A 72,089-nucleotide genomic window follows, 5' to 3' on the forward strand; every position below is an offset into this window, starting at 1 on the left:
CTTCTATGTTGGCCCGTAAGAACGCCTCTAACTCCATTTCCTCTTTCTCAGCCAAACCTGAGCCGAGAAGGAAGAAGCGCTCTTCTTCATCTTCTTTTACCAGAATCTTCTTTAAGGTTTCCTCACTCTTGTCAGCCGATTCTTTGCCGACGTCCTCCAGGTCCTCATCTTCAATTTCTACTGTTTCTGTCTCTTGCACATTGCAGGTGGATTTTATTGCTACCATGGAGCAATTTTCTGCCTGCACTTGATCCCCTCTAACATCCTCAATTCCATGCTCCGTTGGGAACCGCAATAGTTGGTGCAATGTTGAGGGAACAGCCCTCATTGCGTGCAGCCATGGCCTTCCCAAGATAATATTGTAAAGGAAGGGGGTGTCAATTACTGTAAACTCTATGCTTACTTTCCTGGTGCCCGCCTGCTCCTCCAGATTCATTGCCCCTAGGGGCCATGTTGGCGTTCCATTGAACCCAACCATTGGGCTGTTGGACTGCTCCAAATCATCGTGATGAAGGCCAAGCTCCTTGTAACACCTAACATACATAATGTCATAAAAGCTACCTTGGTCGATCAAAATACGCCTTACCTGGTATTCTCCAACGTTAAGGGTCACCACCAGAACATCGTTGTGTGGATGCTGCACCATGTCTAGTTCTGCCTCAGTAAAGGACACTATCAGTCCTTGGTACTCGTTTGTCCTAGGCCTCTTTTGTTGGACCTGACACACATGATGTAAGTGTTTTACCTTTTGGGTCTCTTCTCGTATATCATTCTCATTAACCTTCGAGTGGATCACATAAATCACCCGAGGTTTTTCTTGCTGTGGTTGTGGCGGAGGTGGTGCTACCGGTGCCTGGGGTAGTCTCACCTGCTCTTCCCTCATTCTGGCCTCATCTATTAGGTCCCTCAAGTGACCCTGTCTGACCAGATCTTCCAAATGCACTTTCAAGGCTCTGCACCCCTGAGTCAAGTGTTCATCCTCATTGTGGTAAGCACAGTACTTCCCAAGGCTTCTCCTCATAAATTTGCCAGGAATCTTCTCCGACACTCTATAATACGGCTGGTTCCTGATCCTTTCCAGAACTTTGTAAAATGGTATCCAGAACACAATGGTGACTGCCTATGCAGCCCTTAACCCTGTTTCCTGTCTATTGAAACTTGTATTATCTCGGCCCGCTTCGGCGAGCCGTTTCTCTTCTTTTGCTTCGGCGCCTTCATTCCCAGCGTATTTTCTTCTGCTCTGGCATATTTCTCGATTCTTGCCATGAGCTCCTCCATACTCTTTGGTAGAGTCGAAGTGTGCAATCATCCTCCAGGCCGTTCTTAATAGACACAACCGCCAACTCCTGGTTTCATCATGGTATTCGGTTGAACACCTCATAATACCTTTTGGCATAAGCCCTAAGGCTTTCACCCTCGCCAATTTTCAGAGCCATCAGGGAGTCTACCCTTAGTAGCTACAACTTGTTCGTAATGAACTTGGCCACAAACATCTCGGCTAGGCCTTCCCAACTTTTCACAGTTCCTTTCGACAATTTGTATAACCAATCCGATGCAATCTCCCCAAAAGATGAGGGGAACACCTTGCACAACAATGGTTCCTTCCTGGTATACAAAGTCATGGAATTCAAATATAATCCAACGTGAAAGTTCGGATCGGACTTACCGTCATAAATTTGGAACCTCGGCATATGGAACCTTTTTGGGGCTCCAAACCTGTCCAACTCAACTGAGAACAGCATTCTCAGCTTGATGGGAGATATGTCGTTTCCTCTGGAGGTAGTCTCTCAAATCCTGCTTAGTCTGACTAGGAGCTCAGCTGTCAACGGACTTCAGTCTTTTTGGTGCACTACTCCCAGTGTCATTATGTGTCCTCTTGTACTTCTCTTCATTCATCGTGTTAAAACACAAGCCCTTCCCTTGGATATTTCTGGGTTCTTTGACATATGTTCCCCTAGTACGAGGTGTCCTCTGCGAGTCACCTCTGATCGACTCTCCTCGCCTGACTTCCAGTGAAGGCCAATGTGAGGGCTCATTTTCCCTTCTATGCTGTGGAACTACTGGGATTGTTTTCTGCCCTCCTTTCTAGGCATCAATCTTGGCTTCTAGCATCGGCGTGTCTTGCAATGGAAACGGTGGTTGCATAACATTGTTCTGCATTATGAAGTTGACAACCAACTATAGCTCTGCTAACTTGTTGGCCATTCCTTTCATCTCGCCATCCCTTCTTAGGCATCCATCTTTCTATACCAAGAAGTCGCTTTCGATATAATACTCATCTCGGCCTGATTTCTTTGGGGGGTCTACCTCCTTGCCGACATGCTTACCCTCGGGATTCTGATCATGTGCTTCTTCATTATGGTTTTCTTCCTTGGTGTTAGGATCGGCATATTTACCACTCCCATATGGGACATCATCCCCGATCTTTTCTGTCACGACCCAAACCCGCCCCTATAGATTTAGTGTCGTAACCAGCCAATAATCATTGGATTACCAAAGGCCTCTTAACAGGATAACATATAATTAAGGGCTGCGGAAGCAAATATACAAAATATACATAGTCCATAGAGCTGTGTAGACATACATAGGACAGGAATTTGAAACCTTATAAATTATACACCTAAGATGTCATGTTCATATAAGTATTGCAACACTGTGCAAGCGTCTTCAAAAAGAACTTAGCCTAGTATACAGATATCAAAACAAGACAAAACATAAACGTTCTTAACATAATACACAAAATAACTCATGACATGGTCCACAAAATTCGACTTCTAGACATGGGAACCTCCCTGAAAGACACGGAGGCCGGCTAACCTCAAAACTTCCAGGCAGCAGCTTAGGCCTGGTCACGCGCTTGCTAACCTACATACATAATATAAATAGTGAGCGGGAGCCCAATGAATAATAATAGAGTAAAGGTTTTTAATGAATGATCTCTATACCAGATTCAGAAATTAGAATTCAGATTCAGAAACAGATTCATATTCTTGTTCAAATCATATACAAAAATCAAAGTTCATGCTTAATCATACGTGGTACATCTATTAGCGCTAATAAAATAGATACAGAACAGATGCAGAACATATGATGGTTATGAATAACCAGTTCCATAAAGGAACCTCTGGATCCGGTAACAGATAACAGATATGCTGAGCTCCATGATGGAGCCTCCGGTACGGGTAACAGATGACAGACATAATAAGTTCCATAATGGAACCTCCGATACCAGGTAACAGCTAACAGATATCACATGATGCTAAGGATGCCACGGATACATATCAGAATTTGGACAATCATTCATTGTACATAACATAACATTTCGGAAAACAAATCTTATTTCATCATGCAGAAAATGAATAAAGTTGAACATAGCTTTACTAAGTTATTACTCATAGATGACTCCGAGTGCAGACAGACAGACAGAGCAAACTAATCAAATGGTTTACGGCGCGTGACCTACATCAACACATAACAAATACACATTTGAAACACAAGCTCAAAATATACTTAACTCGTTACATTCTGTTCTTAGTGTGTTTCTACGTTTTACCCTAATTATCATGTCTTAATTATGGCGTAGAAATGCTTAAGGTGCAATGAGGATGCCAAATTATGTTGTTCAACACTTAGGCAAATTTGCTTAAAACAGGGTCCCCGCTCGAGCGCAACTTCCTTTGCTCGAGTGGAGGTTTAAAAATCTAAGTGGTTGCTCAAGCGATCTGTAAATTCTGCAAAAGCACTGGTTGTGTGATTTTTTCGCTCAACTCGAGCGTGAGACTCAGGTTCTCGCTCGAGTGCAACTCTTATCGCTCGAGCGGTCTGCAAAAACATGAAACTTCTGGGAGCTTGTATTTCACGTTCAAGCGAACTTATAGTCGCTCGAGCGGAGATGTAAAAACAAAGGTGGCCGTTCGAGCGCAAGATCTGCCGCTCAAGCGGAGAGGTTGAATTTTGGGATTTCCAGATTCACCTCCAAGCTGCAAAAACCCAAATTCAAAGTCTCAAAATACAACTTTTGACCCCAAAACTTGAGAAAACACTAGTAAACTAATAAAACATGGTGAATTCAAAATCATGTCACAAAATTAAGCCCAAAAGCTTTGTCAATTGTTCAAAACTCATCCTTGAAATTGTGAAAACATATCATTACATATCATGCATGTAAAGCCCAGTAGAGAATTTTCACAAAGTATATACATTTAGCATGCTTATTGTAGTGCACTGTCGGTCACTTTTTGGCACTACCGGCCATGCATTTATCCCTGCCTGCCATTGATGAAGACTGCCGGCCATCAATGAGGCACTGTCGGCCGCCATTGATGGCCGGCAGAACACCTTGTCTCAGCAGATTTTGTGCTAGATCTTTTGAGCCAGCTGGTTTTCACTAATCCCTCCTCCATACACTATGGAGGGATGAAGCCCTTTTTAAGCTTGTTCAACAAGCTTTGCATTGCATGCCTCTATATAAGGGGAGGCTCCTTCCCCTTTACAGAGGTTCAGCAATTTGAGAGACAATATATATCTCTCTCTATATATATTTCTTACTCTTTCTCTCTCTCTATATTGAGCTAGTTTGTGCCTTAAAGTGTATTTTCTCTTCACTTTTGCACTACAACACCTAGTAACACACCACCATCTTTGAGCTGAGGTTCTTGGGAGTGTTATTTGAGCTCTGGAAGTTGGTTTTTGCATCAGAAGTTGCTGGTTTCAAAGTTGTGCTTCAAGGGTGAGTGTATTCCTCCTTTAAGCCTTTGTTTGTATACCATATTGGCCATCCTTACATATTGTTTTAGGCCTTGCTTTCAACTGAAAAAAGTTCTATATTTTAATGCTTGTGATGGTTGTTTAAAGCCTCTTTGGTGCTGAGGGTGTTCTAACCTCTTGTGTATCTTGTTTGGCCTTGTTTTGAGCCATCTCTTAAGGCCCTTGAGGAAATCTTTATTTGGTCTTCTAACCACTGAAATCCAGTGGATTTTTAGTGGTAGAAATGTGGTTTTGAGGCCTCAAATGAGAGGGGGTGGTCCCCTCTCTTTTTATCTTGTTTGTTTGTGTTATTGGCCTATCAAATGAGCATGTATTTCTATCCTCTTGAGGCTTAGTGTGAACATGTTTTTGTGAGTTTTTAGGTCTGGTATAACTCTGTTCATGGCTGGTTTGGTCATCTCATATATGCTTTTTACACTTGTAGTGTAAATTTGCCATTTAGCCTTGTGTGTTTAATGCCATGATCCATCATGCTAGCTTATTTTGGTTCTATCGTAGCATGTTTTCGGTGTTATTTTGGCATGATACAACTCTTTTTTTGGTGGATTAGAGCATCCCTCATTTGCTTCTTACACTTGTAGTGTAAACCTTACTCATTAGCCTAGTATACTTGGTATTTTGGCCCATTATTCTAGCATGTTTTAGCTCCATTCTAGCAAGTTTTCACTCATGTTTTAACATGTTTTAGCTCTGTTTTGAGGCTTCTTGGTCGAATGATGCTTGTTATTCATGCTTGCAGTGCAATAGCTTTGACTAGCTTTGAGTTTGAGGTATCTTGCATGCTTGATTTGTGGTATTTGCATGTTTTGGCATCATTTGGAATGATATTTCAGAGCATATAGTGTCGTTACACTTCCATGTTTTTCACTCTTTAAGTGCTCTTGAGAGTTGTACCCTTATGCCTTGTTTGTGAGCCATTGCATGAGCCTTATTTTCTTGCCTTTCAAGCCATCATCTCAGTCCATTTTGGCTACTGTTTTGGCCTGCATAAGGTCTGTTTGGGGCTAGTTTGTCCATTTGAGCATTGTCTTGCATGTCTCTAGTGTAATACACTTCACTAGCTTTGATGCTTAAGCCTTGCAACATACATTACATGGGTTGTTTGCATGATTTTAAGTCATTTAGCATAACATTTCAGTGCTGGAACATATGCCGTTGTACTCCATGTTTCACTCTTTCAATGCCTTTGGAGAGTTGTGTCTTGTGCCTTAATCTTGCACTAACATGTATGCATGTTTGTCTAGTCCTTTGAGTCTCCATTTCAGCATGTTTTGCCACTGTTTTGGGTATGATGTAACTCTGTTTTGAGCTGGTTTGGGTGTTTGAGCATTGTGATGCATGCTTATAGTGTCATATTCTTCACTAGCCTTGGTGTTCTTGGCCCCTTAACATGTTGTGCACGAGTGTTTGCATGATAGAGTCTTGCATGCCATCTTAACATGTCAGGATTAGCATGAGAGTTTTGCATGTCATGTTGTTTGTGTGCATTGCATCGTGTTCAGCCCGGTTTTGTGTTTGAGCACAAGATGGATTAGCTCATTTCATACTTAAAGTGATGAAATGAACCAATCTCTCTTGGTTTCCATTGCCTTTGATTTCTTATGATAAGGAGATGGTCTTGGTGTCTTGTTTGTCATGCATTTATTGAATTTGCACGTGTTGAATCTTTGGCCATCATGCATCGAGATGCGTGATTGATGGTCTTGGATCCAATGATGCCCACCCCATTGATGTTTTGAAGTGATATGGAGTGGCATAGTGCGTACATACCCTTGGGAGACCCTTCATTTTCTCTATTTTGTGCTTGACTGCAACTTGGTGTCACAGCACACCAGTGGCCGGCACCCTCTTATTGTTGGCCGGCAGCTCTTCATTTATGGCCGGCAGTGTACACTCTTGGTAGGCAGAGGGGTCGGCAGCAGATCCTCATGGCCGGCAGGCCACTAGTGCACTCCTCAACACTGTTTTGGTGAGATCCAGCAACTAGTTCTCAAGGACACCCTGCAGACAGAGCCTCTAAAGAGCATTTGGAGAGCTTTTCGGGACGGGAATCAAGAGCATGCATCCTTCCTTGTTCAAGGCAGAGCTGAGGCAGCCTGATTTAGTGCTTTACTCACTAATTAGCATTCAGTGTTGTAACTTAATTAATTTGTTTGATTAGTTAAAGTTTTGTAATAATTAGTTGTAGCTAGTTATTCAATTTGGTTGTGTAATAATTAGTCTAATTAGATTATTAGATTAGTTGATTAGCTTAGCATAGATAGCTTAGCTTTCATTCGGACCCTCCGTCGAGAGGGAAAATGTTGTAATAAGTGTGAGTGTGTGTGATGCATGTCTTTCAACCGCTATATCTTTCTCCCTTTTACTTAACTGCTTTCGATGGTTAGTTTAGGGCATATTTCAATTAGCATACTTATGCTTTGCATGCGTGCATCATTCATTCGTATTGCATGCAACAGGCTCGGCGCATCATACAAACTGCATCGTATTTCAATACCTATTTGAATACATGTATCAAGTGTAGCATTCACATGACATCTTAGAATAGCTGAGCCTATCTTAGTTGCATTTTGCATGTGTTGCATTAGGCATTCTTGACATAGCTAGGAGCATGCATTGCTTTCTAACTAGTTTTCTGTTTTGGCTCGGAGTACTAGGTAAGCTTTTACGCTATTTCTTTCTCCCTTTTACTTAACTGCTTTCGATGGTTAGTTTAGGGCATATTTCAATTAGCATACTTATGCTTTGCATGCGTGCATCATTCATTTGTATTGCATGCACCAGGCTCAGCGCATCATACAAACTGCATCGTATTTCAATACCTATTTGAATACATGTATCAAGTGTAGCATTCACATGACATCTTAGAATAGCCGAGCCTATCTTAGTTGCATTTTGCATGTGTTGCATTAGGCATTCTTGACATAGCTAGGAGCATGCATTGCTTTCTAACTAGTTTTCTATTTTGGCTCGGAGTACTAGGTAAGCTTTTACGCTTTAGCATCTTGCATGTGTGTAAGTGTTGCCATGATAGCATGCTTGCCATGATGCTATTTGCTTAAATGATATAACTGCATGAATGTCTGTGGATGAAGGCTTCATTGCTTGAATTGGGACAATTCATCGAAATTCGAGTTTTAAGCTCACTTGAAGTGGCAAAATCATGTTTTCCTAAGCCCACTTGAGGGTGGCAAATCCACGTCTTAGCCTACTTGCGAGTAGCACTTTTAAACCATTTTTGAAAATAAACATGACTTGAATTGTTCTAATTCTCGTGATTGAGTCTATACTTGTGTGTTGTGCGCATCACGTAGTAATGTTAGCTAATAACAGGAATAAGAATGCATGTGTTTTCAAAAACAACATATCATGTTAGTAGAGGCCGATCTTTTGATCGGGCGAGCGGGGGTGCTCATTTCAGGACCTTCCCCTCTCGTACCCAAGTTCCCGAGCCGAGGCAACTTTGGTGATGACGGACACGTGGCCTTAGGCATGAGTCAGGATTTTCTAAATTTTCCAAAACAAACTATTTATGTGGCGACTCTGAAATTTGGCAAAACAGTCCATGTTTGGCGCTTTTTGACAAAAATTGATTTTCCAAAACGATTTGCCGGATTTGGACTCTTTGGTGATTTATCAGTCTTACATTGTACTTTGTGAGATTAGGTTCAGAACCGTGACATGAGTCCGAACTGTAGTAGCTAAGAACTACAATTCGTGCCCTCATGCGCGAGGCGGAGTTTCGGGCGGTCTACAAGTATGCAATGCAAAGATTTTCCATATCTCATAACATCTCTCCATTTTCAAAGTCTCTACAATAATGTTCACAATCATATTTCCCATTACCTCTTTTCAATGCTCTCCCTCAAGATAACCATATGTTATCTACACTTAGCCACAATTTCACTTTTCACAATTCTTAGCAATATAGACTCATCGAGACTACATGTAATGTTTTCAAACATTAATTCTCAATGTTTATAATTCTCACAATTCCATAATGCACAACAATTATCATCTTACACATAAATATTTCCATGCATTCAACAATAGTTTTAAAGATAAGTCCCCCACTCTCTTATCAAGAAAATTATCATTTCTTTATACCACATTGTGAAATCCACACTTATTGACTCATTTAAATACAAGACAAGAAGAATTTCATAGTTGTTCTCATGTTTTCTAAAAACCCCCAATTTCTAGGGTTCTTTCTCAAGAAACCAAAACACCTCCCATTTTCATGTGAAAACTCATCAAAATCATCTTTCTTAAATCATAGATAAATGGCTTCAAGGATCAACTTAGAACATTTAAAGTTTAAACCCTCATTTTTGAGAAACCTCATCATCCTTGAGCCAAGAACCAAACTCTCAAGTAAATTCAAGGAAAGTAATAAAATCAACATGTATCTTGCAAAACATATATATATAACTCAAGAATGTACCTACCTCAATGTTTGATGGAGAAGAGAAGATGAAATCCTAACTTCAAGGATGAGAAGAGCTTGGATTTCCACCACACCAAGTGAAGTTCTAGCCCTAGATCTTCAAGATGGTGAGAGATTGATGATGATCTAGACCCAATGATGGCAAGAATCAAAGGTTTTTAGTATTTTGGAGAGGGTTTCTAGAGAGAAGGAGAAGGAAATGTGGTTTAGAGTGTGAGAGACACGCCCAAAATGTGATACAATTTCGGCCAAAAGAGTAAAAAAAACAGAGATTTCGGACTGCCAGAGTGCCGCACGTGCGGAGCGCCCTCCCTGCACGTACGGCCCTTACCCCGCACGTGCTGTGGTCCAGCCGCACCTCAACCCGCACTTGCCTTTTAAGCAGTGTGCAACTCCCCTAACTCGCCCCTATCCGCATGTGCGTCCTCATCCCCCGCACGTGCAGCCCTAGCCCAGCAGCCCAGAAAATTTCCGTTTCGCTCCCGAGCACTCCGGACCTGACCCCACACCTCCTAAAACCAGTGAAGTTCAACACCGACAAACAAAACAAGAACGAGAGCTTTAATTGGAAATAACTTCCGAATGTTTCAAACCCAACCGGAAACAAAAGAGGACGAAACCAAAGAGAAAGAAAAAAGAAAGAGAGAAATAGACCCAGTCATCACAACTTATTAGGCATAATTAATCCTGGTTAACCAGCTATTCACAGGTCAGGGTTATTACATTTTCTTTCTGCCCATCATTGGCCATCTAGCCAAATTGTGGGTGTTGATTTTTGACCACACAACCAAAGGGGGAACTTAGCTGGAGAGCACCGACAAAATAGATTAAGCCCGAAACTTATCACTAAAAGATAAGAATCCGGTGGTGGTTCGTCCACCCGGGGGCACTCTAACACTCAAGTCAATAATCAAATATCTCTCAAAGATAGCAAATTGTACTTAACTCACAATAAAGAAGTTATTGCTCACTATATATCACACATACCTCAGATCTACGGGAGTGCCTTACTTTATAGCCATCACTGACTTGATCCCTGTAGAAACCTAACTTCAGTGGACTCAGGCTTAATGCTCATCCTGGACTCTCAACTAGATAGGGATAAACTCCCTAAGAATTTTATCTTTATCCAGACTGAGATCCTCCCCTATTCTAGGACTCTTGTCTTTTATCTGCTCGTCTCGGATTCCGGTATCTCTGTAGATAACCTCGGCCTAGCCGAGATCACCTCGGCATCAGTACCAGGCCACGTGGCACCTCGACAAACACCTCAGTGTCATGTTGGCCACATGCTGTTACTCTCAAAATATGCCCCATAGATGTAATTGAAAAAAAGAAGAAGAAAAATTGAAAAGAAAAAAGATGAAGAGATAAAAAAGATATGAGGCTAATCTTATCATTTTACGTCTTTTGTTAACTCTATTAAGTGAAAGCCTCTAAATGCACCTTAAAATTTTGATTAGACACCCCAAATTTTATAAATAAAAAAAATAATAATAATATCGTTATACTAAAAAAGACAAAAATCTAAAACCCTAACTATACCGGTCGTCGTCGTTGTTGCCATTTCCTCTAGTTACCTTAACTCACTCCTTACTTCGGTTATTACTTCTAATCTTTCATCACTTTTCTTAGATCTTCTGATACTTGTCACCTTGGCTAGCATTCCTAACATCTTATCACCCTTTCAGATCTCTCGTCAACCCTCATTTTCTTTTCACCTCTAGCCACCACAACCCAACTCCTTCTCACTTTCACTAACTACCACCTCCAGGAACGTAGCCAGGCACAGAGGGAAGACGAGATCAGGAGGGTGTAGTCACCCCATTTTTTACGGCCCTTCAAGACTTGGATGTTCTTGCAGGTACATCGGTGATTAGTCTGTTTGCTTGCCGAGCACTCAAAGTCCTCAGCGGAACGCCACAACTTTGAGCCTTTCAAACCCTGCATCCATTTTGTCTCATTTTTGGACCATGCCTTGGTCTTTCCCTCCTACAGTCTCTGGTGGCTTGTTGGTCATCTATACAGGTTGCCGACCAGCACTTCTTGTCTACCGCCCATTGATGTGCCCTGCTGGCCATTAATGACACCTTGCTGGCCATCACTAATGGCTGGCCGGCCACTAGTATTTTCTGCAGATATTTTATGCCAACTGTGCCAACTGTTTGCATAGATGTTTGTATCTATCCACACGTGGAGGGCTGGATCTCCTTGTATAGAATTCATGTTTTCTATTTATAAGGACCGTCTCTCTCATGTTTTGGGGTTAGAAGATTTCAAACTCAAAAATTCTCTCTCTCTTGCAATTTTGTGCACACTTGCCTAGTTACATCACTCTTTTGCATACACATCCTTAACCAAAATTGATCACCTTTGAGCTGAGGTCCCTCAAGGTCTTGTTGGAGCTCTTGAAGGTGGTTTTGACTTATATTGGTGCCTAAAGTTGTGTTTGGCTTCAAGAGGCATAAAACTTGTCTTTTAAACTTGTTTTAATACACTTGTTTCTCTATCTTTTCCCACTGTTTTTGGGCCATTTTTTGAGCTGTAAAAATCTCTGTTTTAATGGGCTGAAATTGGTGTTTTGAGCCATTTAAGGTTGGGGGGTGTCTAACCTTTCTTTATTTCTTGCTTCTAAGGTTTTTGCACCTTTGTTTCCCACTTTCAAACCAACCTTTTTTAGGCCTTTAACCACTGAATTTCAGAGTGTTTTCAGTGGCAAAAAACATGTTTTGAAGTCCAAAATTGGAGGGGTTAACCTCCCATCTTTGTGTCTTGTTTGCTAGCCTAGTTAATTCTATGTGTTAGCATGATTTTCTAGCTTTTTGTAGCTATACTCCAGCATATTTTTGCCTTTGTTTTGGACTGCTTTAGCTCTGTTTTAGGCTGTTTGGGTCAGTTGAGTCTTGTTTTGCATGGTTGTAGTGTAAAAGTCCTCACAAGCTCGGTATTTTAGGTAATTAGACACCCCTTGTTTGAGTTGATTGCATGTTTTGGTGTTATTTTGCACTTCATATCAGCACCTAAAGCTCTGCAACCTCCCTTATTTTTTCACTCTTTATTTTCTTTGAGGGTTGTCTCAAACTTGGGATTCTTTAAGCTTGAGATTGAGGTCCATGCTTAATGGTTTAATCCTCTTTTGAGGGTTCATTACCAACAGTATGAAACTTTTCTCGTGCTTTAAACCACCCATTGGTTGACACTTCTTTCACTTTAGAAAACTCTCACCAATGGACTTAATTGACTAAGTAATGGTTGGTAATTAAAATGAGTAAATAAAATTGGCAAGTAAAAATTGAGCAAGATAATAACTTGTGTGTTGTGTATTCAATCGGACGTTAATTGAACACAAGAAAAATTGGGACATTTCATACTCAAAGTGATGAAATGTCTCAAGTTTCCTAGGTCTTCAGCCCTTGATCATGCATGATAGGGTGATGGTTCTTGAGTGTCTTGTTTTGTATTTATTGAGCTTGCACATCTTGAATCACAAGCCATCATGCAATGAAATTGCTTAGATTGGTGGTTTGTGGCTTAATTTCACAACTCCTTGGATTTATTCATGAAAAGGGGAGGTGAATTGTACAAACAATTCTTGGAAATACCCTCTTTTTGTTCTGTTTGTACTCTGTTGTAACATGATGATCTTGTGCATCAGTGGTCGGCAGGCCACCATTTATGGCCGGTAGTGCACCATAGATGGCCGGCAGGCTACTTCCATGGCCGACAGGTGGTCGGCAGTCTCTGCCAGTGGCCAGCTGGCCACTGATGCAAACCTTAGCAGAATTTTGGTAAGGTGGAGCAAAATGGTTCTGGAAGTATTCAACTCTGCAAACAGAGGCTTTCGAGAGCAAAATGGAGGTCTTTTCGGGTGGTATCCGAGTATGTGCATCTTCCATTTCCCAATGTGGAGTAGTGGCAGAGTAGTTAATATCTTTAATTACTTATTTTGCTTACATTTGTATTGTAACTTAATTAGTTAGCTTACTAGTTAGTTCATTCAAGTGTTGTAATAATTAATTAATTAGTTTACCTATTTATTTCACTTGGTTTGTAATAATTAGCTTAATTAGCTTAGCCCTAATTAGTTTCTAGTTAGCTTAGCTATTATTTATTCGGACTCTCCTTCGCGAGAGCAAAATGTAATAATGTGCATATCTTCCAACCCCACGTCTTTCTCCATTTTATTTAATCACTTACGATGGTTAGATTAGGGACATGTTTCAATTAGCAAATCTTATGCTTGCATACATTCATCTTGTCGTGCATGCACTGAGACTCGGCACATCATTCTAACTACATTGTCATTTCAATACTTCTTCGAATACGTGCTTAAACTGCATGTCTAAAATCAATTCATATGCCATGTTAGTAGTCGAGCCTATTAATTGCATACTGCATGTGTTGTATTAGTCATCTTGTATAGTTAGGAATCATGCATATTTTTTTCTAACTTATATCTTCTTAGCTTGGAGTACTAGGTGAGTTTTTAATACTTTAGCATATTTGCATGAGTGTGAGTGATTGTCATGACTAGCATGCTTGCCATGAGGCTAAATACTTAAGTGATGAACTGCTTGAATGCTAGTGGATGAAGGCTTGTTGCTTGAATTGGAATGATTCAATGAATGTACATTTTAAAGCCCACTTTGTTGAGTGGAAAATTAGTTTTAAGCCTACTTTGTTGAGTGGCAAATTCTCAAATTTTAAGCCCACTTGAGGTGGCAAATTCAAACCCTTTTCGCAAAACAAATATGAAATTGAGTTGTTCCAATTTGAGCAAACTAGTCTATACTTGCTTGTGCGCATCACATAGTAAAGCTAGCTTAACAACCGGAACAAGAGCACAAAATGTACATAAAAAACATATTATGATTAGTAGAGACCAATTTTTGATCGGGCGAGTGGGGGTGCTCAATTCATGACCTTCCCTTCTCGTATTTAAGTTCCCGAGCCAAGACAACTTTGGTGATGATTGACACGTGGCCTTTGCCACGAGTCATGGGTTTCCTAAATTTTCCTAAAATAAAATATTTAGGTGCCGACTCTGTATCTGGCAAATCAGTCCATTTTTTGGCAATTTGATTCAAAATCGATTTTTCAAAAGATTTATCGGATATGGACTCTTTGGTGTTTATTAATTTCACATTGCACTTGTGAGATTAGATTCAGAACCGCGGGAGTCCGAAATGTAGGGGTTCGTTTTGAGTTTCCGAAAGAGGGCGCGAAAAAGTCGAGCTACAGAGGGGCACATGCCCCTCCTCAATTTCTTTTCATTATACTAGTAGCTATATATTTGCAAAGTGTTTTTTGTTTGACCCTTCAAAAAATTATAATTGTGTCCACCCTATTTTATTTAAAATCCTTTAAAAATGAATATTTAAAGGCCCTTTTTAATTGGAAAAAGATTACCCATAATTTAAGTCTTACAATTTACTTATAATGATATGTTAAGTTATGTATCAACTTTTGATATGTTACAATCGCATAAGAACTTTTAATTCAAAAATGAGTCTTACTTTCTTTTATCTGTTTTTTCTTATGAGTAACATAATTATCAAAATATCCTTAATAATAATATTCACATTGACAGCGTGAATGTGACGCGATGTGAATATTCACATTGTTAATGTGAATATTTATATTGTCAAATATGAATGTTCACATCATCAAGTTGCTAAGTGTTCAAAAAATATTTGTAAGGGTAAAATTATCCATAAAATACCTTAAATATGAAAATTCGGATTTGATGGAAAATGTCTAAACAATAAGACTTATTGTGGGTGTTTAGGAAGTGACTATTTTAGAGGCTTTTTGGCTATTTTAGTAGGCTATTTTAGTTTTTGTGTTTGGGAAGTTGGGTTGAATTTTTATTTGAGTTGTTGTATTAAAAAATGTATTTGAAATGATGTTTAAAGTGAAATGACAAATTTGTCCCAAGTTTCACTTTTTTCAAAATTAATCTAAAGGGGTAAAATTGTCATTTACTCATTTGGGACTAGGCTATGATAGTGTAGGCCTGTTGGCTGCTATTTTGTTTGTTTTTTTTTTTTTTTTTTAATCAATGGGGTAGGTTGGTTTTTTTTTTAGGCTAAAAAGGCTATTTTTCACTTTGAGGCTAAAATAGTCTCTACCCATAGTTCCCAAACACCCCCATTGCAATACAAGAATATAGCGGTGTTTGGCAACTTGGTTTTTAAGTTTTTTTATTTATTTTTTTAACTACAAGACAAATGTTTTGCAAAATAAAAAAAAAAATCAATCCAAACAAAATATCACATCAAACCCCATAAACATTTTACTTTTTCTCTCACAAACATCACATCGAACCACAAAAAAATTCAACTATCTTCTCAAACACAAAAAAAAATTTCTCCAATAATATTTTACAACCAAAAAAACCTAAAAAAAAAAAATCCACTTTCCAAACACCCACTATGTTATAAACTAATTGAGATATAAATACTTAAAAAATAATTTTTTAATAAATCTCTCTTATATTTTTATATCATATTTGAAGTACCATGTGAGTTGTTATTTTGATTGAGCCTCCGTTTGGGAAGTGGGTTGGCTTTTTGACTTTTTGGCTTTTTTGGCTATTTTAGCCTGGACTAAAAAGCTTGGTTTGAGAAGAGCTTTTTGGCTTTTTGGCTTTTTTGACTTTTTTTGTGAGAGAAGAGTGTAATGATTATGGATTGGATGTGATGTTTTGTTTGTTGTGGCTAAAATAGTCTATTTTATCTTTTGTGGCTATTTTAGCCCCAACCCAACTTGCCAAACACCACCTGAATGTGTTTCATTACTTCTGTCTATTAGTGTGTTAAGAATTTAATGATAAATTAAATGGATCATAAAAATATAATTATTATAATATTATCGTTTGTACGTTTACATAGTTGTAAAATATTTATTTGTAATAAATATTTATATATTGTGTTCACTATTAATTTAAAACATTCCTATTATAATATTATTATTGATTATTTGAAAAAAAAAATATTTTAAATTTGTTATTAACTTCTGAAATAATTTGCAGGCTCCGCATCTGCAGCCACGGATTAGTCAAAATGGTGTCAGTTGACACCACTTACAGTTAAAGTTTTTGTGTAGTATTTTAGCCATATTTTTTGGACTTTTACAAAGTGACCCCAATGACTTTGGAAAACTTAACAATAAATTTATAGGTCTCACAAATTCAACCCAATAGAATAGAAAAAATAACACATATAAAGCAATTAAAAATAACAATTATGGCCTTGTTTGGGAAGAGCCAAACAAGTTAAATAAGTACAAAAAACTAAAATATTTAATTTATAAAATAAAATGTCATATCCAAATTATAATCATTTAATTTTTTTTGTCACAACCATTACATCCAAATAAATAATAAAAAAAAACCAAAATTCTTCCCAACAAAACTAATTTAGCCATGCTAAATTAACGAAAAAAACTAAAGATTCAAACTAAATTAGCTCTTGCCAAACGAAGACTATATCCTATGGACAATTGTAAACAATGTAAATCTTTGCTTGATTTTTATTAAAGCAATAATATTAATGTCCCAACTTTTATTTTTATACGTAATTTGAGAACTTTAAATTACATTTGTTGATGTAGTTAGGAATATATAAAATTACAATGTATCATGTAAGAGTTGATTTTGATAGATTGTGTATAACTAAAAATTTTACATTGATAATGACTTGTTTAATGACCATTCTCAATTAGATTCCTAGCTATGTCATTGGCCACCTCCCCAGCACTATTACCGCAATTCAACCCCCTAGCCAACACTATCACGTTGATGAAGGAAAAGAACTCGAAAAGGGTTTATGGTGGGAGAAATAACTAGGGTATAGAGATTTGCGACTAGAAAATGAAGTCTTAGCATAGAAAAGAGCTAGCTTGGAGGTAGCGACCAAAGGTAAAGAGGATTGTAACTGGTGACCAGAAATAGTGATAGTAGTTTATGACTTAGATGGAGATAAAATTAGGATTGGAGACTTATGTGAAATAACATTTAAAATAATTGTATTGTTGGAAGAAAAATAACAAATTTAAATTAAAAAATGAATTGTTCTAAGAATGGGATGGACAACTCAATTTTTGGATGCATTTAACGTCAACCCAAATTAAAAGGAGGTTAGTATAGCTATTTCATATTAATAGATTATGTGTAATTATGTTAATTTTGGGAGAGGGATGTAATTTATCATTTTGTTTTTTTTTTTTTTGTTACAAGAAAATCCTCCCTACTCTCCCGCAGGTCTAAGGCAACGCCCCTTTATAGAGATCACCAAGGTGTCCTGTTAGCCGTTCCAAGCGAGGAGACTATAACCTGGGAATTTGTCCCGACCTCTTAAGACAAGATCCGCTTAAGTCAAGACTCGTACAGCGGGGGTGCATTGAACCCACACCAAGTGCTGGTTAAACAATTTAAAATCCAACCTCTTAACCAACTGTGCTACGTTCAAAAGATTGGCCCGGAAGAATTTGAACTCATTTTGTTATCTTATTTTACTTTGGGTTAGCTTCCAATATTTTGACAAATTATCATTTTCGAAAGATATCACATCACATCAAGCATGCAAATTCGTTGTTTTGATCGCACTCCAACCGACCAGTTGCTACCGTACGCATTTCTAATAAACAATCCGTTTGGCTGGAATCACTTGGAGACGGAAAGGGCATGGTTGTTTTAACCCATAAAATCGGATTGAGTTAATATTTTTAATTCGAAATATTAATGGTTAGATTTGAGATTTATGTTTTTAATTTAGTTTAGTTTGGCCCGGTTTGCTATTTAATTAATTAATTGTTTATTTATTAATAATATATTAAAATATATATTTTTTATTAAGATCTAAATTAAATTTTTATTAATTTTATTGAAACTTACATTTATAGTGATGTGTGATTAAATTTATTTAAGAAATCTTTCAATTTATAATAATATCAATATATTTATTTAAAAAATATAATGTGTGCTTGAATTTAATTATGAAATGTTTTACTCTTTTTTTTTTATTTAAAATGTATAGCCTGATTGGTGTGCTTAAGATTTATAATTATTTTTTAGATTAGGCTTCGGCAAATATACAGGTCCAATGGTAGGGCTGAGCCGAGTTTGGACAGACATAAAATACTTTATTATATATTGCCAGCCCAGGCTGACATTTGTTCACCTCTACTTGGAGATGGAATAAATAAATAAATAAATAAAATCAATTCCTCTTAATTTTAAGATATATTTATTCATAAATTCATTTCAGCTACTTATGCTTTATTTCGATTAAATTATTATTTGTATATTCCAATAAGTCTTATAAATGATATAATTATCAAAATATCCCTAATAATAATAAGGTAGAGTGCGAATTAATGTTTACATTGTCAATATGAACATTTACACTGCCAAATTTATTTGATATGAATATTCACATCACCAAATTTGCTAAAGGTTCAAAAAATATTTGTAAGGGTAAAATTATTCATAAAAAATTTTAAATATAAGAATTAAGATTTGATGGATCAAATGTCCAAAATAATAGTACTTATTTTTTTGAAATAAAAGAATATATTATGAACTAATTGAAATATAAGCACTTAAATGAGGACTTTTCAATAGATTCCCTTAAATTTAATGATAATTTCTTTTAAAGTTTTTTTTGAGAATTTGACTCTTGTAATAAAATAAATTATTAAGTATTAATTTTATCAATTTAAATTTTAATATTTTGATTTATTTTCAATCTAAATTATCAGCTTATTCACCCAAAAATTGATAGAAAAATAATATTTTAATTATTTAAGTTTTTTTATTATAATTTTCTTAGTTTTAATTACTTATTTGAATTACTAAAGAGTAGACATTTTAGAGAAAAAAGAAAAGAAAAGAAAGAAACTAATTTCTCTTTTTATTTTTTATTTTTTTATCGGCAAACATACTAATTTATCTTTCCACTCACTTTTTGAATCAGTCCAAAATAAAGATTGGAAGAGAAAAAAAATGATTACTAATTTTGTATATATCAAAATTATCTATTGAAATAGTAAAAAAATAAAAATATAAAAGGATATTATGAGAATATAACTTGTAAACTTTTTTTTTTTATAATTTTTTTTTTATATATATATAATCTAGCCAAATTGCCTTTCTTCTTTATCCTTTTCTCTCAAACTCAACCAAATAAGAGGACGATAAAATGTAATATTTTTTTTGTTTTCTTTTTTGTCTCAACTTAGATTTATTTTGATAAGTGACTTTTTGACTTATATTTACTTTTATTATTTTATATAATTTATCTAAACAAAAATCATTACATTTTGTTTTCATTTTCTCTAACTTGACAAAACAAAACACTAGAGAGAGAGAGTAGTGTTTAATAACCTAATTCATCACTTAAAATTGAATGTATTAAGTGATAATCAATTATTCTCGTTTAATAATTACAATTGATATCACTTACAAAATTGACTCTTAAAATGTAGGTTAAAAATTTTAAAAATTTAAGTGATTTGAAACTTACTTAATTCTAATTAAATTTATAAATACTAAATATCAATATCAACATATACAATTATAAATTCTCTGCCACTGTCACCATGACCGTCGCTACTGCCAACTCCATTGCTACCACTACTACCACCACTACTACTACTATTACCACCAATACCTTCATCACCATTGCTATTGCTGCCATAAGTACCACCATCATTTTACCACCGCCATCGCCGCCGACGCCACCACCACTACTATTGTCACGACCCAAACCCGCCCATATGGGTTTAGCATCGCAACCGGCCAGTAATCCGTGATTACCGAAGGCCTGCTTAACAGTAATACAGAGTAAATGGGCTGGCGGAAGCCAAAATAGTAAATAAAAGATGTTTAATGAGCCGTGACAGTCTGAATACAAAGACTTTTCTGAACATATTCACATTCAAAAAAACAAAACGGGATATACATACATCATATACAGACATTGAGTTTAGGGACCAAATCCCTACCATAACAGTATAGTGCAAGTCTAAACATTTTATTACAGAACGGAGGCAAAAAGGGAAAATCTAAAACACCCCAAAACAACCTTGACTTGATGCACTCGGAACCTCGAGGTGAGGCACAATGGTTGGCTTTGACAAAACAAGAGCTTAGCCTGACACTCTTAGCTTTGATCCGGTGCCTGGACACCTACATATATATATATATATATATATATATACATATAAACAGTGACTTAAAACCAAGTGAATAACAGTTATGTAAAAAGGTTAATAATGAATGTCCTTTCAGTAATTAAACAGACATATCAGTCACTTAGAAATCATAGCAGTTATATGTGGTGCATCCCATAGTAAAACAGTACAGTAGGTCTTAACAGACCGAACAGTCAGTTGATGGCCATCATAACAGTAAACAGTAGTAGTTCCAAACATTGGAACTGACAGAGATCTCTGTAACAGTAGCAGTAACAGTAACAGTAACAGTAGCAGTCAGTTGCTATGGATGCCACAAGTACAGTTCATAAAATAGGACAAACATTCATTCAGTAAACAATATCATTTCAGAAAATAATACAGTTAATCGTTCAGAAAATAATCATAATTGAACGTAGCTTTACAGCATTGTTACTCACAGAGCACTAAGCTATAGGCAAGCTAATGAGCGTCCTCGGATGCCAACCCTACACAGTTACAGAACGAACACACACTAAGTTACACACTTGGGAATCAACAACTTAGTCCCTATCTTGACTCGGTGTGGTTCTACATCAATATCCTCATTAAGATGCCTTAAACATGGCCTAGGAATGCCTAGGATGAAATGAGGATGCAAAAATGCACTTTAAAACACTTTTTAAAATTTGCTGAAACAGGGGTCCACGCTCAAGCGTGGCTTTCTACGCTCGAGCGGACATGCAGACAAAGGAGCTCCGCTCGAGCGGACTGCAAACTTCATGAAAAGTACTGGATGCATGCAATTCACGCTCGACGGACGCTCGACTTCCGCTCGAGCGTGAGACTCAGGTCCTCGCTCGAGCGTGAACTTTCTCGCTCGAGCGGACATGCAAAGCACATGAACTTCTGGGCATATGCATTTCACGCTCGGGCGGAGATGCACGACTTAGAGTGTACGCTCGAGCGTGAAGTCCTATGCTCGAGCGTAGGTCCAAAATCTGGAATTTCCAGATTCATCCCCAAGCAAAAAACTCAACTTTAAAAGCCTCAAATTCGATCCTTTTGGGCCAATTTTCTGGAAAAACGCTTTAAACCCATAATATAACATGTTTTGAAGATCAATTTGAAAGATCAAAACCCAAGGGTAAGTCAATTAAACACAAATTTCAAATAAACTTCAAGAACAAGATGTACATTTAACATGCATGTCTTCAATTGAATTCAAAGCTTCAAACACATGATCAAATGAGTCAATCCTTCCAAAAACGTGATGAATTCATGAACTACAACTAGAAAATGGACATGCATGTGGAAATTCATGAAGAACAACCTCAAAATTCAAGAATATGAACATACATGCATGGATTAATTCTCAATTCAACACTTTAAACCATAATTTGGCTCTAACCTCCAATAATTCCATGAACCATGCAAGAACAACTCAAATGTACAAATGAGAGGACGAAATCTCGACCTTAGGTCTTGAATTCTAAGTGTAGAAGCTCAAATCTTCCAAGTTTCCTTGAAATCTCCAAAGTTCAAGCAAAATTCTTGTTGAATCAATTTTCTCCTACTCTCCTCTCACTTTCATGGTTTGGTCTGAGATATGGATGATGAAATGATGCCCCAAGGGTGTGAATCCCACACAAGTTTATAAAGGTGGCCCACTAAGTGGCAAACAAGTAAGTACTCTAGGCTCAAGTGATTTAACATTATTCAATCTAATTTAATCATACCAAATCACATTTCAATTAAATCTACCATAAAATCACATAAATTCTAATTAGCATAAAATACCAATCAATTTCAGATTCGGTCGCCGATAAGGCCTTCAATTCGTAATTCAAAGTTAAAACATGAACAGATCATTTAATGACTAACAGATAGAAATGCATTTAAAACAATATACTCTTGCAATCAATTCAGAATTTCAGTCAAATCAGTTACTTATCATTCTCAGTCACAGATTAGCATTGATCAGAGGTGAGGGTTGTCACAACTATGCCACAGCCACTACCATTACTACTACCACCACATTCATCATCATCGTCGTTATTGCCATAAGTACTGCTATTATTTCACTACCGCCACCATGCCACCCCTATTCCCATTACTATCATCACCACCACTACCACTACCACACCATTGCCACTACTACAATTACTATCACCACCTACATCACTATTGTTATTGTTAGACTTATTTATTTTGATAATTTATTTAATTATATTTTAATTTATTTGAAAGAGAAAAATAGAATCCAAAATTTATTTTGATGATTTATTTAATTATATTTTAATTTATTTGAAAAAGAAAAATAGAATCAAAATTTATTTTGATGATTTATTTGAAAGAGAAAAATAAAATCAAAAATTATTTTGTCCCATTATTTCTCACCTAAACCTTTATCCTAAATGTTGTTAGAATGTATTTAATATTTGATTAAATCAGGAGTTCAAACAGCCCAAAATAAAGGTTCAAACAGCTCAGCACAACAGCAGGCCAAAAGGTTCAAAATGTCAAGTGGAAGAAATTCAAATTAGTAATGATGGAGTGGAAGATATTCAACTTAGTAATGATGGAAGTACAACGGCTATAAACGGATATAAATTTAAATGAATACAACGGCTATAAGTTTCATTATATATACCAAAGCCTCTAATGTAAACAAGTTACAAAAAATTAAAAAATATTCTTTGATCTATAATCACTCACATCTATTCTCTGAAAAATTCTCTGAGAAGTGTTTTTCAATTTTTGTTTACATCATCTTTTAGAAATTATACACTGAGACGTATAGCTTTAAGCCCATCTTTCATGTGTGAGGTTTACAGAAAAACCAGAGCTTTATTTTTATATCTATCTTTGAGAGATGATTCTTGTAGCTTTCTGTGAAAGCAAAAACACCTTATTTTCAACATTGTAAGAATGTAGTACACTTAGCGTTCTTGACTTAGAAAGTTTGTATAAAATCCGTGGAGGATTGCTCCATTTGTAAAGAGGTTGCTAGCACCCCCATGAAGCTAGAGTATAGTGGAAAATCTCAAGTGAAGCTTGAGAAGTGGACGTAGGCCGAGTTGAAGCCGAACCACTATAAATTTGTTTGCCTCTCTCTTCCTTATTTCTTTATTTTATTTAAATTGCCATAACTATATTTCGCATTTTTACTGTGCTAAAATCATTAACTGACATAGTTGTTAGAACACTTAGTTTAATTATTTTTATTTTATTAACTATATTTATCTATTGTGCTAGTCATAATTTTTATTAGGGTATTATTATTTTTATTTGTAAAAATCTAATTCACCCCCTCTTCTTAGGTTGTTTTTTGGGTAACAGTCATTGTTGCCATTAGTATCGCCACTACATCACCACCACCACATTTGCCACTGACATTACAATTGTAACAGCCCCAAAATGCGTGTCACAGTGATCTTTATTTAATTATATGTTAATATGAATTTATTTGAGAATATTTATCTGAATTGAAAAACTATCTGTTGGGGCTATGACTTTGGAACTGAAATTGACAGCTTTAATGGGCTCAGAAACCAAAATTAAGTACATGGAGATGCTAATGGGAAGTTTTAGAGCCATTTCGGAAGTTTAATTAAAATTGATTTCGTCTGATACATTAAGTTGTGTTTGGCTCTCATTATTGTATTAAGCCTACAGCTAGCTATGTATAAAGGACTTAAAGATTATTTTTGAGCTTAACTTTATCCTTTAAAGAGAAACAAATCTGAGAGAGAGAGAGAGAGAGAGAGAGAGAGAGAGAGAGAGAACTCTAGAGAGTTTGAGAGAAGAATAGAGGAAATTGAGAAGAAAAAGAGGAAACTCAAGGTTTCGCTTGGATTTAGCTAAATTAAACAAGAACGAGTGTTATTGGTAAGAATCTAACTCTCAATTCTTGAAGAATAAGCGTTATGGAGTTGAATTTATGGATTATGTGTGAGTTTTTGCATGTATTTTGTTATATAATGTTAAGAACATGTTGTGTCCTTATGCTTGGCATAGATTCATGAAAATCATGTTTATAAACTTGTTTTTCTTGCATGATTCTTGACATTTGCAGAATAAACTCCATGGATTTCAAGGATTGGAGCTCAATTTGCATAAATGATGGTTTTATCTTCTAACTCAAGGGTTTGAATGTTTTGTATGAAATTTAAGCTCCACTTTGAAGTTATGATTTTGTTTAATGCTAGATGTGTTACATTCAACATGCTTTTTTAAGTTTTTGGCTTTGAAATACATGAGAATGAAGTTTGGTTTTGAAAAGAATTAGGTTCCATTCAAGAACAGATTTTTAGACTGGAATATACCCAGTTTCGCACGTGCGGAAGGGGTTCCTGCACGTATGGAAAATAGAGCAATGCAAGCTAAACATTTTGCAAAAATTGCACGTGCAGGGGCAAGTGCGGTGGCATTTCGGCATGTGCGGCTAGGACTCCCGCACATGCGATTTTTCAGAGTGGTCTCGGATTTGTTTTCTTTCCGTTTTCCTACCTTCTTGACCTCCGTTTGCATGGTTTTGACGTGTTTTCCATGTGCATTCACATAGCATGAACATGAAATAAATGTGAACGAATTGAACTAACCGAATGTGCAAGTAATGAATAAGAATTGACATTAAGGACTGATGGACCAATTACATGTGTAATGCTAAGATTTGTATTATGCTATGCATTTTTGTGATTGTAGGTCACGATTCGAGGACCGACTGACTGTTTTTGGAAGCCCACTGTAAGTAACATTTCTGTAAAGATATGTTGATATGTACTATACTTGAAATGCTATATGATATGATATGTTTTTGAAATGTGATTTTGATTCTGTGAACGAATATCCAATTTACGAATCTAGAATGACATCCAAGGATAGTCCCAACTCATGGGGGATGGCATGTTAGTGCAAGTCCATGACATACATGTGATTACGAGATCTCGTTAACCACTTCATTGTGGTGATATGTGTTTAATCGGTGCCTAGGACCGATTACTCTAGTTGGAAGACGTTACGAAATGTTCCTTTGGATGTACGATTATTATGTTCTGATATGAGACTGACATGACAGATACGTATGATCGGTTTTTCTATATATGATATGATTTGGAATTCGTTCACTAACCTGTTTACTTTAATGTTATTCATTGGATTTTAGCGCACTGTTTTTATATATATGTATAGTTACACGTTTTGGAGGACAAGTTTAGAATGAGTCTTTAGGCGAGCCACTATTTTGAAGCCTATCGAGTTGTTTTGAGTGCCTCCGAGTTAGGGCTAAGCTTGGAAAGCCGTTGTCAAGCTTTTGATCACGATGTACACTTTCGATATGTGTATATACTTTGTATAAGATGTTTTGTTATAAGTTATGTATCGTTATGTGGGTAAATTAACATTTATATTGTACATGATTGTTCATATAGATGCACAGATCATTGGACCATTGGTATTTTTGTATCTTGCTTCTGCTAGCCCCGATTATTTTTGATTGTATAGGAAGGCCTTTGGTAATCTCGGATTACTGGCCGGTCACTTCATCGACCTCTTACGGGCGCGAGGTTCAGGTCGTGACAACAACCACCACTACAACAACAATTACAACTCTTTACCTTCATAACCATTGTCACTATTGTCATAACCATCACTATGATTCCACCACCGTTGTCATCTTTTTTATTTTATTTTTTATTTTTTTATCCCCACAATATTATCTTTTTTCCATCACCACAATCACTATTTCTTAATCTCCACCACTAGAGCCATTTGTGCCATAACAAACACTGTTGTTGCCTTCTCCATCACTACCAATTCACCATCATAATATAAAAATTGTAAGATATACGATTTGAAAATAAAAAATTTCAAATTTGATCTTATATATGTCAAACAATTTGTTTAATTCGAGGGAAAATTAGTCTAAGGACCCTCTCCAATTTTTTGTGGTAGAAGAGATCCACAATATTATTTTATAATGTCTAAGGTCCCTTGATCCTACACCTGTATATTCCAGAGAAAATTCACTTTCTTGCTTTCTTCTTTCCTCTGGCTAGGGCTTTCATCATTCTCTCTCTCTCTCTGATTCGATCAACCATGAATCGTTGCCTCTACTCTCACTCTCATTCACTGCCACACCCACTGAGTGATTCATTTTAGAGCCAGATCCGTCATCATCGGCTTCATTAACGAGTTCATAGATTTGGGGCGGTTGATTATCACGAAAGCGATCCCAGGTCACAAGTATTAGGTTTTCCGGCGACGATCGATCCATTTCTCTATCTCACCAAATATATGTGTATTCGTATATGTGACGAGAGACAGAAATGGACTCCCACCGCAAGGGCCCTGATCCTCGGCCTCTTCCGCTTTTAATAATCCAGAGTTTTCTCTATCAGTTGTGTACTGGGATTGCTCATTACCATAGCCATGGCGTTCTTCATAGGTAATTTTGTTCTTCCTTCATCAATTTGCCCCTTTGTGAGTGTTGATCATGATAAATACCGATCACATCACTAGTCATTACTCAAAATTTTGTGTTTGTGTGTGTATATATATGTGTGTATGTATTGGTTTGGGGAGTGACATAGACCGGGGGGGCATATTGTGTGTTATAATTTCTGCAGCTATAAATTCTGACTCTGTTTTTTCAAATTTCCCAAGGTACTGTTGACAGATCTTGTAACACTCCAGCCAATGTATGAATCATGGATCACATTTTATCTAAGGTTTATGATTTTTAACCAGAAAAGATTGTGAGAGAGAATTTTTCTGGGTTTGAAGAGGGGGAATTTCTTTAGTTTGAGTGAATTTCTCTAGGTTTGGAGAAGGGAAATTTCTTTAGAGAGCAGGGAAGGCCAGAGAATTCTTCTTTGGAGAGGGAAATTTCTCTAAAGGCCAGAGAAGGAAAATTTCTTTGGAAAGAAGGGAAGACTAGAGAAATTTCCAAATTTTCTCTGGAGAGTTGAGTCCAAGAGAGGCAGGGAGGGCAGAGAAATTTAAAATTTCTTTGGAGATGTAATTTTGTGGAAAGGTAGAGAAATTTCTTTGGGAGAGTGGGAAGTATATGGAGGGCAGAGAAATTTGGAGAATGAGAGGGTAGAGAAATTTGGAGAAGGGAAGGGTAGAGAAATTTACAGTGGGAAGTTTAGGGAAGGTTAGAGAAATTTTCAAAATTTCCCTAGAAAACAGAATTTCTCTGGACCAATTTTCTTTGTGACGTGAATTTTCTCTGGATCAACTTGAGGGGCCTTAGACATTATTAAAATATTGAATGTCCTTTACGCTATAAAATCTTAATACTAGGGACCTTAAAAAAAATCCCCTTAATTCAACACTTAATTTTTTACCAAATAAATTTCTAGTTTAAAAAATTTAGTATTCAATTTTCAGTATTTGATTTTTAGTTTTCAATTTTATCAAATACTACTAAAATTGCAATCTTTTCTTTCATTTCTTTTTCAGTAAATTATAAATAGACCCCTTGAGATTTGCTTTCAAATCAATTGACAATTTTTTAATGATGTCAGCAATGTATGTCAATTAATGTTTCAGATAATTTTATTGTTATATAGGAACATAGTTATAATTTTATTTTTTCATTAATTTTGTTAAATAAAAAATTACAACAAGGGAACATTTATAATTTTTAAAATTACAGGGTAATCTGTATTTTAAATAAATCTTATAGAATGTCATTATATTTTACCCTTTATTTTTTTTTCTTAACTTAGGCCACGTTTGGAAAGGTACAAAAAAAATAAAAATAAATTTCAATTGTCAAAAATTCAATCCTAATAGCAAAAGATTACATCGTACACATTAATCCATCAATTTTTTTCTTATAATTATCTATTCAGTTAAAAAATCATTTCAACAACCAAAAAACTAAGGGTAAATTACAAATATACACCTTGAAATTTGATTAAAATATAAATCGCCGCCTGTGGTTCTAGAAATTATATTGGATAAATTACAAATACACCCCCTGAGGTTTGTTTAAAATATAGATTACCCCTGTTGTTTGAAAAATTACAAATACCCCCTTATTAGAATTTTTTATTTAACAGAATTAACTAAAAAAATGAAATTCATAATTGCTTTCCTATATAATAATAAAATTATCTAAATTATTAATTGAAACATATTTTTAACATCATTAAAAACTGGTAATTGACTTGATGATTTATTAATAAAATGGGCAATTTGTTATGAAATTAGAAACCTCAGGGAGTGGAATGTAATTTTCAAAATGACAGGGGCGATTTGTATTTTAACCTAACCTCAAGGGGTGTATTTGTAATTTATCCAGTTACATTTTATCCTCTGAGGTTTCTAATTTCATAACAAATCACTTATTTTATTAATAAATTATCAAGTTAATTAACAGTTTTTAATGATGTTATAAATATGTTTTAATTAATAATTTAAGTAATTTTATTATTGTATAGGAGAACAATTATGAATTTTTTTGTTTTTTAGTTAATTGTGTTAAATAAAAAATTTTAACGAGGGGGTATTTGTAATTTTGCAAACTATAGGGGTAATATGTATTTTAAGCAAACCTCAAGGAGTGTATTTGTAATTTATCCTTAAACTAAAAAAAATTAAAAAATTAAAAAACTATTAAAAATATTTTGGGTAAATTACAAATGCACCCCAAAGATTTACTTAAAATACGAATTGCCCTCTATTGTTATGAAAATTACATTGCGTCATTGAAATTTATAATTCCATAACAAATCACCAATTTTAGTAACAAATTTCAAGTTAATTAATAATTTTTAATAATGTTAAAAATATATTTGAATTAATAATTTAAATAATTTTATTACTATATTAAAGAATAATTAAAATTTTATTTTTTAATTAATTTTATTAAATAAAAAATATAACAAGAAGATTTTAATTAATTTTATTAAATAAAAAATATAACAAGAAGATTTCAACTATAAATTTTTTTTATAATTTTTTAAATAAAAAATATAACAAGAAGTTTTTTAAATAAAAAATATAACAAGAAGATTTCAACTATAAAAAATATTTATAATTTTTCAACTATAAAAGGTAGTTAAATTCTTGTTTTAAATAACCAGAAGATTTCGAAACCCATTTCTTTCCGTATACATACACCCCCTTGTGTGCATTTCACCCTCTCTCTCTCTCTCTCTCTCTCTCTCTCTCTCCAACAATCAGTGACAATCAGCGCTTGGCAAAAAGCTTTCGAGCGACGAAGCTTCGTTCGCTCGAAGGGTTTTTCCGTAATCAGCTGATTCTCTCTCTCTCTCTCTCTCTCTCTCTCTCTCTCTGTGGGAATTCTTCAAGATGAGGCGCTCTTCGTCCAGGAAAGGTCAAACCAATTCTACGGCCTCCAACAATTCCTCACCCGTCGATCTTTTTCGCTCCGGTAATCTCTTCTTTTCCTTCTATCTAAATTGAATTTGATCATGTTTCTTTGTAATCATTAGCAATCTCTCTTCAATGCGTAATCATTTCGCAAAAAGATGGGTCGTTTTGCATAATTTGAACTGTAAAGTTGAAATTTTCTGAGAAAATCGTAGTGACTCTTATTCTTTTTGAGGAATTGAGATGTTTTTTGTATCGGGTCCTACTAATCTGTGATATCTATTGTAATTTGAGTTTGGTCATTCGAGAATTTCTAAAATTACAAAAACCCTATAAAAAAAATCATTTTTATATCGTCATCAACACTGTCATTTATTAGGAGGTAATCTGGAGTGGCTACCTAGATGGAAGAAATGGACATCAGAAGAGATTTGAGGGTAATTGAAGCTTCTTTGCTTTGTACGCAATGATATTCTTAGGAGGATTTTGCCTTGAAACAACAAGAGGTTCAAGAAATTCAGGGTTCGTTTGGTTTGTATTTGTGAAAAAATTTTGGGAAATTTTCTCTACAAATAAGTTTTTAAAAGTAATCAAACCAAACAAATTTTTTCAAAAAAATTTCTCAAAACTTGTAAACCAAACAAGTTTTCCAAACAAATGTCTCTCTCACACACATCAAATCAATCACTTTTTTCAAAACTCTCTCTCAAAATAATTTTCCAAAACATCTTTTGAAAAAAACTAAACCAAATAACTTTTCGTACTTTTTATCTCTAAAACACATCTCTCAAACACAAACCAAACACATCTAAAACACAAACCAAACACAAACCAAACATCCTAAGCATTTAAAGAAATCTCGTATGAATCGTTATTTCTCTACATGGCCGGTGAGCTGGGACAGCGAAGAATCTATAGTTAATAAAATCATTATGCTTGAATAATTGTAAATAAAAGAAAAATAGAAAACATGCACACTAATTGGAAATAAAAAAAAAAAATATTTTGCCATCCTATAAAGATGACTTTTCATGTAAATTGGTAAACCCGTTACAAAGACAACAAGAAAAAGCATAAATTTGTGTGCGTCTGTATGACATGCAATATCTCAAATTAAAAAATAAAAAATGATCAATGTATCACTAGAAAAAAAGAAGTTATGTAGCATATGATTGTTCACTAAATAGGTATCTCCTGATCTTTGAATTCCAAATAACTTAAAAAGTATCATTGGTCGTTTACTCTTCTGTTATTATGTCGGCATAAGGTTTATTCAATTTGCTATCCGATTAACAATAAAAGTTGTTTGAATTTTTAGACAAAGAGTGTTACATTTGTTTGGCGCTTGCTTGTTCATAACTCATTTATAAAAAGATAAAGACACAATAAATTTACAGCCCAAAAAAAAAAAAAAAAAAAAAAAAAATCCTTTAAAAGACATACAAAAGAGAAATAATTTAAATAATTTTAATCGATGACTTTGAACCATTGGAAGGGTGTCGGAGAGCTTTATATTTACTCTCATTTTTTTTATTTGCAAAATTGCCACTAATATATACATGAATATACATAAACTACTCTTACATTCTACACATGACATAAAATTTGGAAGGGTGTCGGAGAGCTTTATATTTACTCCCATTTTTTTATTTGCAAAATTGCCACTAATATATACATGAATATATATAAAATACTCTTACATTCTACATATGACATAAAATTTTCTATCCTTTTTAGGATGGGCATGTCACATGTACCTCAGTGTTACTAAAGGCGATAGGTGCACCAAGGCGCTAGGGTCTCCTGGGGCCTAGGCTTAAGGCGCAAGGCGAGGCGCAGACTTTACCCAAGTGAGGCACATCTTGTACAGAAAAAAATATAATTTAATATAAGTAAATAATTTAGGATTCAACATAAACAAAATGAAATGTTAAACATTTAGTATTTTTTGGAGATTAGGAATTAGGGCTAATTTTTCTTCTATCATTGATTTGGGGATGAATGCCCAATGTATTGGCATGTGTAATAAGAGGAGGGCTTTTCTATAGCTGTACCATATTAAATCAATGGTCAGATTTTAAACAAAACTAGTTAAAGTAGCAATAAAAAAATCCCTCAAGACGCAAGTCTTGAGCTAGTCAGGCGCCTTATCACAGTCATCTGACCTGAAACACTACAAGGCACAAACCTTGGGTCTGGATGAGACTTGGGCCTAGGCGCACGCCTAGGGGCCCCTTTAACAACACTGCCTTTTCTGGTCCCCCATTCCCTCATTATAAGCTGATGAGTAGTTTTGGTGAAGTTTCAGGAAAACTACTTAGTGGCAGGGTAATTTCATTTCTGTTTGTCTCTATGATGTGGCAGCATTAGTTGTTCCAGTCCCTTTTGCAAAAACTTGGGATCAGGCTGTCTCAAAAAAATTTATAGGTGAATAGAAAAGTGTAATTATTCTTCTCTCATATCATATGCAATTCACATTCTATTTTTAGCATTTTCTTACATAGTAATAGTAATTCATGAAGCACGGATACGGACATTGATACAGATATGGATACAGATACGGATACGGACACAAGACATAGACACAGACATGGATACGGACACGAATACATGACATGGCGATTTCAAAAAAATGGGATACGGACAGGTAGGGGATACAACAAATTATATATATATATATATATATATTTATATTAATATTATGTTATCAAACAATCAAAATTAAAAAGATATATATATATATATTTATTTATTTATAAAAAGGTATATGTGTTTATAAAAGTAAAAAAATTAAATAGAGAAATTAAAAGAAACTAGAATGACGGTAAATACATAAAAGACATAAATTTGTAAAGAAAAAAGCTAAATAAAAGTATATAATATAGAAATATATATATATTTATATAGAAAAAAGTTAAAAAAAAGAAAAAGAAAGAAAGAAAGAAGAGAGTCGGGAGAAGAAAAAGAAGAGAGAGGCGAGGGGTGAGAGAGAGAGAGAGAGAGAGAGAGATGAGAGAGACGATTTCAGTTCGAAGTTGAAGGCGATTTCAGTTCGCATCATCTGGGTGGGTTCATCAATTCAAGTTTGTGACATCTGGGTTCTCATTTGAGTCGACATCTGTTCGTCATTTCGGAGTCTTTATGGGAGATAGAAGTCACAAGTTGATTCGAATTCGAAGCCCTAGGTGTTCTTCATGGAGATTGATCAAACATGTTAGTCTTCTCTTCTTTTTTTTTCTTCTTCTTTTGATTTAGGAATTTAGGTCTTCTCTTTCTCCTTCTCCGTGTCCCCTTGCCATGTCCCGGCGTGTCCCATTCAAAAATAATAACAAAATTAAAGGGATATGCCAAATAGCGTGTCCCCGTGTCCAACACTACTACGACGCTAGTTTTTCCGTGTCTGTACTTCATAGATAGTAATTTTAATACGGCCAAACTATGACTGATGTTAAGTTGGATTTGTCTACACCTTAGTTAGCTAATGTTCTAGGTATTTGTGATACACTACGATCCTTTGTTATTAGAATTATACGATTCGCGATTTGAATTGTACGTTTCGATTTGGTGGGTAATTGATATGAGCAGGTTATGTGAATTGCAGATAGCTGTGAATCTTAGGTGAATCGGTGAATCAGTGAATTGTGAATCGACCGATTCGATTCGCTAAAATGACTGTTTGACTTTCTTTTTTGGTTTTTTATTGTTGGATAAGGATTCACAAAACCTTTTAAAGGTTTTTACGATTACTATGTGCCATCTTTTGACTTTCTCTCTCCCTATTTACTCTCAAATACTCAACCTTAGCGGAAAAAAATGAACTTTCTCTCTTTACAATATTCTAGGCTTATATATTCAATTTTATCTAAATATTTGCATTCACAAAGTGAATAATTTTAAGGCATCAAAAAGATTTTAAAAAAAATTTGGAAAATTTGGTTTTTTAACCTTGTAAAAAGTTAAAAATATTGTTGTTGAGTTATTGTTACTTGGGAATTGAAAGTTTGTGTTTGTTTGCTTTCTTTATTAAGAATGGTTGATAAGAAATAATATCTAAAAGGGAAAAAGTGAAGTAGTAAACATGGGAACCCATGTTAATTTCTTACCCAGACCACATGATCATCATTTAAAACAATATTTTCATTGATTTAAGTCTAAATATTTCATATTTATTAAATATTTAATATCTAAGTCTGTAGGTATGTTTTTCTATGTAATTTAAAAAAGGTGATTGAATCTTTACGATTCACGATTCGATTCGATTTGCGATTCGCTACAATACCATTTCGATTCACGATTTACATCCTGATTTGAAAACTATGCTACAATCCAAATTTAAATCAAGTAACTAGCATGCTTGATTGTGGATTTAGTAATAACTATAAAAGTATAAGCCTACCTGAGAGAAAAAAATGTAGCCAATGCCATCAATAGAAAATTAACCTTCTCTTCTTTTAAATAAAGATCCCTTATATGTGGCCACCAGCCATTAATTCCTGTAAATCTGCTAGGGAGAGTCCTAAACACTTCCCATGAAAGTTATGGTCAGTTGGCAAAAAGGCAATTAATGACAACAGTTATCCATGAAATGCTCTCAAATTCATCAAAGGAGTATGTACAAAAAGAACTTCCCAATCAAGATACTTTCCTGAGTGATGATGCAATGGGACACAACAATAGAGTTTGGCAGGCATGCGTCCAACATCTTAAGCAAGGGGTTTGCTTAAGGTGGTTGAAGGAGATCAGTACCTTGGCAATTTTATTGTGAAGTTAGGAAATTTTGTTTAAAGAAATGGAAAGATTGAAGATGTTGAGATTTCCAAGTATAAAAAAATTGAGAAAGCTAGAAGATACTAGATAGAACAATTATCATAGAACTTCAGTAACAACGTGACCAACTTTCCTTTTGTTTTATATCTTCTTTGTACACCATAATTTATCTCATCTATTTGCTTAATACTTTATGTTACTTTATTATTCCTACTTTTGTTTTCTCCGTTGCATATTCTGAATAGAAAACATCAGGCAAAAGTTGTAGCCTCAAATATGTAAGAATAATTATGTGGACACCAACACTATTACTAAAAATCATTCGGAAAGTGCTAGTGGCCAAATTTGATTAATTGTCGAAAAAGAAATGATACATGAACGTACAATTATGTTTAGACACATATGCTTTTAGTAAGATTTTTAGTAACAGTTTTAGTGTAGCATTGCTCAATACGTAATGGCTTGCTAACTGCTTGTATGTGCAATAATTTTTTTGATATGGTCTATCTGGTTTAAGGCTATATGGTTTTTGTATTCTAATGTGAGAGAGGCATTCTTCAATGTCACTTCTGCGGTTTAAACAGATACATTATTTAATTAGTGTCTAGTAAGCTTTTCTTGAACAAGCTATATTCATTTCCCTTATAATATTTAAATCTGATTTGTTCAGCTTCGGGTAAAGCTGCTACCAAAGAGTTGGAACGAATCGACAGCCTATTCTATTCATATGCAAATAGTTCGTCTAGTACGATTGAGTAAGTGTTCTCTGTTATAATTTATGATTAATTTTTTGTGACATTGTGTTTTTGCATTTATTATTGTTAGCTATTAATTTATACTTGAAATTCAAATGGGTGATGCTTACTTGAATTTTACTTTTGTTATATAACACAAAACTCTCCTCCGCTTTGGTTTGCGACCACCAACCACAGCAATCGCACCACTCGAATTCCACTAGTAAACGACTTCTCAACTTATTACAACCCTTAGTTGACAAACAAGGAATAGTTTGTATGATCAATTAGAAGGAATTAACGCTCTAGTGACCGATCATGGTTTCGGAGGAATATTTTCGCCGGCTACTGATTTTTCATGGTGACCGATCTTTTGAGTTCGAGGAGGGATAGGAAGATGGCATTGGACACCGGCATGGTGAGATTGTTGAACGGGGGCAAGGAGTTCGTAGGGCTATTGATTTGGTTGGTGCCGAGATTAAGTGGGTGGCGACACAATTGCTTCGGGTGTCTAGTAGGGCGACAGATGGGGTTTTCTTGGGTCGGGTTTCAGGGGGACGATGAAGTGTGGCCTGTTGGCTTTGTCATGGGGAGGAGGGCGATGAGGTTTAGGCTTTGGTCCAGTTGGGGGATCGGCGACGTCAGATTTTTATTCCTCAATCTTCTTACGGGAACGATTGAGAAGGGGTTGCCTTGGTTCTGAAAGGTTATTGGGGGGGGGGAATGGTTGGGTGTTCAGGGGAGTGCAAAGAACGACGGCAATGCAAGAGCTTGGCCAGACAGCGCGGGGGTAGCAGTGGTGAGGACTGTTGGTAGGGAAGTCCAGCAGGGGTCCGAACAGGGGTGGGTCTCTTTTTTGGACTCTTGTTTGGTAGGGCGAGTGGGTGCTTTGGGGGAGAAGGGCATGGAGGCTCAGCGGTTGTCGGCATGGGCAAATCGAGCATGGAGGGTCACCGGAGGGGTACAAGTGAAACCGATTGGAGGCTAGTTTGTACTCTTCGCCTTTTCGAACAGAGGTGATGCCACCCGAATACTGAATAGTGAGTGGATGGTTGATGGTCGACCCATACAGTTGGAACGGTGGTCGCCAGAGGTACTGTGCACTAAGGGGCGCGATTCTTTGCACCAATAGAGTGTTTGGGTACATGTGTTGGGTCTTTCGATTCACCTTTGAGGGGAGCAAGTGTTTCGAGCAATCGGGGATCGGTGTGGGGCTTTTCTGGCCACCTATGATGCGACGACGACGATGGAGTCCCTTGGTTGTGTTCGTTTGAAGGTTTGGGGTTCGGGGCATGGAGTTCCGCTGCAGATTCATATCAGATGGGGACAATGGCGTTACATCCTTCCAGTCTGGTTAGAGGAGGGACTGGCCATGGGGCGGTGGGGGTCGTCGGAATTTCGTGCCCAGCAAGGAGTGAATTTGGAAACGCGAGATTCTGGGAGATTTGGTCGCCGTGATTTTGGGTGATATTGGCGGAGGAGGGAACTGCAGAATAATACAGATTGGGGCAGATCATCTCAGATTTGGTTACCAAAGAAGCTAGGTCAGGGGGCTGGGCCTAAGTTGGGTTGAAATATTATGGGAGTAAATCAGTTTGTTGGGCCATACTTATGCTCAGCGAACTGTGCACAAAAGGGGCAACGGGAGGGCCTGAGTCGGGGTCCATTTAATGGGCTTGGGCCAAAAAACAATTCTATAGAGGATTTGGCACTGGGTTGGGCATCTGAAAGCATAGGGCTTCTGGCAGTGGATTTGGGCCTAGTGTGGGAAAAGTGGGTCAAATTCAACCGAAGGAGGTCCTGGGCCACACTGGGAAAGGGGTCTTAGGCCTGCCTTGTGGTCCATCTAGGTAGAGTATGGTCGACCCTAATGGATGGACCACTCCAGTGGCCAAGAATTTTGATACCATTTACCAGGGTTTGGGTCTAGGTTAAGTGGGTCGGGTTTCGGCTATCACGAGAGGTACGACTGAAACGATGGGCGACTCATCGACGTCGGATCAACGTTTGGCTGCTGGTGGTGAGGATTTCGAACCTCAGCAGGCATCGGAGAAGGTAGCCGAGGTCAGTCGTCTGGAGTTGGGGGCTGTTCTACCCTGGTCTCACGACGGTGGGGGCCGAAATGGGAAAGAGTCACTGATAGCTGCGACTTTGTGGGCTGATCGAATGGAGACTGTGGATGATGTCGTCGGGAAAGAACTATCCCTGGTGATCCAGCCCTTGGCCGTGGGGAGTGAGGAGGGGCTGTGGCGAGACTGTTCCAACTCAACTTGGGATGGTCGTTTTGTGGACTGGATTTATTTGCCTGCAGTAGGTACAGTAGGAGGGATTTTGCTTTGTTGGGACAATAGGATTGTAGTGAAGGAGGGAGAGGAGTTAGGGGGTTTCTCGGTTTCTTGCCTGTTTAGGTGTGTGGCAGATAGTTTTCGATGGGTGTTTACAGGAGTGCATGGGCCCGTTCGTCACGTGGAACGGGCTGATTTCTTATCAGAGTTGGAAATGGTTGCGTTCCGGTGGTCAGAACCATGGTGTGTGGGGGGTGATTTTAATGTGGTCAAAGGACCGACTGAGAAGGTAGGGAATAGTCGGGTGCACGGTGCAATGCGGGCCTTTTGTTCATTTATTGATGACTGTCAATTAATGGATTTGCCGCTTCATGGGGGGAGCTTTACTTGGTCTAATGGGCAGCAGATGTCTCGGATTGACAGATTTTTGGTCAGCGAAAATTGGGAGGAACATTTTGCGGGGGTTATGCAGCTTCGTTTGCCTCGTCTAGTTTCAGATCATTGGCCTCGTCTGTTGGATAGTGGAGGTTTTCGTGGAGGACCTACGCCATTACATTTTGAGAATATGTGGTTACAGTCTGCTGGTTTCATTGACATGGTCCAGAAGTGGTGGTAGAGCTACGTGGTGTCTGGCTCGCCAAGTAGTAGGCTGGCTCAAAAACTTAAGCTACTTAAAGGCGACTTGAAACAGTGGAACAAAGAGTCGTTTGGTCGGCTAGAGACATAGAAAGCGGAAGTGCTGGGGATTTTGCAGTTGTAGATGAGCTGGAGTTGAATGGGGGGTTGATGGAAGCAGATCTTGCTAAGAGGGAGGCGGCTAGGCAAGATTTTGTTCGTCTGGCTCGTATGGAGGAGGTGTGTTTCTGACAAAAATCTAGATGCTTATGGTTGAAGGAGGGGGACAGAAACACAAAATTCTTTCATTGCATGGCGAATTGCCATTGCCGGGTTAACCAGATTGTTAGAATGCGGATAGCTGGGCGTGACTTAACCACAGATACAGAGATCAGGGAGGGTATAGTGGGCTTCTATCAGACTATGTTTAGGCAGTAGGAAGCACAGTGGAGGCCATGTTTGGATTGGGTGCTTTTTGACGGTATTGATGGAGGGGATAGGGAGGCTCTAGAGATGGATTTCTCTGAAGAGGAGGTTATGGGGGCTTTGAAGGCTATGAGTGGAGACAAGGCTCCAGCCCAGATGGGTTTACGATGGCTTTCTTCCAGCAGTGTTGGTGGGTAATTAAGCAGGATGTGATGGCCGTCTTTCAGGCTTTCTCCAGTTCTTGGTAGTTCGAGAAGAGTCTTAATGCGACATTTTTGGCTTTGATTCCAAAGAAAGAGTGGGGGGGGGGGGAGGCTGAGGATATTCGGGATTTTAGGTCTATTAGTTTACTTGGGAGTGTGTATAAGTTGTTAGCTAAAGTTTTGGCGAATAGGCTACGTGGTGTTCTGCCAACGGTGGTGTCTAAAGCTTAAAATGCATTCATCGGGGGTCGTCAAATTCTGGATGCCGTATTAGTAGCTAATGAATGTGTTGATTCACGGCTTCGACAGGGGCGTCTCGGGGTGATCTGTAAGTTGGACATTGAGAAGGCTTATGATAGTGTCAATTGGGAGTTTCTTTTTTACATTATGAGACAGATGGGTTTTGGGGAGAAATGGTGTCGGTGGATGAAGTTCTGTATTTCTACGGTGCGGCTGTCTGTCTTAGTGAATGGTACACCGGCGGGTTTCTTTCCTACTTCTCGTGGCCTTAGACAGGGAGATCCTATGTCGCCATTGTTGTTCCTCTTAGTAATGGAGGCTTTTAGGAGATTGTTGGGGTGGGCGGTAGCTGAAGGCTTGTTGGAGGGTTTTTCGATCGGCTCATTGGGCAGAGGTGTAGTGGGTGTTTCGCATTTATTGTATGCAGATGATGCTTTGGTCTTTTGCGAGGCGTGTGCTGAGCAACTGGGCTATTTGAGGTGTGTTTTGTTGTGTTTTGAGGCGGTCTCGGGCCTGAGAGCGAATTTGAGTAAGTCTAAGTTAATCCCAGTAAGGGAGGTTGTCAGAGTCCCCATGTTAGTAGCTATTTTGGGGTGCAAGGTGTCAACTCTGCCAGTATCTTATTTAGGCTGGCCGTTGGGTGCTACTTTCAAGATGCTAGGGGTGTGGAATGGCGTGGTGGAGCGAGTGCAGCGACGGCTGGCAAGTTGGAAGAAGCAATATTTGTCAAAAGGGGGGCGTTTAACTTTGATTAAGAGTGTGCTGAGTAGTATTCCGACTTACTTCATGCCGGTGCAGGTAATCTCAATTTCGGTGGCTCGACGTTTGGAGAAGCTACAGAGAGATTTTCTGTGGGGAAGTGGAGAGGAGGTTTTCCGTTATCATTTGGTGGGATGGGATCGGATTTGTTGTCCAAAGGAGGCGGGTGGTTTGGGGGTTCGGAGTTTGGTCACTTTTAACCGAGCCTTATTGGGTAAATGGTTTTGGCGGTTTGCATGGGAGCGAGACCGGCTTTGGCGGAGGGTGATTGCTACAAAGTTTGGGGTGGATAGCGGGATTGGAGGACGGATAATGTTACAGGAACTCATGGGCGGGGATTGTGGAAAGGGATTTGGTTTGGGAGGGATGAGTTTTGGGATTGGGTGCATTTCCGAGTGGGAAATGGGGAGAGGGTTCGGTTTTGGAGAGATAAATGGTGTGGGGAGGTGTTGTTGGAGGATCGATTCCCTTTGATTTTTGGCATTGCGGCGGAGCCAGAGGTGACTGTGGCAAATTGTTTGGGGAATGGGGAGGTGGTGGTCTGGGACGTCTAGTTGCGGCGGGTAGTTTAGGATTGGGAGGCTACTCAATTGGAGGACATGCTGGGGTTTTTATATGGTTTGGGGCCCGTTGGGCGAGGGGAGGATGTGGTTGTGTGGGTAGTGTTGGGTACAAAAGGACTCTTTACTGTGTCATCCTTTTATCGAAGTCTGGTGGGGGAGGTGTCTACGTTGTTCCCTTGGCGAAGCATTTGGGTTCTGGGTGTTCCGTCCAAGGTAGTGTTCTTTTTGTGGACAGCTGCTTTGGGCCGGAATCTTACTATTGACAATTTGGTTCGTCGAGGTCATGTCGTAGTGAATCGTTGTTGTATGTGTTGTGCGGACACAGAGTCGGTGGATCATTTATTTTTTCATTGTGATGTTGCATCACAACTATGGGGGTTGGTATGGTCTTTGTTTGGGGTTGTTTGGGTGCAGCCCAAGGGGGTGTTGGAGATGTTATGGGGTTGGTGATGTGCTCGTGTTGGTCGTCGACGTCGGTGGATTTGGTTTGTCGTGCCTTTTTGTTTGATGTGGCTGGTTTGGTTGAAGAGGAATCGACGGACGTTTCTCGAGATTACTCATTCGGTGTCTTGGCTTGAGAATCGATTGTTGCTTACTTTATGCACTTGGTTGGAGTCACGGGCCGACCTGGATATTTTTGTTTTCGTAGATTTTTTGGATAAAGTTATTGGTTAGGAGTTCTGCGTTCATTGTATTCTTTGCATCTTCTTGATGCTTTTCTAATAAATTTAATTACTTATAAAAAAAAAATATAACTTATACGGAAAAATTTCTTCTTGTTTGCTCTAAAACTAAAGTTATTTTGGTTTATAGAACTCTTTTAGAATGAATATTGTTTTTTCTCGTTATAGCTGTTATATATATATGAATTCCATTAGTTTTTGGCATTTGCAAATTTAGCTAAATGAAGGCTGAAGTAGAATTAACCTGAATTTGATTGGGGTTCTCATGTATAAAGACCTGGAGGGAAAAGTTGTTCACATGGTTGTGGAAGATTTTCTGTTTGAGTAATAGGGCTTGTTTTACCAACTTTTTGGAGTTACGAACTACTCCTTGGGTTGAAGATAGCCCTTTTGTGATGAGAAGTGATCTTTTCTGGTTCCCTTGGCAGTTAGGACCTGTAGGTGAGGATTTCTTGAAAACTATGGCAGAAATTCATGAATTCCTTATTTTTGATATGTTGGAGCTAGTGTTGGTAAAAGCGCAAACTTAAAGAGCAAAGCATAAAGCGTAATAACAGAAGAGCTATTAGTAGTTAGTAGTTAAAGCGAAGCACATTTACAAAAGTGAGCTTGAAAAGAACACACTTTTGTGCTTTTTATTATTATTTATACTTGGAAAATGATTTACAAACAGAACTTGTATACATAAAGTGCATCCAGACTGATGTGGCAATGGCATGCTTGTAATTATGTGGCATAATAGTGGGTGTTTTGGCTAGAAATGGAAGGGCCACAAACAGCTGCATTCTGTATGAAATTTCTATATAGAAATTCTGTTTGTCTATCATTACCCTTTATGTTTATTAAGCTTAAAGCTTGTTTTGGGCACTTATTTTTTGTTTAAAAATATATGATCTGTTAGTATTTAAACTTTAGATCATAATGGTATTGAATGGACCCTTGATGATTATACACTTTAGGATTGCATTGCAATGCTTATGATAGATTGTTAGGCATACAATTCTAGTGCTTTTTGGTTTTTGCCTTTTGAATATGTCACGATTTAACCGTGTACTTCATTTTGATCATGGCTATCAAATATCATGATTAGTGAATATTTTGTAAAGTATAGGAAAAATTATATAGAAGTTATGTTCAAATGTTATATGATTAGTTGGTTACTAGATTATCATATTATTCATTAATAATTGTTTTTAAATTTACTTCATGAAATTTTAAGAAATTCAACAAACCTATGTAAAATTTGTACAAACTTTTGTTCGATTGTTTAAGTCTCTAACAATTTTCGTTAAAAGGCTACATATATTGCTATTTAATTTATATTTATATTTATTATATACCATGAATCCTTTGTCATTATACAATATACATTATTTTTGAAAAATGTGCACTTTTACTTGAATCAGGTGTGCACTTGGTTTGTGCCTAGGCTCTAGGAGGCCTTTGTGCTTAAGTGTTCTTCGCACTTTCACCAACATTGTTTGGTGCCGTGGCAAGTTGTGGGAGTGAAATTTTCATGAACCATTTTGTTAAAACATATTTTGAATGACATCCCTGTGGTTTTCCAATGTTTACTCTGGATTAGATTTGTGTTGTTTCAGTAGTAGTACTGCATGATCATCCTTCAGTTTCTTGTAAAAATCTTTTAGAATAACTTCCCTTGATTTTCTTTAATGCAATTAGGCATCATAATTTTAAGGATTTTAAGGTTTGAATGTTTACTACTTTTGGTTGCTGGTAATGAGGAAATGATGTTAATTAGATTTGATTTGAAAGAAGCTATGTCAATGGGTATGATGACATTAGTTTTTTGTTTAATCCATTCATTCTATTGCTTCAACCTTTCTTGTTAGTGATTGATAGTGGTGAATTCATATCCTGCAACTGAGAAACCATAATTTCAGAGATTTACTACTTTTTTTGGTTTGGGTTGAAGGTGATGATGAAGTTAGTTTGTGAGTTCATTCGCTGATTAACTTATCAAAATATCCGTATTTGGCAATATTTGGAGTGCCTCTGAATTTAAGTTAATACATAATCTCTTTTTTTTTTCTTTTTTTTTTTTATTAATTTTTTATAATTTTTAATTTTTTTTTTTATTATCTACTAGTACTGCTACGTTTAAACATTTTGTTTTCCTCCCCTCATCTGTACTTTTATAATAATTCTATTTAATTGCATTTTCTTGAACAGGCCTGAAGGAATTGAGACTCTTTGTTCAGATCTGCAAGTAGACCATACTGATGTCAGGATATTGATGCTTGCCTGGTAAGTTTCTTTTGTAGTCAGTAAGACTTCCCAAGTTATTAATCTTTAAAACAATATAATTGATGGATTACTCATTTCAGGAAGATGAAAGCTGAAAAACAAGGATACTTTACCCTGGTAAGCAGAACAATTCTGATATACACATTGAATATAATAATCCTATTTGTTGAACCTACTTCCTAGTGCTATTGTCATATACCCAAATCTGCAACACCAGCAGTCTATCCTTCATCTAAATCTTCAATATGCCATGTCCTTGAAAATCCAACCACAAAAATGTCAATGTTTGACTTCAAAGCATTGACTTAGTTTTCATTAAAAAGATGTTGATTTTTTTTTTTTTTTTTGGGGGTGATAAATTTGGGGTAAATTACACCAAGACCTGAGCTATGACTCTGTTTCACTTAATCCCCTTCACCTGAAAAACATGACAGCTTGTATACATTTTCCTTTTTGTTCGCCGCCGTCAACCCCTCATAAATACACCATATTTTTTTATATGTATCACCTTAGAAGCATGGACACGTGACACGACACAAATACGGGGACACACAAATTTTCAAAAAGTGTAGGCCAAAACACGGACACGTGCAAAATATATAATTTTATATATTTGAATACTATATATTTATTCTATGTCAAATATTTTTTCTCATCAAATTTATCAACTTTGGCTCATGCATCTTTCCTTCTATGAGGGGAGTATTAAGACAATAATTATCCATATTTGTTTACCATAATTGAGTTTAGTGAGGTAGTTCTTCTGCGTAAGGGCTGTTTTGTTTTTTCAACCAACTCTATAATCTCAAGCCCTTCTCGTCCATTTTTCTTTTCTGATTTGCCATCTTCGTCATGTGTTATAAATATGGAAGTCATTTTATTGCATAACTTCTACCAGTACCTTCAATATCTTGTTTAGTTTTTTTTCTTTTTCTTTTCTGAACTCATAATTGTTTAAGATGACTCCACCAATCATGATTAATAGGAAGAATGGCGAACAGGCCTCAAAGCACTTCGTGCTGACACCATGGTCAAATTAAAGAAGGCGCTGCCAGATTTGGAGAAAGAGGTATGGTACTTTTGCCATTTACGTCTCTGCATTCTTCGTGAAATTCTGATAAAATCTGTGGATTCTCGGTATAATGTGGTGATGGCATGATGTAGTTCTGATTCCTCTTGCTGCCATTTTTTTTTTTTTCCCTCTCCCTTCCATTAAAGGTCAAAAGGCCATCGAATTTTGTGGATTTCTATTCGTATGCATTTCGGTACTGCCTAACAGGTATGGTAAATCCATGACAGCTTCTTGTTTAATCTTGGAGAATCTAGATCTAAGATTTTTTATTCTATGTTCTTTCAGAGGAAAAACAGAAGAGTATTGACATTGAGAGCATCTGCCAATTACTTGATCTTGTACTGGGGTCCCAATTCCGTGCCCAGGTTGACTACTTTGTTGAATATCTAAGGGTGAGTAGGTGTTGTTTCTCATGTTCTCAATAATGCTGAAAATTTATATGTTTCTGATGCCTTAACTGTCCAATCTAGATATGCTCTCATTTCCTTTAGTATTTATGAGAATTTCTTCATTTTGGACTCAAGACATCTTGGATTTGTTATATTAATCAATATCATATGGGGTTTAGCTCTTTGCTAGTTAACTGATTGCATCACTTCACATTGTCGTACTGTTGAGAATATTTGCCTTTTTTTTAGTTTAGAGCTGGAAATTTTAGAACTTAAACTCTTTTTTTGGCAGTCCTGACTACAATATGGTGCAGCATAATGTAAATAGTACCCTGAAGGACTTTTCATGCTTTCACCAAAGAGAAGCCAACCCCATTTATCACTGGAAATTAGGGAAAAAAATAAAAAGAAAATAACGAGTACTCAACAGAAAAAACAGAGAAAGAGATAAATCATTTTTATTTGAGTTCTTTTGTTTTGAATGCAGACACAAATTGATTACAAAGTCATAAACTTGGATCAGTGGATGGGTTTCTATCGGTTTTGCAATGAGGTAATCCGACATTGATCACTACCTTGGAATTTACAGATTCTGTTTTGTTAAGTTAACCTTTATTGTAAACTGACTAGTTGATATGTGTGACACATTCATGCTATATGGTTGGTTCTTGGATTTGTCAACGGAAAAGAAAGTGAAAGGAAAATGGAATTACATGCACACTTTTTAGTGTTAACGGATAGAAAAAATGGTTTTTTTTGACGAATACCTATTTATTTTCTTCACATTTTTCTAACTCAACCTAAAAAAAGAAATAAATTTAGATTCTCTAACCTCCTTTTCTTTTCTTATTTCTTCCCTTCCTTTTCCCTTTTCCTTGTCCTTCACAAATCCAGATTCAGATATAGCGTAAAAAATATCGTAGAGATGATGTATATTTCTGACACAACCTTTGCTTTATAAGTCATTTAGAGACATGTAATAATGTGTAAGAAATAATGTATAGAGAAAGAGAGAGAATAAATTGTATGTATTATTATTGATTGATATATTGATTTATTGATTACAAGATTCCTATACAATCTATATATAGAAGAAAATGTGGTAGTAGGTGTAGTGGAGGTGATAGTGGGTTAGGTGAAGTGGAGTGTGTAGTGGAGTAGTGGGTTAGGTTTAGTGGAGTAGGTGAGGTGGTAGTGGTGTAGTGGGTTAGGTTTAGTGGAGTAGGTTTAAGTGGGTGAAGTAGGTGGAGAGTAGGTGGATTTTAACAGCCCCCCGCAAACTCAAGAGGGATAGGAACTAACCAACTTGAGTTTGGAGAGAGTAACAAAACAAGAAAATACATAAAAATAAAAAAAAGATAGGAGACACTGTATGGTCGTGTCAGACCTTTGGTGATGGCACTGTATGGTGGTGTCATAACGTTGTAGAGGACACTGTATGGTGGTGCCAGACCGATGTAGAAGACAGTTTATGGGGTCATGTCGGACCGTTGTAGCAGACAATGCTGTGACATTTGTTGTGACAGTTTACGGAGTCTTGTTGGACCCTTGTAGAAACTAACCGGAATCAATGTTGGGACAGTTTACAGAGTCTTGTCGGACCCATAAAGGAGCTAACCGGAATCAATGTCGGGACAGTTTACAGAGTCTTGTCGGACCCTTGTAGAAACTAACCGGAATCTATGTCGGGACAGTTTACAGAGTCTTGTCGGACCCATAAAGGAGCTAACCGGAATCAATGTCGGGACAGTTTACAGAGTCTTGTCGGACCCTTGTAAAAGTTGCACCCTCAAAAGGTGTGCCCAATTTTTCAAAAGGCGTGCCATCAAAAGGCGTGCCCACTTTATCAAACGATGTGCCATGAAAAGGCGTGCTATCAAAAGTTGCGCCCTCAAAAGGCGCGCCTACTTCATCAAAAGTCGTGCCCGACAGAAAGCGTCGAGCCATCAAAAGGTGAGCCGGAGACGCGGCGAGGCACGTGAGCGACAGAGCGGCGTGTCGGCCGCGTCGTCAGTGTCAATATAAACCAATGCGGAGGCGGAGGAAACCAAACCAGACTGAAACCTCTGAACTTGTCATTCTGAAACAATCTGTAAATACTCTGTATCCAACCCTTCTCGGAAACACTCAGCAACCCAAAAAACATGGCCTCTTCTTCCCGTTCAGCTACCCAGAACATGGCCTCATCTTCCCGTGGTCTGCTCACTCTCTTTCCCGACCTCAACGAGTCAACAGGAGAGATAACAGGTGCGGTGGCCCGTGAACCTCAACCAAACACCTCTGGTTTTGCTCCGTTGAACTTTCCGATGCGGTCGGTGGAGCAAAAAATGGCGGTGCAGTCGGATGTGGAGGCCAATCAGTATACCTTGAAGTCATGTGTGGAAACCATGACTGCGGTTACAAATTTGTCGAACCGGCTGCAGAGTAGGACAAATGAGGTGCAGCAGTTAAACGCCCAACTGGCTCTGCTCCAACGCATGTATAAGGATGCGCGAGCAGAGATAAGTGTGCTAAAGGCGGAAAACAAGGAGCTGAAGCGGAAGGCCAGTTTTATGTTCCGATTTGGAGGGCCGCCATATGCTGCAGTGGAGGAGCAGGGAGTAGTGATCATGCCCAGTGGAGTGGGAAACACGGAGGCAACACCGGCAAGGGCCGCCCAAGACGGCGGCAAGAAGAAAAGACCGGCAGAATAGGCGAGAAGAAAAATCCCACTGTTCCGATTTGTGTTGGTTGTGTTTTGTTTTGTTTTGTGTTTTTTTTATTTTTATTTTTTTTATTTTTTTTATGGTGTAAAATGCTGATCGGGGTTGATCCTCGGCATGAAGAAATGACAAGTTTGTAAAATGTTGTTGTTTTTTTTTTTTTTTTATTTTTTTTATTTTTTTTTGGGAGTGTTTTGTTGAAAAAATAAAAATAAAATGAAAGAAAACAAGGGAGAAAGAAAATAGATAAAAAATATTTATAGATGGATTATATGAAAAACATCAGTGCGATTGTTTCAAAATAAAGTGGGGTATTTAAAAAAGAGGAAAAGTGACTTGGAAAAAATAAATAAAAATAAGTGATTTTTGAAATCAAATGAAGGAGAGAGAGGGACAAACCCATGTGATAAAGTGGAGAGAGAGTCGGTGAGTGGGGTGCAAAAGGTGAAGGAGAAATGATGGATTGAAAATGGTTTGGGTCAAAAGTGGACACTGTTAGTGGGGAGCATGAGTGCATTGATTATAATAATAATAATAATAAAAATAAAAAGTTAGAACAGTTGGAGAGAATGAGTGGAGTATGGTAAGGGTTTCATCCAAAGCCAAAAATCCTGCAGCGAATCACTTCGCAAATCCTAGCATGAGCTTTTTCTCTTTCCAGGCTTATTCATGAATTTCCTGGTGATTTCAAGAGCCTCTGGTGGCATTGTGGCAGAGAACACCCCAACCTGGATTTTGGGTGGCAGCAACTGGAAAATATCATAGATCTGATTTTTAAAAACCTCGTGACAGCATTTCATCAGCTTCATCCAAGACAAACATTTTGATGTAAACAGGGCGAAGTGATTGTCTCCGCAACATGTCAAACACACGACCAGGAGTACCAACAACAACATGAACCCCACTGGAGAGAATGCGCTGATCTTCGCGCACACTAGTCCCTCCAACACAAGCATGAACCTTCACACTTTGCTGGGCAAGTTCAAGAGTGGGTGGAAGAACCAAAGCTTGGCACTCAACCAAGCTATAATCTAGCTGCTGCAGAATTCCAGAGCAGAATGTTGCAGTGTTTCCAGTTCCAGACTGTCTCGTCATATGAGGTGAAGAATTCTTCTCCATCAGCCTCACACATGACTACAGTTGCACAAATCTTTGTTGATTTTATCAGCGGAATAGGTTGAGGTCCGGCGGGCGGCTAAGGTGAGGTTGCCGCCCGCCGGGGAAGCGAAAATACTAGGTTTTAAACCAGCTCTGATACCATGTAAGAAATAATGTATAGAGAAAGAGAGAGAATAAATTGTATGTATTATTATTGATTGATATATTGATTTATTGATTACAAGATTCCTATACAATCTATATATAGAAGAAAATGTGGTAGTAGGTGTAGTGGAGGTGATAGTGGGTTAGGTGAAGTGGAGTGTGTAGTGGAGTAGTGGGTTAGGTTTAGTGGAGTAGGTGAGGTGGTAGTGGTGTAGTGGGTTAGGTTTAGTGGAGTAGGTTTAAGTGGGTGAAGTAGGTGGAGAGTAGGTGGATTTTAACATAATGCATAATTTAGATTGTGCTGTCTAGCCCCATATAGAAGTATAATTTTTCAAATAATTGCCCTTATCTGTCGGATATCTCCCTTTAAATGTAACTTGCAATTTGCAATTTTTCAAACTTTTTTTTATCCTTTCTTTTGGGGTGTGAGTGGGTAGCTATTTCGTATTGTGCTCTTTCTTTACGTGATAGTTTTTTGATTATTTTAAAACATAATTAAAATGGGTATTAGCTTGAAATGTTTATTTGGGACTTGCGCGAGGATGTGCTTACCATGACTAATTTCCAATGTTAAACCTTTTACTATTTTTGTTATGGTGATTTCAGATGAAAATCTAAGTTTGTGGAACATGGCTAATTTTCACAATCTGAGAATCACATACAATTTTAAGGAGTTGTGTCTGTGTGACACAGACATTTATTTGACACTCTAGGACAAAAATGTCCAACAAATCTTGGACAAGTCTATAATTTGAAAGTAGATGGCTAAATCCACAACCGTTATGATTGTATTTACGACTCTCATCGCCTTCCCTATCACCTTAGTGGACCCCCACATTGTGATATAGGGGTTGTGGATTTAGCAATGTCCATTTGAGAATGGAATTATTAAATTTTTGGATGTGGAAAATATTTTTGAACACTTTGTGACAACTTTGTTTTTAGTATAGGGCAAAAAGTGTAACTATAAGAAAAAAAAAATCTATTTAATAATTTTTGCAAAATTTATTAAGAAGTCTGACCATTCTTAAGAATGTAAGATAAAGGAAGGTTTTACCAAAAGAGTGGGAATGATTGGAGGAGAGAGCCATTAATAAGTGCTTAAATATGCTAATGCCAGTATCAATCTTAATATAATTGGATACATCCATGCATATAAAGACATATGTTCTGTCTATGTATGTTGTGCTGGCTCATGGTTTTAGGTAACGGGGTAACAGCAGTGTTGATGCGGCTGTCGGTGTAACAGTCGTAGCGTAATAGTGGTGGCAATGGGAGCCGTCCATTTTTTAGTTCTGCACGCAATTTCTAGAACACTTATTGATGCACATGTTTTATTTCAAAAGCACATTTAGGCCTCATTTGGGATGCACATATTTTAGCCTAAAAGTCAAAAAGTTACTAAAAAAAAATCAAAAAGTCTATAATCTATACCAAAAAGGTTTTTTTTTTTTTTTTTTTTTTTTTTTACTTTTTGCACATCTTTTCATAAAAAACCAAAAAATCATTTCAAACATGCAAGTCTTTTTTTACCTCATATTTTAGCCAAAAAGTCAAAAAGTTATTAAAATAGCTTGTTCCCAAATGGTTTTTTGTGGGTTTTGTTTAATTTTTAAATACGATCCAATATATATATTAGTTTTTTCACTAGTTTTAAGTCGTTATAGAAATCTTTCCTTTTGTTAGATGCTTACTTTACTGCTCATACTTATAGATAACTTCCCTCTTGTTATTAAAAAAATAAATAAATTCATGAGGTATGGTTGATAATAATGATAGTCTATAAACGCAAGTTCATTATACAAAATGTCTACTTATTAATGTGAAAGGACATAATATGATATTCATGTTTTGTTCAACAAGTTTAATCTAAAACCAAATAAATATAAATAATAAAGGGATGAAGTGAGAAAGTAATGAAAGCTAGCTAATAATAAGAATTAAATAAATAAAAAGTAACAAAAGTTTGAAGTTAAAAAAAAGGGAAAAAAAGAGAAGAGAATTAAGCTCATTTAACCTTAGTAGGAACTCATATCTTGCAAAACTTGAAGATTGGATACTCAAAGCATGTAGATCTAAGATTTGTAGCTTGAGTTCTGTATTTTTTCGGTGATTTTAATAGCTAGGAAAAATAGCTTTATATATAAAATCTGCAGAAAACATAACCTAACAGTGTTGAATGGAGATGTAATGGCCGTTTCTATCACACTGTAGTGGTCGTAATGGGTGGTTATAACCACCAAAATCATTACATAACATAATGATTGCGACCAATTTTAAAAAACATTGCATTGGCCAGTGTTTTAAAAGGCGTGTGCCTAAGTGCGAGGCGCCACCTTGCGCTTCAAACAGGTCGAGGCGAGGCGCAATACTTAAGGCACAGCTTAGGCATTGAGGCTTGGGCTTTTTTCCGAGGCGCGAGGCTTGGACTTTATGGGCTTTACCTATTTTTTTAATCTAACTGTTGATCAAGTGCTTTTTTTTAGGGCATATCGACGGGGGATCAAAATTCTTCAACATAAAACGACCAAATGTGGTCAAAAGAGAGCAAAAATTGATTAAAAAAAACCATAGTGGAGAAGATTAAAAAAAGCAATCAGAAAGTGAGAAGATGACACGACTTCGGCTTCTTCTTTAGCTTCTTCTCTTCTCTTCTTCTTCGGTGGTTCTCTTTCTCTTCTTCGATTCTTCGATGGGTTCTCTTGGTTGGGCTATCTCTCTGCCTTTGTTTTTTCTTTCTTTATTTTTCTTCTCTTCTTTGATGGGTTCTCTTCATGGGTCTGATTTTTGTTTTTCCTTTCCTTATTTTTCTTCTCTTCTTCTTTTCTTATTTTATTCTTCTCTTCTCCTGCTTTTTCACTGGCTTATCTCTCTGTTTTTTCGTCTTTGTTATGCTTGTGAAGCTTCCTTTATAATTTTTGGAATTCTATATATATTTGTTATGTTGAAAAGTTTGCCTGTTTTATAATTTTGCTTTTCTTCTACTACTTGCGTCTCGCTTTGGTGAAGTGTGCGCCTCGCGCTCAGGCTATATGAGACTTTATCGCCTCGGTGCGCCTAAAGCCTTTTAAAACACTACATTGGCTTTCCTTGATCGTGTTGATCTCCTAATTTTTATGAATTTAGATTGTTGTGTCCTTGTCATGTCATACCGGTCATAGAGTGGCATAATTCACAATTATGTTAACATCCTAGAGATTTTTTTTTTTGGGTTGGGGGGGGGGGGGGCAAATAAAATCTTTTAAGATTCTGTTTCATGTTTTAATTATTTTCCAATATTTTCAGTTGAAAATTGAGATAGTAGAGTTCTCCAACTTGTCTATTTCGTGTTGTTATTTTATTTATTTATTTTTATTTTTTTTACAGATAAGTTTTCCAGACCTTAGTAATTATGATGCTGAACTTGCATGGCCCTTAATCTTGGATAACTTTGTTGAATGCATGAGAGCAAAGCAGAGCTAACCCTGCCCGGAGACAATAGCAGGATTTGGTTCTCTGCCTTAATTCAAGCTAAATATGAAAGTAGGTTGTGTTCTTGCTTCAGATGTCATATTTTTCATTTAATACTGAAGAGACTAATCTGATTGTGGTTAAATACCCGATATGTTTGCAGGAATGTGTCGAAACAACACCAAAAAATCAAGCAATCATATTTTGTTTTTATTTCTATTTGTTTCAACATTTTTGATTGGACAGAGGGGCTTTTTTCAACTCTGAAACTTACTCTCTTGCTACAGTCAGAAGCTACTGCCGTGTTTTGGATTCTCTTTGGTAGAAAGCTCAGTACATTTTATTGCCATTATTCATACAAATTTGTTTTCTAGTGTGTTGATTGATTAGAATGTTGTTCAATTATGGCCATTGTTTTAGCTTTCAGAGACCAACGTCAAGTAAAAGCGCAAGACAACAAAGTCAATGGTTGGTAACCCAAAAAACATACTTTTGACTCTGTAAAAAGTGTTTGGAATTATTATTCTTATCTATCTATATTATTATCTATACTATATATTAAGTAGGAGGAAGTTTTTAACTTCAAGTTTTGTGGAAGTTTCAATTTCCTAATTTAAATTTCTTGAATTTTTGATTTAAAAAAAAAAAAATCTTAACATTTATTAACTTCTCCTAACTCTTAAGTCTTACCCTCATAATAACACTTTAATGCATTAAGAACAAGCATAAGAAAAACATTTAAAAATCGTAATTTACATATAAAGATAATTGTAAATATATTAAGAAAAATGGGGTTTCTAAACCCCAAGCCTTGTAGGAGCTCTAATCTCTCAATCTTAATTTTTTAAATTTTTGATTAAAAAAAAAAACCTCAGCATTTATTGATTTGGTCAAAATTTCTTGATCAGCATTTATTAACTTTTTTCAATCAACATGCCTGCATTTATTGATTTGGTCAAAATCTCTGATTAGCATTTAAAATCTCCTCATACAAATAATTATAGATACAGCATGTGCATAATTACTGTAGTAGTCTTTTTAATTTCTTCTGTACACTATGGTTAGTGATAAGATTGTTAAATTATTTTTATAAAAAATCTTAAAAAACATAATTTATATATTAAAAAAAATTTAAATAAATATAAATATTTATAATTATCCTGTGCATAATACGAGTGATTGATATTATATTAAGTGGAAGCTGAATTTGGTATTTAAGCCTTTGCTTCTTTCTTACATCGCGTGTCACTCATTTTTTTTTATTTATAACATAAAAAATAGATAAGCGAAAGGAGTCTTATATTTATAACATAAAAAAATAAATAAATGAAGGGAGTAAAACTCGAATTTTGGACTTTGAGTCTATTAAAGAAGACTGTTACTATTTGAATGACGCACATTCTATTATAAATAGTATTTTGTTTTATTTTTTATTATTTGAATTGTTAGTACTATTATAAAATGAATACTTTAGATCACTAATTCTATTATAAAGTGAATACCTTCGGTGGTGTTTTTAAACTCTCTCCTTGTACTGTTTAGTGTCTACTTTTCTATTTGGGTAAATTAGACTTTGCATTCTTACACTTTGTATCAAATCTCACTTTGGTCCTTACACATGAAATCGTGGCAGTTAACTCCTTACACTTTTGGTCAAATTTCATTTTAGTCCTTACATCTGAAATCGTGATAATTAACTCTCTACACTTATGAAATTTTGACAATTAACTCCCTACACTTCTGATCAAGTATCAATGTTTTCCTTTTGTTATCTCATCATATAAGTCTTCAACAGAAGTCGGTAATATGACAAACATATATGACTATAAAATGATAGTAAAAGAGAAAAATCACCCAATTTTTTTGTCTATACACATTTTGTCCTAAATTTACATTAAATCTTGATTGTATTAAGTTAAAACTAAATGTAAATTGTGAACGATTAAGGAGATAAACTGGAGTTCTGCAAAAATTAAAATAATGAAGCTTTGTTTTTTATAGTTACAGAGTCTTCGATTTCTCTTCTTTTTTTTCTTCTTCTTCTTCTGTTTTTTTAATTATTTTATTTCAAAAGTTCTACTTTCTTACCTCTTTGTTCTAATTTTCAGTATATGAATACACACACACAACTTTCACATGCTCATCACGTGGGACAAAGTATATATTGGTGGGAAATGACAATGATTTTCCTTTCTTAGGCCTCGTTTGGGAACAGACTTTTTTAGTAACTTTTTGGTTTTTTAGCTAAAATGTGATGTAAAAAAAACTAGTATGTTTGGGATGACTTTTTGGCTTTTTACGAAAAGATGTGCAAAAAGTAGAGAGAAAAGAGAATCTTTGACTTTTTGGTATGGATTGTTGACTTTTTGATTTTTTTGGCTAAACGAGACCTTACCTTCATTTTGTGATTATATGTTTGTCACATGACTGAATTCTATTAAAAATTTAGATAATGAAGTAACAAAAGGGGTAAATTGACACTTGACCAAAAGTATAGGGGTTGATTGTCACGATTTTATGTGTAAAGACCAAAGTAAGATTATACCAAAAGTACATGAAGTTTACTGTCACGATTTCATGTATAGGGACTAAAATGAAATTTGGTGCAAAGTGCAATTTACCCTTTTTATTTAAAACAAAAAAATTAGATAGATGGGAGTGAGACTTGACCTTTAAACTTTACACAATATATAGTAAATATTTTGTTTTATTTTTACTTATTTAAATTATACACATTACGTGTGCCAATTAGTTAATTATAGAGTGAACACCTCTAGTGTTGCGATGCTTCTTTCTCTTTACACCAAGTGTTTATTTTTCCATTCAAAACAAAAGAAAATTAGATAAAAAGGGGTGTGAGACTCAAATATTAAACTTTTTATCTGTAAAAGAAAATTCCTATCACTTGAGTGACATAAAATATATAATAAATAAAACAACAAACAACAACGTTTAATTAGGACACATTAATGTGCGTTTGAAAAAGAAAAGATTAGGTATACACCTAACCTAAATATTTTATTTTATTTTTACTTATTTAAATTGCACAAGTATATTGCATAGCCAACCTCTAGTTATTATTTATAAAAAAATGTTTGGGAGCTTTAAACTATGAGCTCTAAAGGAGCTGTAGAGGTTGAGCTCTACTCATTGATGTGATGTTTTGACCTTAGATTTTTTTTTTTTTTTTTTTTGAATTTCCACCTCATTAGTACTCAATTAATGTTCCCAAATTAGAGGAATGAATCATTGTTATTATTGATATTTCAAAAAAAATATTTTTTTTGGGAGCACGCTATCAAAAAACTCAAACATGAACGGAGATTCGAACTCACATTCATAAACACTAGGCTACAATTTATCTAAGTCCAACGATTCATCTTATTAACTATGTGTTATCACTCATATGCCTAGTTACAAAAAAAAAAAAATCGAACTATGAAACCTTACCACTGTGTTTGGTTGGAGGATTGGAGGAGGGAATTGGAAAGGGAAAGGAAAAAGTTAGGTGAAATGTGAATAAAATGTACCTACATTTCACCTAGTTTCACACACCTTTTCCCTTTTCCTTTCCAAATTCCTCCCCAAATCCTCCAACCAAACACCGCATACGTGTAAGGCTTTACCCCGAAGTCTCACCACTCTCGACCATATACCCTTGGATTGGAGCGCGTTATCACGTTCCGGCAACCAAACAAGTTTGACATTATTTTGCAGTAGTTAGTTCTGATTTGCTTCTACCCAATGTGGTTCATTCATAAGAGCTTGTCATGTCTTTTGATCTTTCCAGTGCCTTTCATTCCTTTTTACCTTTAATTAACTCACAGTTTTGTGAGATTCTGGTTTTTGTCAAAAACATTGCTCTATGATCTATCAACGCAGGGGAGGAAGTATTTGATCTTAGCGGGTATACCACATGGTCGAAATGACATGGTGCCTTCTTCCAATCACTAATTAACATGTGATAAAATTAGAATTTGAGGAATCATTTTGTGCTCGGTCCGAGATGTTGAGTGTTCAATATGGTGCATTCTTCCAATCACTAATTAACATGTGATAAAATTAGGATTTGAGGAATCATTTTGTCCTCGGTCCGAGATGCTGAGTGTTCGGTCACATCTAAGGGCGGAGCCAAGATCCTACTATGGGGGGGCAAAAGCAATGCATTTGGAAATTAGATTGGATAAATATAACCAGCTTACATAACAATTACAATTTATAAAGGAAAATTTCTCTATAAATTCCATTTTAAGAAATAGTGATCTGTTTAGTTTTAAGAATTTTCTTATAAACTAATTAGTTTTATTTATTTTAGAAAAAGAGATTTAATAAATTATTTAGAAATTGGATTTACTATTATACCTGCATTTCTATTATATATATTGTTGGCTTTTGTGGCTTTCGAAGATTACTTTCGTAATTATGAGCGTGCCAGCAAGGATCAATCAGTCCTTACAGAATTGTAGTTGCCAAACAATTATTCAGACGATTGTGTTATGGTTCTTTCGGCCTCAATAAAGAGAACTTTTACTGGTGGCTTACTGGTAATTTGACTTCAGAAAACTTGAACATAAGAACAATTAAATAAACTGAAATATTTCATTAGTATGAAAAAACTTACAATGATCTTAGGTCCGTAGAGAATTACAGCGGCAATATACTCGAAAACTACTCCTATAAATGAAGTGCGGCGCAGAAACTTAAAGTACAGGAATATAAAGGACAGGAAATAACACTGGACTATGTAAAGTAATTCTTTAGATCTTTTTTCCGTCCCCTTCTCTGAAGTCCTTCCTGCTATTTATACTCTCCGAAGATAACCATCGAATTGTACTTCAAACCGTCGAACTGCTCCTCCGTAGTTGCTGATCATGCTACCTTATAAGTAGTTCCACTACGCCTTCACTTGCAGTTAGGCTTCCCCCTTATATTCGAATTTGAAATGTGAGCAACCGTTGAAGCCACGTCACTGTACGTCTCTTTGTTGATCTGCTACTACTCAGATCTTATAGCAACCAATATTAATTGCCACGTGTATGATCAGGATCGAAGACCTACCTGGTCTCCCCATATTACCCTCACTTCGCCACGCGTCGGATTGTCACTGGCTTCGTACAAAATGTGTAGCCAACATTACCCCCCGCACTAATATATCCAAGACTTGGTGATATTAGTGGATCAGAGTCCCTTTTCCCACGTCTTAGAACGTGCATGGGTTTTGCATCTTCCCAGAAATGCAACTGTCACACACCATCTGTATTAATACTCTCGTCTTGATCCTTAAGTACTTTCATTGTCTTATTATTCGAACAGACTGATGCATTTCATGGCCAAATTAATTCTTTCTTCCAATGATGAAGCATACGAAGAGTCATATGTCGATGCTATTCCTCGTCGAAAGTATGCATTTATTAGCCACCTTTACTCACCTTTCTATATTCAGGTCATGGACGCCTTTGCAAATTACCGACCTTTGGATTACGAACACATTGCTCTTAATCCTTTGATTCAGAAGGCTGAAATCAAAGACATAAGAATTTTCCCTTTTGACCTACCTTTACAGTTCGAACAATCTGCTCTCAAACCTCTGATTTGTAAAATTACAAATATGGATTTGAACAACTCTTCTTCGCAAATTTCTGTATGGGATAAAGCTGCAGCTGCTTCCTCTTCTGGCTCTTCTGGAAGTTCTGACTGGACAAACTGGTCAGTACCTGAGACTCCTGATTTAAGGGAGCGAATCAACCACCATTTTGTTGAGTTCACTGACCCTTTAGAGTTTCCCTCCTATGCTCGAAGTTCAGTTGTTTATCCTTATGTGCCCATTGACCATCGGCGTAGTCTGGAGGAGAATCTTCTTGTAGCATGGTATACATCTTCCATGCCTATAAAGATAGTGCACACTACCCCACGCCCAGAAGAAGCACAAGGGTATAACCCATCATTCTTAGCCCAGAAGGCGAAGCTCTGTTCTTCTGACTGGCTTGATTATATTAATGCCTTTGTTCCTTCTGCCCCCGTATCATCCCCGGAAACAGAAGCGTCCACATCTTCTTCTTCGTCCCCCGAAGCTGAAGTATGCACACCTTCTCCCCCACCAATTCTTTCCTGGACAGAGAAACTAAAGATTGCTCTTTCCATGGAGAAAGTCTTTCCCCCTTATAAACCTCCACCTCCTCCTACCTCAGCTGAGCAGAAACAGGCTCTACTCCTGCTTGCAGCCTTTTCTCACTTGCCTTTCAATGTACTCGAGGATGAAGTCCCTCTCACAAACCTTCAATGGGCTTGTGATATTCTGACTAGGGGTCATGTCCTTAATCCCCTTGCTCAGGCAGAACTTCATATGTTTCTAGACCAACTTCCATTACTCCTTCACTGGCATCGCAATTCTATGGCTACTACACAATCGTTAGACCAACTTTCGTCCCTTCGAATTCATACTCAATGCGAAGCAGAGAACTTTATGGAAGAATTCAATGATTTCAAAAATAAAGACTCTGCCTATTGGGATGATTTAGACATTGATGAATTGGAACAAGGGTTAAGAGAAGTGGCCTTCGAAATAAAGGCTGAAGAGCTCTACTATGAAGTGAGAGCACATCAACTCATGCAGCCGATGGTAAAAAACTTAGAAGATAGAATAAGGAAAGAACAAAAGTTCATTGACCATTGTTGGACCAAATTTCATGATCTTGTTATTTATTCCATTCCTTATTTTTATGAACTCGAGTTCATACCGAGATAGGGTCAGCTGATGTAATCACTCTGATCTTAATATGAACAAAATTTGTCTTTGTTTGACTCTGTCTTCACTTGTATTTTTACTTGTGTTTTAAAAGTCAACTCTGAACTTCGAACAATTTCATCCTTTAAATTTGGACTTAATTGTTTTAAATAAAACACTAAATGAGCCAATCGTAACCTTTCCAATTTGTGGAGTTGAGTTTTGGCTGATTTTCAATTGGAAACAGTGCTTCGAATCTAACAATCTTACATTCAAAACCACAATCTTACATTCAAAACCTGTTTTGACCACAGTCAATATCTAGTCATTGTCATCGTTGCTTTTGATGTTTCGAACACCAAATCCCATCCTTAAAGAAACTCAAGTTTTGCCTCGGAGGACATTACCTTTGTTAAAGAAACTCAAGTTTTGCTTCGAAGGACATTATCTTTGTTAAGAAACTCTAAAAACAGGTCTTTAAGCCCCTTTTTTAAAAAAAAAATAAATACTCGAGTATTTTTATTTCTTGGGTAAGGCAACCCATTTCGAAGCTGGCTTCTCTGTTTTTGAAGCCGTTTGACTCGGCTTCGAAGCAAAATATCTTACTTCGAAGCTAGCCTTAACAACCGGGCTTTGTTTTCCCTCCAAAAGCATCAATGTTGAAGGAAGCTTTTGTACTCGCACTTTTAATACTTAACAGCTCATGTAATATATTTTTAAATGCAAGAGCTTTTAAAACCCTTTTGTTTCGTGTTCTGAAATCACTTGCTCTTCTAATCGCACAAACCCCTCTTATTACCGATCGTTGGCTTCTCTCTACTTCCTTTCCGAAGAAAAGCATACCGTCAATGGCTTCTCCTTCAGTATCAGTCGTAGAGCGTATGAGCCCATCTGTGGCCCTGAAGAGGATTATTGATGCAGAATGCGAAAAGTACAAAGCTGGGGAGAAGAGCGCTATCGATGGACGCATCTTTGTTCCTCGACGCCATGTGCAATCGGACTACGTGCTTGGGCCCATATTCAAAGAGGTCCTCACTGAACTCCTAGCCTTGTATCCCCGACTAGAAAACCAATGTCTTCTCTATGAAGGTGGTCTTGACTGGAGGAACTGGAGAATAAATCGCCCCCACCGATGCTGGCCCACGGTGAGACCAGAGTGGCAAGAATGGTATGATCGGGTTATTCCTGCTAGGACCCTAGACCTTCAAGAACTCTACCTTCTCGATGCTCTCAGACTGTCTAGGGTAACTATTTCAGAAGACCCTTTCCTTGTTCCTGCTGCCCTATGTTTTTGGAATCCTGTTTTTAACTTTTTCCAATTTAGATGTGGGATGATGGCCCCCACTGTTCTTGATATTTGCCATTTACTGGGACTATCTCCCATTGGCACCCCTTTTGGGCCAGACTATCCTGACTTGTCAGTCCCTTTCTCTCTCCCTTCTCTTAACTCATCTTATAGTGATTTCGCTAGGGCTGAGAATAAAGGACAGGGCCCTGTGACTGATAGGGAATTTTTTTCTTTCTTGTTGTATTGGCTTTGTAAATTCCTTTTTTGCACTTCCTCTCAGAGAATTATACCTGAATTTGCCCCTCTTGCCAAAGCCTTTGTTTTACAGAAGAAAGTGGCCTTAGCCCCACATGTTCTAGGGCATGTATATAAAGTCTGCTCCTTTTTTTGTGAGAAACCCTTAGATGCTAATCAAGGGGGGCCATTCTGGATTCTTCAGTTTTGGCTTTTCGCCTATTTTACCGAATTACAATCCAAATGCCTTAAATTTTCCGAGCCAAACCCTCTTACTCATGGCATAAGGATAGCCAATGCTTCACTTTACCCTTCTACCTTTGCTTTTTTACTTTTCTTTCTTTCACCAGCTTCCAGCCTCTCTGCCTACTTATCGCTTTCGTCCCTTCGAACCTTCCATTGGTCCATCTTGGTTGAGGAATTTTTTAAGTGATCAGTCCTGTACTTCACTTATCCACAAGGATATATGGGCTTCCATTCTGATCCCCAGAGAATTATTTATCGGGACTTTGAACCCTAAGGCCTACAAATGCATTGCCGAACCTTACTGTCCAGCTCAGTTTGCTAGACAATTTGGCCTCACACAAGGAGTCCTAATACCTCTCTGCAGCAATACAAATCTCAGCCTTACCAAAAGGGATTTGAAAGTTAGAAAGTCCAGGCTAGAAGAGGCAACTTTGAAATTTTTAGATGATTTAGCCACTTTTGAATACACCCCTTTCATTCCTCAAGGTACCGTGTTGAAGAGGTACCAAAACTGGTGGGTGACTAACATGGAGATTTATCTGGCCATTCCACCTTTAAGCCTACTAACAGTGTTAGATGTGACCAAGCCCAAAGAAACCGGGGAGGTCACTTCTTCCACTGTTTCAGAATTGGCACATGCTGCTCTTGCTGCTTCAATTCCTCCCAGAGTCACTCGGGCTGCCTCGAAGAAAGGTATACTCTTGTCTCTTCTCCTTTCGTCTTTCATAATGCATTTTGCCTTATCTTTAATTCTTCTTTTGTGGAGGTGGCCCATCACAAAAGAAAAGGAGCCTCTTTGAACTTGAGGAAAGGAACATCCAATGTTCAAGGGGAAGAAAATGAAGGATCAGATGAAGAGGAAGAGTTATTTTTAAAAAGAAAGAAGAAGGCGATCGTCTTTTCATCCGACTCGGTAACTGCCAGAGAGTCAGAAGACGAATTCATTTCTCTGGAATCTAGATCGCAGCTTGAAGAACTTGAGGGAAAAGTTGAGAAAGAAATTGAGAAAAAACAGACCCTGCCAATACAGAGGAAAAGGAAAAGAAAGATGACTGTTTCTCCTTCCGATATGGTCGAAGACTCTGATTCTGAGACAATCGCCAGGGCCATAGAGAAGAGAAAAAAGGTGTCTGCTCCTGCTCCTATCTCAGTCGAAGATACCATCGAAAAAGCAGCCATCAAGACAATAGAGCAAGAACATCCTAAAGCCATGATTGTCTTTGAAAGAGCTGAGAAGAGGCGGCAGCAACAGTTTCTGAGAGATGAACCTGCTGCTGCTGACACACTACAAAGGGAAACTGTAAGAAGACAACAGACTGCCAGAGCTTACACCCTTCACAGTTCCCCCATTATCGTCGATACTTCTAGAGCAGGTAATTTTATGCTTTTTTGCGATTTTTTCCTCTGTTAGCCTTTGGTATCAAGATTTGACATTGCCTTACATTTCTTCCTCACGCAGCAGCAACTTCTGAGCTCATCTTCCCGATGGAACCTCTCTCAGTTTCATTCGAGGCAGATCAGACGCAGGATACAGGGACTACTCAGACCATACTTCCATTTTTGGGCTTTAGATTTTCTACCCTTTTCCTGAGGCCAAGCATTCCTGTACCTTTTCCTCTTGGTTTAGCTCCTTATCTTTCTTACTTGACTCTTGACTTTCCTCAATCTACTTCTTTACTGAGTCTTGCTCCTCTCTCCCCTTCCAAGGAGGCTCCAAGTGCTACCTTGTCTTTGATGAGTGCTGACAGCTCTCCAATCCGTGACTCACCATCTTTACCTAGCTCCAGCCCTCCTTCTCTTGATTCATTGGTGACCAGGACCATGGAGACCATCAAAGATGCTCCACCCATTTCTCCTGTTGCTATGCAATCTTCTGTGTCTCCCAAGGCAACTCTTTCTGCTCCCCTCATGTCTACTGATGAGATTGATATTTTTGAAGCAAGATTAGCCAGTCTTTTTGATATCACTTCTACTTCTCCGAGATTCGATGAGGAGACTGAGCCATTAGTTTTAGCTGATTCTTTACTGGAAACCTTTGAGAGTTCTCCTTCCTCTAGCAGCCAACCTTCTGTGCCTTCGATAGACTTGGACACCTGTCTAGACCTGCTAATTTCTTTTTCGAGGATTCCCTTCGAGGCTCTACAAAGGCCTATAATAAAAAACGGGTTTCTTCAATGCTGTAAACTTACTGAGCAGTCTGGTATGGATGTCTCTAACCACCTATCCCAGGCAGCAGCTACCATTGATTTTTACATCAGCATCTGTCATGCTGCCAAGGCCGCAGATGAGAAATTGGTCAGAGATCAAAGTTTTGTTTCTCAAGTGCATACTGAAGTATCAACGCTTAAGGAACAACACTCCTCTGCCTCTTACTTCCGAACTCAATTGCTGGAGAGGAAGGCTCAACTCGAAGAGGAGCTTTCTGCAGTGAATCAAGCCTTACTCTGAACTGACCTCAAGCTGCAAATCACCAATCAAGGACTGGCTGATCAAAAGAAAGATATGACTGCAGCTATTCAACTGTTTGCATCATTTACAAATAGGAAATCTGTTGTACAAAAACAGCTAAAACATTGTAATGATTTTTGGGCCAACTTGTGGTACAATGTACTCGACTCTTTATAAAGCATTCCCTTGTTTATGTTCTTGTATTCACTGTTTATTTTATTCCCTGTGTTTCCCAAATAGTTGGAAAATAAGGTTTTAAATATCTGCCATTAATCTTTTTGGGATGCACATAACCACTTAAATCTTTCAAATGGTATGTCCCAAAAGGCAAGACTCTATGAATTTGATATGGTCCTTCCCAGTTAGGTGACCATTTGCCAAATCTATGGCTTCTAATCCCTATTGGGAGTATTGTCTTCCACACCAAATCACCTTCATCGAAGCCAATGTGTTTGACTTTCTTGTTATAATTTTTAGTTGCTTTCTTCTTCTGAAAGAGAATGCTGTTTAATGCCAAGATTCTAGCTTCATCTATATCTTCTAATTCTAAGCACATACTTTGATAGTACTGCTCAGGATCTAACTGGTTTTGGCATCTTACCCTTAAGGATTTAACATTGATCTCCACTGGTAACACTGCATCATGCCCATAAACTAAGGCATAAGGAGTGACTCCTGTGCTTGATCTTGGGGAAGTTCTATAAGCCCACAATACATCTAACAATAAGTTGTGCCAATCTCTCGGATTATCTTCCACAACCTTTTGTATTCCTTTTTTTAAGGATTTGTTAGATGACTCAGCTTGACCATTGGCCTGTGCGTAATATGGAGTGGAGTTCACAAGCCTAATCCTGAACTCAGCCACAAAAGATTTTACCATTTTCCCATCAAAAACAGTCCCATTATCGACCGTTATCGTTTGTGGGATGCCAAATCTATAGATCAAATCTTTAATGAACCCAATAACCTCCGTCTGATCTACAGCTTTATATGGTTTGGCTTCAGCCCATTTGGTGAAATAATCAGTAGCCACCAAAATAAAATAATGATGCTTCGAAGAGAGAGGGTGTATTTTCCCCATCATATCCATGGCCCATCCTCTAAATGGCCAAGGCTTTACTACTGCATGTAGATCAGTTACGGGCACATGCCTTATTGTACCATGCTTTTGACATGCCTGGCAGCCCTTTGCATATTCTATGCAATCTTTAAGGATAGTCGGCCAATAATAGGAATGTCTTCGAAGCAGCCATCTCATTTTTACGCCAGGCTGATGTGCACCACAGATACCTTCGTGAACTTCAGCCATAGCTATTAATACTTCTTTTGGCCCTAAACATTCTAACAATAGACCATCTCCCCCTCTCTTGTAGAGATCATTGTTGTATATGATATATTGCATAGATTGCAATTTAACTCTTCTGCTGGCTTTCGAGGATGGGCCAGCCAAGTATTGTATTATTGGATGTCTCCAATCCTGTTCCTGCAGATCATTATAGTTGATTTCCAGGACCATGTTCCTCTCACTCAAAGGAGGTATAGGTTTTTGGTATGTCGTTTGGCTTACATCCCAATGGGTACCATCTTTACTCTTGAAACTCGAAGCTTTCTGCGCCACATCGTTAGTTCTATTATTCAAGAATCTCGGGACATAAGTTACATTTACTATTTCAAATTGAGAGAGCAAATGTAATGCGACGACATAATAAGGCAGCATACTTATACTTTGACACTTGAAAATCCCTTTTACTTGGTTAACGACCAATTGGGAATCTCCAAATACGTCAACTGCATGTACTTGTAATCCAATAAGGATTTCCAATCCTACTATCAAAGCTTCATATTCAGCTTGATTATTAGAACAAGCAGTTCCATCTATTCTGAAACCATGTGTGGTTTCAATTCCTTGTGGTGACTTGATTACTATACCAATTCCAATTAGGCCATTGGCTTTCGATCCATCGAACCACATTTGCCATGGTTCGACACTAGCCATACTGAGTTCCATTATTTCTTGACCCTCTGTTTGAGATGGATGGTCTGCCAAAAAATTGGCTAAAACTTGTCCTTTCACTGCCCTTTGGGGCACATATTCTAAGTGAAATTCTGACAAGGCTAATACCCATTTGTCAATTCTTCCCCTCAACATAGGTAACATGTATTTAACCAAATCTGTGGTTGCAATTACCAAGACAGTTGTAGGCAAAATGTAATACCTTAATTTCATTACAGCAAAATACAATGCAAGGCAAAGCTTTTCTACAGCTGAATATTTACATTCGCAAGAATTTAAAAACCTACTAAGGTAATACACAGCTTGCTCCTTGCCTTCCTCATTGTCTTGGGCCAAAAAAGCTCCCAATGAATCTTCTGCTGCGGCTATGTACAACTTCAAAGGCTTAACGCCATTTGGTGGCATCAGTACCGGAGGGTTGGCCAAGTAGGCTTTGATTCCATCGAAAGCACTTTGATGCTCCGTTGTCCACACAAATTCCTCTTCATCTTTCAGCCTTAATAAATAAGAAAAAATTTTAGTTTTCCCTACAGTGTTAGAAATGAATCTTCGAAGAAAATTAACCTGACCAAGGAACTTTTGTAATTCTTTCTTACTTGATGGAGGTCTGGCTTCAATAATGGCTTTGGCTTTATTCTGGTCGATCTGTATTCCTTTCTTGTGTACTACATAGCCCAAGAAGTTTCCAGATGATACGCCAAAAGCACACTTAAGAGGATTAAGCTTCAATTTGAACCTTCTCATTCTTTCAAAGGCTGCCTCTAAGTGAAACAAATGTTCCTCCATGGATTGGGATTTAACCACAATGTCATCAATATAACATTCCAAATACCCACCAATAAGGTCATGAAAGATAGTGTTCATAGCCCTCTGATATGTGGCCCCAGCATTCTTCAGGCCAAACGGCATTTTAACCCATTCGAAGGTCCCAATATTCCCAGGGCACCTAAATGCTGTCTTGTGAACATCTTCCTCCGCAATGCAGATTTGGTTATAGCCTGAGTGTCCATCCATCATTGATAAAATGTGATGTCCTGCTGAGCTGTCTACCAACAAATCTACTATAGGCATAGGATATTCATCTTTTGGAGTTGCCAGATTTAAGTTTCTAAAATCAATGCATACTCTCATTTTGTCATTTTTCTTGACTACAGGTACAATATTAGATAGCCACTCAACATACCTGGCTGTTCTGATAAAGCCTGCCTTGAGTAGTCTAAGAATTTCTTCCTTGACTTTCTGGATCACCTCTGAACCCATTCTTCTTGGTTTTTGTTTGTATGGCTTGAAGTTAGGCTTCATGGGAAGCCTATGTTCCACTAATGACCTATCCAATCCTGGTAGTTCATTGTATGACCATGCAAAACAATCTTTATATCTTCTTAGAATAACCAACAACTGGTCCTTATCGGGAGAACTCAACCAAGCACTTATATAAATGGGTTGTTGTACAGAATCTTCCCCCAAATTTATTTCTTCTAAGGGGTCTTGTATCTGAGTACCTACTGGAACCCCTTCTTTGATCTTCTCTGACTCCGCAGGAATCTCCTTGCTGTGTTTTGCTTCCAGGCACTTTGATTCCTCCTCTTTATTTTCCTCCTCATGGACAAAATCTGTCCAAAAGGATTCTTCTTCCTGTATTTCTTGGACCTTTGTTTCTATGTCCAATGCACAGTATTTATCAAGAGTTAAAACTCTGGCTTGTTGTTGCTCCCGCTTGCAGCCAATCATCATGACCTCTTTCTCCTGCTCTCGAACTTTCTGGACTATTGACTTTATATCCAATATTGAAAATTTGATTAAAGCCAAAGGCCTGGCTTCTGGTGCTTCATCTTGCTGCCTATAACCTGGCATCATTGTCATCTTTAACCTCTAATTCTTCACCAGCACTCTCCTGGACTAAATGCTTCAGGCGTGCTACTTCCTTATCAGCCGTTTCTTCGGCTGAACCATCGAATTCCATCAGTATACTGAGCGGTGCCACACCGTCAATATACAACTTGGCTTCTGCGAAATCAGCACAGGTTACGAAAGGTTGAGGATCTGCATTAATTTCCTCCGTCTCCCATTGCCTAGAGCTATTATCATTTTTTGATGCAGAGAAGAAGGCACGCATTTATTAGTATGGATCCAATCTCTACCAAGTAAGGCATTGTACTTCGCATTGCTGTCGATGACGAAAAACGCCATCATGCAGTCCTTGGTTCCCACACTGAGGTTGATGGGTAGAATTCCCTGGGCCATCTGCTTGTCTCCAGCAAAACCAGCGATGGTTATATTGGTTGGGATCAACCTGGGATTCCTCTTCCCTAATTTCTTCAAGGAAGATTTCGGTAATAAGTTCACCGCCGCTCCATTATCTACCAAGACTCGGTTTAACTGAACCCCATCGAAGAAGGCCTTAATGTACAAAGGCTTAACATGCTGCGTCATGGAATTCGAGGGATATTCAAATGGATACGAGAGGTTAATGCTTACAACTTCCTCACTCTCATATTCAGCTTCCATCGGGGTAACCATTTCGAAATTATCTTGCACCATACTCGCTTGTGAATCTTCACTAGAGATCGGAATTGGATCTGCTTCCTGCCCCTCTTGATTCTCATCTCCAGCTTGAAATTCCTGTGGTAGTATGTGTACCATATTCACTAATACTGGAGGAAACGAGCCAAACTGGATGGCTGGCTGTACCTGTTTTCCCTCTTGGTCACCTTGGTCAATTTCTTCAGAAACATCCTCCATGATGCATTCTGGTATTTCATTGCTAACGGGTCCCTTCGAATGATTTTCCTCAGCTGGCTTTCCAACCAGAAATGTTTGCTCAGCCATGAAGGCTTCGAACATTTCTTCTTCCACCATTTCTTTCTTCTGGCTTACGCCACTATCTCCTTCCGTTTTGCTACCACTCTCCATCAGAGCTTTCTCCATCCCTGCTAGACTTTCCTTCTCTCTGGCCTTTAGTTCGGAATGAACCTTGGCCAACTGTTCTCTGCTGCGGTCCACCTCGTTTTGTATAACTAGTTTTGAATTATGGTCTGACTTTTGATTCTTCTTTTCTCCTATCTGGATCATCGAAGAACTCTCTCCACTTTCTTTCAGGTCTCTCTGGTATTGGGTGTACCTACGCTGAATTTTTCTCCTTTGTGATCTGGAAATAACGGGGACCATATCTGGTTCCTTCGTTCTTGGGTGTTTCAGTAATACCCAGTTATTGGGGGCCACCAAAGGAGGCTTAACCATCCTACTTTGATTTCCAAAATTCCTTTAGGAAGGCATTTCCCTAGGTTTGTTTTGCATCACAAACCAATCTGGGACTCTAGGTACCCACGAACTTACTGACCCAGACGTTGAACCGCCTCTTTCTTCTTTCGAGGTCACCTTCGAGGCTGGCTGTGAAGACAATTGTTTGGCCCTGTCTCCAAGCTTTAAGCCTGATTCAGGTTCTTGGTGATGGTGATCATTTTCTGTCCTTCGTGAAGCTGACCCAAGGGGCCAATTCCTGGCTTTGATACCAAAACCTGAACTCTTCTCTAACCTTCTTTCAGAATGACTACTCTCCAACCTGCAATAGTTAGGAGATCTGGTCTCATAGAAAGGCCTCTTGCCTTTAGCATACATTCTACCAACTGCAGGTTCAACCACTAATGGCTGTTGCCTGACATTAGCCGGATACGGCCTTTTGTTATAAGCATTGGTTGGTTTGGGACGCCTCTGCACATCCCTGTAATACTGCTTCCCATCGACTAGAAGGCCCTTTAACCATTTATAACTCAGTCTGCACCTGGGACACATTCGTTGCATCACGGCTGCTTCTAGGGAATCATCATCCAGTGCTTCTTCATCAGAGTCTTCCTTCTGATGTGGGAACTCTCGTCCCATGGCTGGTGGACTTCTAAGGTCTTTTTTGGTTGCTGTCTGGTTGGCCACATGCATCTGTACATTGACTTCCTCCAATTCTTTCAGAGACAAGTTCTGAAAGTCTGACATAATGACATTGGCTGCCACCTCTCCAATTTCTGGAAATGGATTGCTATCGATCCCCATGGCTTTTTCAGATTTGGCTGGGAACTTCAAACTCCCCTTCCGAATTTGTTCTTGGATCCTGTCTCGAAAAACAACACAGTTTTTAGTCGAGTGAGACCAAGAATTATGCCATTTGCAATATATTTTTCCTTTAAGTTCATCAAGAGATGGAATTTTAACACCCTTTGGTAACTTAAGGAAGTTGGCCGCAAGCAAATGATCAAAAATGTCATCTGCCTTAGTTAAATCGAAAGAATATTTCCTGTGGAGATCTTTCTTTTTAAACTGCTGGTCAATTGTTGTATCTTTATGGATTAATGCTTCACAGATCATAGACTCTTTTCCCACAATCTCTGCTGCATCAATCTCATAATTAGGATCTTTGTAGTATGTCCTATATGATGCATTATTTTGATCCTGTTCTTCTTCTAGTAATGCTTCATATCTAGATACTTTATAAGTCAGTTTCACTAAATCTCTAAACTCTGTTGAATTAAACTTCTTTCGAAGCCTGAACTCTAGGCCATTTTGGGCCAATCTTACAAATTCAGTTTCTGGCAAGATTACCCTACATTTATTTCGAGCCCCCTTAAATCTGGAAATAAACTGAGTAGCCTTCTCTTCAGGCCTTTGACTCAATCTGGCCAAGTCTGCCATGGAAACTTCTGGCTCTGATTGGAAGAACTGGGCATGAAATGCCTCTTCCATTTGTTGCCAAGTCTGGATGGAGCCAGGTGGAAGGTTAATATACCATACAAATGCTCCTCCGGTTAGAGAATTTGGGAATAGTCTCAACTTTATATAGTCATGATTGGTAAATTCACCACATTGAGCGGCAAACCTAGCAATATGTTCTACTGTGGATTGGTTTCCGTTCCCATGAAAGAGGACAAAATCTGGTATCCTGAAACCTCTTGGATATTCATGTACCCTATCGACCCATTCTGGGTATGGTTTTCTATACACAGGGGTCTAGACCCCCTGAGCCATTGGTCCACACAACTCCCTAACTATCTCAGTGATCTGGTCCCTAGGGACCATATTTTGTGCCTGCTGAACCACCACTGGGGGAACAAACACAGGATTTGGTGGACAAACTTGTGCTTGTGGTCCTCTTGGTCCATAAGGTGGTACATTTGGGACTGGCTGTCCTTGTGGTAGAGGGTGCTGTTGGGGGTGTAGGTAACCTCTTTGAGTCTGTCCTGCGAAAGAACCCACGAAAGGTGCTGGAACAGGTATTGTATCCCTTCCACTTGTAGGAAAACCTTCCAACTCCCCGGGTATAAATTCGAATACAGGATTATTGTACCCCCTGGTACCAGGTATGGCTTCGAATGTGGGATTTGGAATCATTCTTATGCCATTTTCTTGTACCGAGCCAGATCCACCAATCTGCATGGCTTCACTGTTGAACATTGAGGCATTCTGGCCTGCTACAGGCCTCGAAATGGGTTCGTACCAAGACTGAGGTGGTAATCTTTCCTGAATCTGATTACTAGTTTGACCATTAGAATGTCCATTAGCTTGCATAGGCTGTTTGTCTCTAGCCAATCTTTGCTGAGAGACATTCACCTCCTCTATGTGTCTTACATTCGTTGGTTAGTGGTTATTCATTCGATCCAAAAAGGATACTGCCCACCTTTCCATTGTGTTTATTAATTGCTGCCCCATGGCGTCTACCAAGCCGCCCCACGGATTGACTGGCTGAGTAGATGGGACACTGGATGGTCCAATTCCTTGGTCTCGTCCATTATTACGAACAAATGGTATTTGCTTTGAGGAATTGGTCTGTTCGACCATGGGTTCCGATAGGATAGGAGTCTCCACAGGATGTGTTATCACATTATCCTCTGGATTGGATATCTCCACTTCTCCTTCCACGCCTTCTTCCAAACGTTCATTTTCTCCTTGTCTCCTACGTCTAGCCATTTTTTTTAAGTGTCCCACTGGGCGTGCCAAAAATATATGTTGGCTTTTGTGGCTTTCGAAGATTACTTTCGTAATTATGAGCGTGCCAGCAAGGATCAATCAGTCCTTACAGAATTGTAGTTGCCAAACAATTATTCAGACGATTGTGTTATGGTTCTTTCGGCCTCAATAAAGAGGACTTTTACTGGTGGCTTACTGGTAATTTGACTTCAGAAAACTTGAACATAAGAACAATTAAATAAACTGAAATATTTCATTAGTATGAAAAAACTTACAATGATCTTAGGTCCGTAGAGAATTACAGCGGCAATATACTCGAAAACTACTCCTATAAATGAAGTGCGGCGCAGAAACTTAAAGTACAGGAATATAAAGGACAGGAAATAACACTGGACTATGTAAAGTAATTCTTTAGATCTTTTTTCCGTCCCCTTCTCTGAAGTCCTTCCTGCTATTTATACTCTCCGAAGATAACCATCGAATTGTACTTCAAACCGTCGAACTGCTCCTCCGTAGTTACTGATCATGCTACCTTATAAGTAGTTCCACTACGCCTTCACTTGCAGTTAGGCTTCCCCCTTATATTCGAATTTGAAATGTGAGCAACCGTTGAAGCCACGTCACTGTACGTCTCTTTGTTGATCTGCTACTACTCAGATCTTATAGCAACCAATATTAATTGCCACGTGTATGATCAGGATCGAAGACCTACCTGATCTCCTCATATTACCCTCACTTCGCCACGCGTTGGATTGTCACTGGCTTAGTACAAAATGTGTAGCCAACATATATATATATATATATTTTGTGTGCACTAGAAAGGTAAGATACACAATCTATGATAATCAAATTTGGGATGCATTTTTATATGAAAATCTTTTTTATTTGAAATGACTTGAAATGTGAAATTTTTTAAATATTTTACTCCAACGTAACACTTTAAAAAAATTTATTAATATACTTTTTTCAAATGTAACACTCCAATATAACATTTAAAAAAAAATCTTTAATATAATACTCCAATATA

At 37.4% G+C, this 72,089-nt stretch overlaps 1 protein-coding gene across 2 annotated transcripts; it reads left to right on the forward strand.

Moving 5' to 3' along the window:
• Positions 1-29,457: 29,457 nt before the first annotated feature.
• On the forward strand, positions 29,458-52,518 carry LOC114307139 (uncharacterized). 2 transcript variants are annotated; one of them, XR_014327458.1, is made up of 10 exons: positions 29,458-29,798; positions 35,175-35,259; positions 43,206-43,280; positions 43,361-43,397; positions 44,266-44,349; positions 44,499-44,559; positions 44,638-44,744; positions 45,229-45,294; positions 52,073-52,228; positions 52,320-52,518. XR_014327458.1 is itself a non-coding variant. In XM_082866149.1 (9 exons), the coding sequence occupies exons 1-9, from the start codon at positions 29,717-29,719 to the stop codon at positions 52,166-52,168; spliced, it is 693 nt and encodes a 230-aa protein (XP_082722275.1). In that variant the 5' UTR covers positions 29,458-29,716; the 3' UTR covers positions 52,169-52,296. The 2 variants fall into 2 exon arrangements, 1 of the variants encoding a protein (XP_082722275.1); XM_082866149.1 differs by lacking the exon at positions 52,320-52,518 and having other exon boundaries at positions 52,073-52,296.
• Positions 52,519-72,089: the final 19,571 nt, after the last annotated feature.

This window comes from Camellia sinensis, chromosome 4 (genome assembly GCF_055761805.1).
Source record: "Camellia sinensis isolate YWXY chromosome 4, ASM5576180v1, whole genome shotgun sequence".
Classification (NCBI taxonomy): Eukaryota; Viridiplantae; Streptophyta; class Magnoliopsida; order Ericales; family Theaceae; genus Camellia; species Camellia sinensis.

Coding starts and splice junctions, on each gene's coding strand:
- LOC114307139 (XM_082866149.1), top strand. CDS start 29,717: ATGAGGCGCTCTTCGTCCAGGAAAGGTCAAACCAATTCTACGGCCTCC. Junction 29,799..35,174: donor CGTCGATCTTTTTCGCTCCG/GTAATCTCTTCT, acceptor TGATTTGTTCAG/CTTCGGGTAAAGCTGCTACC. Junction 45,295..52,072: donor TCTATCGGTTTTGCAATGAG/GTAATCCGACAT, acceptor TTTTTTTTACAG/ATAAGTTTTCCAGACCTTAG.